General features: G+C 44.3%; 3 protein-coding genes and 1 long non-coding RNA gene across 4 annotated transcripts; 2 read left to right on the top strand and 2 right to left on the bottom strand.

Annotated features, from left to right (window-relative positions):
• The first annotated feature begins 13422 nt into the window (after positions 1–13422).
• Positions 13423–17323, top strand: LOC136530946 (uncharacterized). Its single transcript, XR_010777916.1, has 4 exons — positions 13423–13657; positions 14480–14927; positions 15949–16027; positions 17094–17323. It is a non-coding gene; the product is annotated as an uncharacterized lncRNA (long non-coding RNA).
• A 28204-nt stretch (positions 17324–45527) lies between these two features.
• LOC136530948 (uncharacterized) lies at positions 45528–45941 on the bottom strand. Its single transcript, XM_066523659.1, has one exon. It carries the CDS (start codon positions 45939–45941, stop codon positions 45528–45530), a length of 414 nt encoding a protein of 137 aa, XP_066379756.1.
• Positions 45942–54297: 8356 nt separating this feature from the next.
• On the top strand, positions 54298–57154 carry LOC136530950 (UPF0481 protein At3g47200-like). Its single transcript, XM_066523660.1, has one exon. It carries the CDS (start codon positions 54398–54400, stop codon positions 55754–55756), a length of 1359 nt encoding a protein of 452 aa, XP_066379757.1. The 5' UTR covers positions 54298–54397; the 3' UTR covers positions 55757–57154.
• A 5864-nt stretch (positions 57155–63018) lies between these two features.
• LOC136530947 (inactive beta-amylase 9-like) lies at positions 63019–63396 on the bottom strand. Its single transcript, XM_066523658.1, has one exon. It carries the CDS (start codon positions 63394–63396, stop codon positions 63019–63021), a length of 378 nt encoding a protein of 125 aa, XP_066379755.1.
• Positions 63397–72089: the final 8693 nt, after the last annotated feature.

Raw genomic sequence — 72089 nt, 5'->3', positions numbered from 1 at the left:
CGGCCAAAAGAAATGACTAGCAAGTATGTCCTCTGTTTTCTTAGCTCCAAAATGCCCCATCAAACCACCTCCATGCGCTTCCTGCAGCAACAACAAACGAACGGAGCTAGCTAGAATGCATAGCTTGTTAGCTCTAAACACAAACCCATCACTAAAGATGAATTTGTTCTAACCTTTCCCATCTTTACAATGCAGCAATACATCTTTAAAATTAGCATCATTAACGTACTGGTCCTTAATTGTTTCAAATCCAAAGATTTTGTAATCAAGTTGATTCAGCAAGGTATATCTCATAGACAAAGTATCAGCAATAATATTCTCTTTCCCTTTCTTGTGCTTAATAACATAAGGAAAAGATTCAATAAATTCAACCCACTTAGCATGTTTACGGTTCAATTTCCCTTGACTACGAGTATGCTTCAAAGACTCATGATCAGAATGAATAACAAACTCTTTAGGCCACAAGTAATGCTGCCATGTTTCTAATGTGCGAACAAGAGCATACAATTCCTTATCATATGTAGAATAATTTAGAATAGGCCCGCTCAATTTTTCACTAAAATATGCAACAGGTTTGCCTTCTTGTAACAAAACACCACCCAGTCCAATTCCGCTAGCATCACATTCAAGCTCAAAAGTCTTATTAAAATCAGGAAGTTAGGAGGAGAGGTGCATGTGTCAACTTATCTTTTAGCATATTGAAGGAGTTCTCTTGTACTTTGCCCCAACTAAAAGGCACTCCCTTCTTTGTAAGCTCATTCAAAGGTGCAGCAATGGTACTGAAGTCCTTCACAAATCGGTGATAGAAACCAGCAAGTCCTAGGAAACTCCACACTTGTGTGATAGTCTTTGGTACAGGCCATCCCTATATAGCTTCTACCTTGGCTTGATCAACCACAATTCCCTGTGGAGTCACAACATGGCTAAGAAAAGACACTCGATCGGTGCAAAAGGTGCACTTCTCAAGGTTACCAAATAAACGTGCATCTCGTAAAGCATTAAAAACAGCACGTAAGTGATCAAGATGTTCATCCATAGATTTGCTGTAAATCAATATATCATCAAAGTAGACTACAACAAATTTTCCAATGAAAGCACATAGAACCTCGTTCATTAACCTCATGAAGGTACTAGGTGCATTAGTTAACCCAAAAGGCATGACTAACCACTCATATAAACCAAATTTAGTTTTGAAAGCAGTTTTCCATTCATCTCCCAATTTCATATGAATCTAGTGGTACCCACTTCGCAAATCAACTTTGGAAAACACATTAGCATCACTCAGTTCATCAAGCATATCATACAATCGTGGAATAGGGTGTCGATATCGAATGGTGATATTATTAATAGCACTACAATCAACACACATACGCCATGTTCCATCTTTCTTAGGCACTAAAATGATAGGAACAGCACAAGGACTAAGGGACTCATGCACATAACCTTTATCGAGTAGTTCTTGCACTTGTCATTGAATTTCCTTCATTTCTTCTGGATTAGTCCTGTATGGCGCACGGTTTGGCAAAGATGCACCAGGAATAAGATCAATTTGGTGCTCAATCCCTCGTATTGGTGGCAGCCCCACTGGTATCTCACTTAGATTTGATGTCCTCATCATCTTTGGTGGAAATCAAAAGAGGCAAAGGATAATCTATCATCTAGTCAACCATTATCATCCTCCTTATCGCCCGTCATAGTTCCAAGTCAGACAACAATCAAATGTCTGTCCTGCTAAAATTACCAGAATCCACAACAGACCAATGCTCCTAGTGTCAATGCTCCAACATCCCAGGGTCATAATTATCCATGCTACAATTGTGGAAGGTCCGGTCATTTCTCCAGGGAATGTTCGTATCCCAAACAGTATAATTCAAATTCTCAGAAGGCCCCTGCCAATCAACAATAGGGTCAAGTACAGAACAAGAACAACAATCAGAATGCTCAGAAGGGCAAAGATGAAAGGAAGATAGGACGGGTGTTCTATATTCAAGCTGGGGAAATTCTGGAAGGAGAGCTAGTGATGATGGGTATGTTTCCTATCGCCAATCATCCTGCAATTATGCTTTTTGATTCGGGTGCATCTCATTCATTCATCAATAAAACATTTGTCGTGAAGCATGAAATTCCTATTGGGGTAACAAAGGAAAATTTCTTTATATAGTCGGTCGGGGGACGTCTATGTACTAAAGAAATGGTATACCAGGTACCCATAAACCTGGGTGGGCATATTTTTCCCACTACCATGATTATCCTAAAGGATCAGGATATAGATGTAATTTTGGGGATGAATTGGATGTACCAGCATAAGGCTGTTATAGATGCTTTGAATAGGACTATAAGGGTGAGTTTGCCAGATAGTAATTCTCAACTTCTTATCCAACTTCCAACCTTAAGAAGATCAGTGGGCAAGGTTTGTGCAACTGCCATAAAAGAGATTAGAGATATCCTAGTAGTGTGTGAATTTTTGATGTGTTTCCTGAAGATTTACCCTGGTCTACCACCTGATAGGGATGTCCAGTTTAACATAGAGTTGAAACCTGGAACAACTCCAATTTCTTAGAGATCTTATAGGATGCCACCCAAGGAATTAGCCGAGTTGAAGACTCAGTTACAAGAATTGATTGAGAAGGGGTTTATCCAACCTAGTTCATCACCTTGGGGATGCCCGGCAATTTTTGTGAAAAAGAAAGATGAGACCCTAAGGTTATGTGTTGACTATCGTCCGTTGAATGAAGTGACCATCAAGAACAAGTACCCCTTACCTCGGATAGATTTGCTTTTTGATCAACTGGATGGTGCCAAAGTTTTCTCCAAGATAGATTTGAGGTCAGGCTATCACCAAATCAAGATTAAGCCTGATGATATTCTCAAAACAAGCATTTACCACAAGATATGGATTATATGAATACTTGGTAATGTCTTTTGGTTTGACAAATGCTCCCGCTCATTTCATGTATCTGATGAATTCAGTATTCATGCCTGAGCTAGACAAGTTTGTAGTGGTGTTTATTAATGATATCCTAGTATATTCCAAGAATAAGGAAGAACATGCGGAACATCTTAGAATTGTTCTGACCCGTTTGAGAGAACATCAGCTTTATGCCAAGTTTAGCAAGTGTGATTTTTGGCTTAAGGAAGTACAATTTCTTGGATATGTTTTGTCAGTTGAAGGAGTTGCTGTTGATCCAAGCAAAGTTAAGGATGTGCTTGATTAGAAACCGCCAACCACAGTTCATCAAGTTCGGAGTTTTCTAGGATTGGCAGGGTATTACCGTCATTTTATTCTAGATTTCTCTAGAGTATCGAAGTCCATAACTGAGTTATTGAAGAACCAAGTCAAGTTTGTCTGGTCATCTGATTGTGAAGAGGCTTTCCAGACTTTGAAGAGACTATTGACCATTGCACCAGTATTAGCCCAACCTAATATCGAAAAGCCATTTGATGTTTATTGTGATGCTTCAGGTATTGGTATTGGATGTGTATTGATGCAAGAAGGCCGAGTCATTGCCTATGCTTCTAGACAACTAAAGCAACATGAAGAACACTATCCAACTCATGATCTAGAATTAGCAGTTGTGGTCCATGCTCTAAAGATTTGGTGGCATTACCTGCTTGGTAATACATGCCATATTTATACAGACCACAAGAGTTTAAAGTATATGTTTACTCAGTTGGATTTGAACATGCGACAAACAAGATGGTTAGAACTGATTAAAGACTATGACTTGGAGGTACATTATCACCCTGGTAAAGCAAATGTGGTTGCAGATGCCCTTAGTCAAAAAAGTCATTGCAATTGTCTAATAGTAAGAACAATGGGTTTGACTTTATGCCAATAGATGGAAAAGTTGAGTATAGAGGTAATTCAACAAGGTAGTTTGACCAACATAGTTGTTGAAGCCACTGCTCAAGACCAAATTATTGCTGCTCAGAAAGAAAACAAGGGTATAGCCCATATCAAGGAAAGAGTCAGGAATGGTAAAGTGGAATGTTTCAGCATAGATGATGAAGGTGTGCTATGGTTCAAGGACCGCCTGGTGGTACCAAAAGTTCCTGAGTTGCGTCAGTCAATTCTTGAAGAGGCACATGCTACTAGGTTATCTATCCATCCGGGAAGCAACAAGATGTACCATGACTTGAAACAAAGATTTTGGTGGACCAAAATGAAGATAGAGATCGCTAGATATATAGCTAAGTGTGATATTTGTCAAAAGGTGAAAGCTATACATTTGAGGTCCGCTGGAGAGTTACAACCATTATCTATTCTAGCTTGGAAGTGGGAGGATATTAGTATGGATTTTATTGTTGGTCTACCCAAGACATCAAAGGGATTTTACTCAATATGGGTGATTATAGATCGACTAACCAAGTCAGCACATTTTCTTCTAGTCAAGAGTATATACCCCACTATCCAATATGCCAAGATATATTTAGCAAGAATCATGAGCCTTCATGGAGTACCAAAGACCGTTGTGTCCGATAGGGGTACACAGTTTGTCTCCAGCTTTTGGAAACAGTTGCATTCTTCATTGGGTACCAAGCTCCTATATAGTACAGCTTATCTTCCACAGACTGATGGATAGACTGAAAGAGTCAATCAAGTACTTGAAGATATGTTAAGGTGTTGTGTCCTTAACTATTCCAATAAGTGGGATGAATGCTTACCTTTAGCCAAATTCTCATACAACAATAGTTATCAGGAAAGCATTAGAATGGCTCTGTTTGAAGCACTTTATGGTCGTAGATGTAGAACATCACTGAGTTGGTCTGAACCCGGGGAAAGAAGATTCTTTAGAGTTGACCTTGTGAAAGAGATAGAAACAAGGTTAGGCAAATACAAAGTAATTTAAAGATAGCTCAGTCCCGACAAAAGAGTTATGCAGATAAGCAATTAGACCATTGGTGTTTAACAAGGGAGATTTTGTGTATCTAAAGGAATCACCAACGAAGGGAGTTACCCGTTTTGGTGTTAAAGGCAAGTTGGCACCTTGATATATTGGGCCATTTCAAATTTCAGAGAGGTATGGAAAAGTGGCATATCACTTGAAACTACCAGAACATCTTTCAGCTGTACATGATGTGTTTCATGTTTCTCAATTGAAGAAGTGTCTCCAAGTGCCTGAGCAGAATGTTGAGGTTGAAGGAGTTGAACTTGAACCGGATTTGACCTATTCTGAATATCCTATCAGAGTTCTGGATTAGAAAGATCATGTCACACGAAGGAGAACAATCAAGTTCTACAAGATACAATGGAATCAACATTCCGAAGAAGAAGCTACTTGGGAATCCGAAGATTACTTGTTAGAAAAAATTTCTAGAGTTTCTTGCGTCAATATAGAATAATGTTAGTTTTGGTTTTGTTGTTACAAATTGTGTTTTGTAAAGGGACCTCAGCTGTTTTATGGACAGGTTTGGATGATTTTGGACTAACACATTTCCTTTTCCATTACTTACCCGATGACTTTGAATCTCGGGGCCAGATTTCTTTTAGGGGGAAGGATTGTAACACCTCGGGTGTTTTAAATACTAAAACCTGCCATGTCATCATATGCATTGCAAAGCATTTGGCCTTAGTGAAAACTTTGATATACATACACTTAAATAAGTTTACATTTATGTTATATGTGTTGTCTTGTATGGTTTGGATCAAGTTCAAAGTTTTGTTTGGATTTGAATTTCCGAAAACCCTGATTTCCAGCGATTTGTTTTACCCCGAAAAACCTAATTCAAAATCGAACTACATTTTGGGGTTGAGCCTTAAAGCAAAAGTGTAGAGCTTGTCAAGTTATACAAAGTTTGTTTTTAGAGTTTTCAAAGTTGTTATGAAAAATTTGAAGTAATTTGAAAAGGCGAAATTCTTTAAATGTCCCCTATTTGAATTCAAAATTTCATTTCAAAATGTAGATCGAATTAGGGGGTGGTTATAAAAGCAAAGTTGTAGAACTTTGAATTTTGAACAACTTTTATTTTTGGAGATTTTTGAGTTGTTATACAAATTTGGGAGTAATTTGGAAATTTAGACGAATGGCAATTCTATAAATATGTTGAACAGTAGCCGCGGGCAGCTGTCACCGCCGGCGTGCTTCTCCTGGCTTCCAGTCACACCTGTGGCCGCCCTTGGCTTCGCGCTCGCATGAGCAGGCCACTACATGTCGCCTCATTGCGTCTTTGCCGCGCTATAAAGCTGAGACGTCGTCGTCGTTCTTCTTTCTTCCTCCTCTGTTTTCTCAACGCCACAGCTGCTGCTCCGTCGTGCGTTTGCCATCCCCGTATTGCCTGCACCGTCTTGGCAAAGCTTGTTCTACCTCCGTCTACTCTTTGTGCACCTAGTAGACCAACCCTTGGAGCCTGATTCCACCAGGAACCCGCTGTGCGCACCTTTCTTCCTCGCGGCTGGCAACCTCACCGTCGTGCTTGCGCCGTCGTGGCCAGCGCTCTCCGGTGAGTCGTTGCCCTTACTTAGTGTACCTCCAGCTTCGCCTTAATGCCGTGGTGCTTAATACCTCATTGCTTGGTCAATTTGTCCATCAGAGTCACTGGTTCACCGCCGTCGTCATTGTTTGCGCCGTCGGGATCGCTGTGACCGTCGACCTGCCTCTCCGTTGTTCTTCCGGCTTGTCCATCGCCTTCAACGTGATCGGGGTGAGCTCCTGATTCTTCCTGAGTCATTTGTTTCACCGTTATCGGTCTCCTATCGCCGGCATAGCGCTGCCATGCAGTCGTGCCCGCCATGGCCGGTGTAGTGCTTGGTCCAGTCCGTAATTGGTCTCGCTGATGCCACAAATCGATGCGTCGTGACGTAGTGATCATGCTAGTACCTTGGCCATCGCCGGGGACCTCGCTGTTGGTGAGATTTCATCGGTCAGAGCCATCGCCGTCGCGGTCAGTGCGGGAGGTTGAAGATGACATGTGGGGTCGGATTGTTAGTGACTCAGCGGTTTGAAAATGAATTTTTTTAATTTTCAGAGATGAATGAATAGTGTATGTTTTTGTGTAGATTTATTTAGAGCTCCAAAAATTATCAAAATTTTTGTGTGACCTCTCTGTGATGTATATTATTTAAGAAAAATATGAAATGTTGTTTTTCAATGCTTTTTGAGTGTGATGAAAATTGCTTAATTAAATACTAAATGAGTTTCCATGATTTTTCTAGGCTTAATTAATTATCCAGAAATTATGACAATTGTTTTGCCACTTAGTTATCATGAGATGAATATTTACAAAAATTTTGAGATCAATTGGAACAAGTTGATTTATTTCATAATTTGTAATTAAATAATTAATTCAAAAAAGCAAATAGTAACCTTTAATGATTTAGGTTTGGATTGAATTTTGGATTGAGTGATGACCTTGGGGCATTAGTTGATAATGATTCTTGGCAATGAAATTAAGTGTTACGAAAAGGGTTTAGTTAGTTTGACTTGTAACTATACCGCGAAGGAAAGTTGTATTCAAGTTGTTAATTTTTGCATCCATCATCGAGCATCATGTTTTATATCTCGCATCATGTTAAACATGGCATTGTTACTATGTGTAGTGAACGAAGGTGAACATGTGGTAGTTAATCAAGTTGCGGAGGATGTTAATCCGTCTGTTGAGGTCGGATCTGATAATTGTGGAACGACTCCGGAACCTAACTTTTCCGTCAACGAAGGCAAGCCCCGAATGCATTTTAACCTACCTTGTGATTTACAAATTGATTTCGCTTTTGCTTTTCTTTACTACATTAAGTGATTAGGAGTTAATTGAAAACCTAATTGGTGCATTACCAACCTTGTTTTTCCATATCTATCTTGTTACTAGTTTTAATTCGTATATGCCTAGTTATGCTTAGCTATGCTTAGAACAATGAAAGTCGGGTGATTACCTGTCATCTGCAAGTTTTAAATGGAACTTTGGTTACATATGTTATCATGTGATATGGGAATGTGGAATAATAAATCTAGACCGGGCGGACTCAGTGTGTGATAGCCACAAGACATGGAGGTCTTGTGAGCAGCTTCTTTCCGCCTGTGTCGATTAAGATCCGTCCATTGTTGAATTGCAAGAGGTGAGACTTTGTAGTACTAACCACATACTCCGGTAAGCCTGAACTTGGTGATTCTATTATGAGAATGGCTACTTGCACACTAGGAGTGGAGAGATGGCACTACTAACTTCTGACCCTTATACCACGCTTTTTTGTCGCAACGGCTTGGTTTCGTTGCAACAAGTGTTGTTATCACAACGATTTTCACTTTTGGTTGCGATAGATTGTTTTTTTGCCATGAAGATTGTTTTGTGGCCATAAGTGTGGAGATCGTTGCAAAAAGTAAGTGTTATCGCAACAAATTATTGAACGGTTGCAATAAGTGATTAATGTTGCCACGATTTGATTTGCTTTGCGGGCAAGTTTATTTTTGTTGCAATACTAAGGTGATATTGCAACTCTTTATTTTATGGTTGCAATAGCCCATCTATATCGCCACGAATATGTTCTGTTGTATATAATAGTCGCTTTTGTTGCAAAAAATTGGTACATATAGCAACGAAAAAAATAGTTCGTTGCAATCACTAAGGTTGCAACGATTATGGTTTCGTTGTATGTAGCAGTTTCGTTCATTGCAAAAAGGTTATAATATAGCAACGAAAAATTACATTGTTGCAATACCTAAGCCTTTCCACTTTAATGGTTGCATAATTTTTTAAAAAAAAATGACAACAATATGGGTTTTGAACCTGAGACCTCTTGGTCTTGAAAGTAAGCTCCTACCACTAGGCTATGTCTATGTTTGTGTTAGTAATAGTGAAAGTTCCCTATATTAATTAATGTTGAGCAGTTATATTGGAAAAAGGATCTAATCTAAATTTACATATCACGTAGAGGTCGCGGCTTGTAGCTCCTGTCGCGGCTCCTTCTCTCCCGCAGCCTCTCTTCTTCCCCCACGCGCTGTCTCCTTGCGAAGAACGTGGTGGAGCCCCCCCTGATCCCTACAGCCAGCACTAGCAGCTAGCGTGGTCAAGGCCTCCCTGAAGCCTTTATCGTCACGGTGCCCCTTCCCTACGGCTGTAGTCGTCACGGCCCTTGAATTCCCTACAGCGACTATGGCATATTGGTGCCCTAGTTCCTTCCTGATCATCGACGAGATAAGGAGAGCGAGCACCGTCCGGTCCTTCCTTGGCATGCAAGATAGTCTCTTGTGTTGCAAAAAGATTGTACATATAGCAACTAAAGACTAAATCGTTGCAATACCTAAGGGCGCGTTTGGTTACCTGCATACGCCGTGGCTAGGCTCCACGGATGCAGCTCCGAGCGTTTGGTTGACTAGTTGGAGGTTGGGGCCTGTCCCATGCGGTGCAAGATTCCCTCATGGGCCAGGCTCAACTCATACGCCAAAAATCCTCGTTCCTCCGTGGCCAGGCTCGCGCGAGCGCAGCAAGCATGCAAACGGGACATGTCAGTGAGACAGCCGATGCTAACATGCAGTGAACCAAACGAAATCTCTGAACAGCCAGGGACTTTAGAGTCCTGAAGACTTGTGCTTACCACTACACCATATATGTGTTTGTGTCATTGGTAGTCAAAGGAACATATACAAAATACAAAATAACGTAGAACCCGTTATGTATTGAAATAGGATCGGATCTGGTATATAGCAGTATACGTATATGTGCACGATCGACTGTCGTATAGGCATCGTGGCTTTCTCTTTCCAAGGCGTCGTCGCAACTGGCTCTGTCCCCAGGCGTCGTCGCGCGTTGCCTCTCCCTGCAGCCGCTGGTGTCCCTGTCGCTGGTGCTGCTGGGTTGCTCATGTCCTCACCGCTCTATGCGACCTTGTCGACAGCTAGACACTTAGCCGAAAGCCACGTCTACACGAGTACGTCGACGCGAGTGATGAGTACGTCGACGCGAGTATGTCGACGCGAGTCGTCGAGTTCACACATCAATCAGGTGCTCTAGTTCAATCTATGTTTGACAAATTGCTCCCAAGTTCCTTTGTTAATCTTGATGTATCATCTATGGCAATTATATATTTAATCAATATTCAATTATCTTTACCTCCAATTTTTATTCTTCAGAGTGCATACGTGTAGTTAGGGCATTGTGTTATGAGAGTTGAGACTATTTATTAGGGGATAATCATTATATCAAGTTCTCAACTAGGTAATTTATTGAATTTTGATTTTAATGTTGAATCTAGTACAACATATTTTTTTCATGTTCCTTTGTTAAGATAATATTTGTAATTTGTTTGATAAAAATTCCCTTTCGATGCATTAAAGTTTATTTTTTATATTATATAGTAATATAGTAAAGGGCTCATTTTTTTAAGCTTCCCTGCAGCGAAAAATTGAATCGTTGCAATAGCTACGAGAAATTGAATTGTTGCAATAGCTAAGGCCGGGTCACATGATCAAATGTCATCAAAATGTAAAAAAAAGAGTAAAAATGGAGCATAGGTAGGACTTGAACTCGACACCCTTCCATCTTGAAGCAGTAGACTTACGACTAGATTATGTTAGATCTTATGTTAGTACATGCATAGTAAAATTTTTATATTTTAAATTAACAACGAGTACAATTAAGAAATGATAAAAACAGACTAAAAAAGTGTAAAATAGCAAAAAAAAGGAATTGGTTGGACTCGAACTAACGACACCTCTTTCTTGAAAGGTCGACTTACCACAACACTACGTTGGTATTTGTGTTTGTTCATGCTCACAAAGTTCTTTGTAAGTTAAATTAACTATTAAAACTATTGGAAGATGACAAAAAGAACAAAAAAATGTTGACTATGGGGTTTGAGCCTCAAACCCATCGCTCAAACACCAAGCATGGCCACCACTACACTATGCAAAGTAAATAGTTTGTATAATATGTTAACCATGGAAATATATAGCCTCTTCGTTTGGCTATGGCTTGTCGTAAACGATCGTAAATTTCCAGCTATAACAGTATTTTTCTCTCACACAAACCAGCCAATAGTACTTCTTTACGAACCAGCAACGATACGAACCAGCCAACCGAACAAGCCGATAGTCTAATAATATCTATAATTGGTTTGAAATTGTTCAAACTTGCATGACAATATGTACTTTTTTGTGTATAATCATTAAAAATTTTAAATATAACAAAGCATATTACACATTCTTCACAAATAAACACATCTCCAACATAGTAATAGTAATTGTATAAGAGATGTATCTATTTGTGAATAATATATAGTTCGACTGTACTAAAATGAATGGAATTTTTTATGACAACCTTATGGACCCAAAATATGTCGTCATGCCATTTTGTAGAGTTTCCTAACCATATTTAGATATTATTACAGTTATTTTATGGAATTACCATATAATAATCATAATAATATCTAAATTTGGTTAGAAACTCTACAAACTTGCATGACAACATGTTTTTGGTGTATAGTCATTCAAAAAAACTTCAAATGATTTTAAAAAAGAAGTACTGCACACTTTATTAAAAGGAACTAAAATTTATATGGAATAGTTATGGGCCCAAAATATGTTGCCATGTCATTCCACTCTTTAAATTTGTTATTTGTTATTGGCCCCATTCGCTTCGCTGAAAAAATAAGCCGAAACACTATTTTCGCTGATTTGTTGTGAGAGAAAAACACTATTTTAGCTGAAAAATAAGCTGAAAAATACGGATTATAAGACAAGCGAACAAGACCATTATTGCAGTTTTAGTCGACATATACCAAGTGCACATGAACAAAGAAAAGGAACAAAAAGAAAAATACGCCACAGGAGCTCGAACCAAAGCCTGTACATCCACAAATAATAGATTTCACTTTGCGCTCTGGTTTGAAGTTGAACACCTCACGTAAAATTTGAACTCATATGCTGCTCAAATTTTGACAAAAACCTTACATTTACTACGAGCTATGAAAATATGAGGTTTAAAGAATTTAAAAAATGATTGACTATTATTTATAGTTTAAAAGAACTTTTGTGTGCCTATCCAAACAAATTTCAAATTGAATTGTGCATACCTCAAATAAGATGGATGAAAAATATACTTAGGCTCGTATGGTTCACTAAATCATAAAATCATTTATCATGGAGATAGATGAAAAATCCAATTGTTGTGTTGGGATAATTGGACCTTCTGTCTCCAGGTTACCACAAAATAACTCTAATAATGCCTAAAAGTGGTCTAGAAAATCTAGGAATTTGCATGGAATCATGTTTTGGGTGTATATGCTTCATGTAAAAATTCAAATGATTTTAATAGAGGGAGTCTATACATTGTACACGAAAATGATTTTAAACCTAATTCAATGTTACTCAAGTCAAACTTTGAAGCTTGCACGCCTCACATCAAATTCGAACTCAAATGGACCTCAAATTTTGACAAAACCTTATATTTACTACAAGTTAAGGAAATATGAGGTTTCGGAAATTTAAAAAATGATTCACTATTTTCTACAGTTTAAACGAATTTATGTCTGTCTACTAAACAAATTCTAAATTGAACTATGTGTACCCCTAATAAGATTAAAAAAGGTGTTACTTCAAAATATATTTGGTGTATAATTATTAAAAAAATTCAAATGATCTTAACAAAGAGATACTGCACATTATTTACAAATGGATGTCTCTTACATAGTAGAAGTAATATATGTAGATGTGTGCGAGATGTGTCTATTTGTGAACAATGTTGACTCCCACTTTATTAAAACAAACTGAATTTGTTTCACATAGTATGAAATACGAGGTACTACTCATTGTCGACAAAAGGATATCTCTTTCACATAGTAGGAGTAATATGTAACTGTGTGAAAGATGTGTTCGTTTGTGAATTAGGCTACCACTTTGTTAAAATAAATTAAAATTTTGACAAAAAGCTTATGGACCCAAAATATGTTGCCATGCTAGGCCTTAGAATTTCCTAACCATATTAAGATATTATTAGAATTATTTTGTGGAATTACATTAAAATGATCGTAATAATATCTATGTTTGGTTAGAGAGCTTTTCAAACTTGCATAACAACATGTTTTCGTGTATAATTATTTAAAAAATTCAAATGATTTTTTTTTGGAAAAATTGATCTGCCAAATCGCGTGTATGGGCACAAAACTGAACCTAAAATTCCCACTTCCCGCCATCCAGAACGAGTGTGGCCGCGGACTCCGCTAAAAAATTGCAACATGTGCGGGCTCCCTCTCACGTCCGCATTGCTGTAAAAATAATAATAATAAAAAACGGTTGGGCAAAAAAGAAAAGGAGAAAAGAAAACTAAACAGGTCGTTCACTGGACACAAGGCCAAGCGCGGGAGGAAAAATTTTGATCCACCAAAAACGTGCCCAATCTTGGGCTAAATTCGCTGGACCTATATAAACGAGAGGCTCAATTCTCTGCGTTAGGGTTCTTTCATTTTCCAATCGGCCGCCAGCCCGCTCCCCGCTGCAGCTGGTTCCGGCGCCGCCGTGCCGCGCTTCCATCCGAGTGGCCCGACCTCCCCCGTTCGTTGGTCCTCCACTCTGTGAAGCTGTGCCCCTACACTCCACGAAGGTGAAAAGACTAGAGATTGGGAGCGAACCTGTGTGCCGCGCACCGTCCCGTCGCGGCCGCCAGCAACCTGTGCTGCGCCGGCGCCGGCTGCAGTGACGCCTCTCCAACCTCCGACCGTGCCAACCCTAAGGTACTAATCCATTCTCTTCCTCCCACTCCCTCCGTGGCTGGATTTAAGGTTTTTCGACGGAGATGCATTTGCTTTCTTGGAAATTTCCAATGTGCGTGATTCTCCAATCTTCATGTTAGGTGTTGTGCTTAGTAGCTTTGCTAATGTAAATTGTTGCCTATCCTATACTTAAATAATAACAGCTCGTTTGTCCAAAAACAGCAAATGCTCACTAGAAATAGAAATATATATATATGTCTACACTATCATCGTCAATCTCGAAACACCAGCTCGCACACATAGAGTAGATGTGATTTGTGAATTTCTACCCCAACGTTAGTTTTTGCTTCCAACTAGCTTATAGTGTTGTCACCTAGGCTTAAGATCAATTTCTTTGAACTTGTTCGCTGGTGTTAGCAGTAGCTCTTGCATTCTTTTGATCTAGTAAGCTTGATAATTAATTTCACATGTTTAACTAGATCTCTTATTAGTAAGATTATTTGTGAATTGCTTAATCTGTGCCTATTGCCATTCAATTGGTTGTATCTTTGTTTTCATGGAAATCAAGAGTTATTGCTTCAAACGTTTGTCTTCTGAAAATTAATTAGTATGCACTTTCTATACAATTGTCTGAATTGCAATGTGGTGATCATGATGCACTGTTTATTATTTCTAACAGTCCTAAAGTTTACATTTAATCTCTTGACTTGATATAAGTTGTGAACCACCTTTACTGTCAACTCAACTAGAACCATGTTGTATCTAAAATTTTGTACATTCTATGCATGAATGACTTTATTACCCAATTTACTAATATCACAATCTTATTCTTTTGGTGAGTAGGTGGACGACAAATGTTGACTAGAAGGCAAGGAATCTAGCAAGAACACAGCTGAGATCATGACTGGTTGTGCTGTCGGAAAGTCTGCAAATGCTGTAGAGATGTTAGGAAGCGTTGTAATGTTCCAAGTTGACCGCGCGTCGGTCTAATAACCTCCCGTCTCTAGACCGCGCGTATCCCTCCCCCTCCCCCAATTAGATCGCGATCCGTCTCCCAGGACCGCATGAGGGCCATGACGCTGCCGCCTACGCCACCTCGGTCCAGGACGCCCCCGACATCGCCTTCGTTGAGGATGCCACTGGCAACGCCTTCAGGCAAGACGGCGCTTCGTTCGCAGGGCATCAGCGCCAGCACAGACTCCACCGCCTTGGGTACCCATCGCCATCGATATACTGAGGCCACCCTCGAAGTAGAAGATGATCTTGGGTTCTCTTCTCCATATGTCCCCAGGTGCAATGATTGCTTAATCTAGGTTTTTTGTTTATGTGATTTCATACTTATTTGTTTTTCAATATAAATATATGTGTCTATCGCAGCCTTGAAATTAATCTGTCAAGCTCTTGAATGTTGGTAAATGCAAATATATGTTACTGCATCTACAGTTAAGTCAAATTCATTGAAGATCTAACTATCCAATCATCCAATGTGTTAGAACACAGGTTTAATATTTTCTTCATAAAAACAAATTTCTGACTTACTGGTTCTGTCTCTTCTGGATGGTCTACTATAACATTATTATTATATATTACTACTGCTGCCTCCAGTAAAAAAAAGATGTTTAAGAAAAGGCAATTACTTGCTCGGTATTTGTTTTGCTTGTCTAAAATTACAGAAAGTAAACATGTCTGTTTCGATTCAGGAATACAAAGTCTGAGATCGTTTTCTATGCTTGGGTGAATCACATGGCCAAGCACTGTGTCTGTATATATATTGTTGTAGAATATATAATACAATCACATGGCGAGCTATTTTGAGCTGCGTATGGCTGAATAACATATTTTGGAGAGGAGTGATGTGCTTATGTAGTACTGGATGGGAGTGTCCCCTGAATTTTGCATTATGATGAAGGAAGTATGCAAACAGACATTAGGTATAGCATTTGCTCTTGTATAAAAACAATTAATCCTGTATAAGAATAGTGTTATTTCCTATAAGAAAAAACATTGGCTATCTCTTGCCTAGATTGGAATCTTCGGTTAACAGGCTAAGCAAGGCATCCAGAAGAATTGACTATGGTAGCAGTCCAAAGTGCTGCCAAGTAGAGAGCTCATAATAATAGAGAAAAAATGTTCCTGTATTATGATTGCCAATAAAGTATATTTTATGATGATATCAAACTTTTCTTACTACTCACTTTCTAATTTTTAAATGAAACACTTAACATGGTTTTTAAATGGAGTAATATTAACAGTGTTGCTTTTTCTGTTTGACGTAGCTTCTTATGTGATCACACTATTAAATATGTAAACAGGAAAGGTTGAATATTCTACCAAAATACCAAACTACAAACACTTCTGTTCAGTGTTGCTTTTCCAGATTGGGTGAATAAGGTAACAACAATTCATAGGGCTTTCCATTTTTTAAAATGTTTTTTTAGTATTCATGTGAATTTCCATTGTATTTTTGAATAATTGTAGTCCTCTATGAGATTTCTGAAACTTGACTGGAAAACAGAACATCTTGTCAATAATGAGAAATTGAAGGATGGTGCATCTGCTATGCATCTTGCTCTTCCCTGTAATAAGGCAGCAAGGGCTCAATATTTTTCAGATATCATCTGATCCTATAGCCAGTATGTACTGGCTGAGGTTGATGGGCTCAAATGCTAATCATTCACCATTTGCCACTTTACCACTCCTTGATTAGGTATGCGCAAGACCAGAGACTTAATTCCTAGTGCCTAACTTCTGTTTTTTGCCAGTGTTTTCAAGCTTAAGTGTGGTCCCTTTACTCTGTTCTCTTTTTATTATTCAATTCAGTAGCATGATGGTAGGGGAAATGGGGTGTATGACAATGCTTGGATAGGTAACCATGATTATTAGTGGCTAATGCCTATTGCTAGGCTGAATTTCTCTATGCCAAGTAGCTTCTGGTAACCATGACATTAAGTTGTAGCTGTCACACTCGCACCTGCACCAATTGCTACACATCGCCGACCTCCAGCTCTCCCCTGTCTCTCTATTTGCAGTTATGAATTTTGAAAGTAGCCGGTCAGGTTTTGACCTTGGTCTGGACAGCAGTGGGTGTTTGTGTTTTTTGACCATGATAACTGCAGAATCTTATTTAACAAATAACTACAAAGATGTAGAGAATTTCATGGGCTTTCCGTATTGTTAAAGAATATAATTTTTCGTTGTCTACAACTCAAGTTATGATTTTTCTAATCAACTAAACTGTTGCTGCCTTAAAAATTCAGAGAAGGCAGCTGCTACTGTAACATATGCAACGCCTTCAGGCAGGATTGCAGTAGAACTTCAACTATGCAAAAGCTTGGTTGATGGTTTTTGTATATGAAATTAGAAATTAGAACCACTTTATATTTTCATCTCTTTACATTTGTGCAAAATTTAGTAAACTTAATATTGTTCTAATATCCCAATCATATTCTTTTGGCAGTAGGTGGACAAGGTTTCAGTGGGAGGCTCATAATCAAGCGAGGACATAGCCGAGGAGATGACATGTTGGGCTGCTAGGAATTTCTCAAGTGCTGCATAGATGTTAGGAAGTTTGTAAAAAGTTGTCAAATAATGAGTTAATTGTACACTCGTCTATGATTTTAGCTACTATTTCATGGGTTTGGCAACATATTGAATGATTAATTATAATTAATATATGTGGGTGCAATTGCTTTTGATATGATTCATTGATTTGCAATGATGATTTATTAAACCAAAATTAAATGTTACTAGCGTTGCAATAAAAGCTATACCTATGAGCCATGATGCGTGGCAATATGCTGTATGGCAAAGACTTATTTACGTTGCAAATAATACTATTGCCACGACATGACTATTGTTGCAATAACAATTAATCTTCCGCAACGAATAAAATTGCGTGGCAAATTCTACTGTTGCAACGGCACTGAGGTCATGGCAATAATGAACGGTATATTGCAACGAATAAAATTGCGTGGCAAATGATACTGTTGCAACGGCAACGCGGCCGTGGCAATAATGAACGGTATCTCGCAACGGATAAATTTGCGTGGCAAATGATACTATTGCCATGCCAAGACAAGCGTGGCAATAATGTATACTCTCTCGCAACGATTACATTTGCGTGGCAAATGATTTACTTGCCATGGCACAATGGTCGGGGCAACAACACCTTAAGCAACAAAATTATAGCGTGGCAACAAAAATCTATTGCCACACTATCGCTCGTTGTATTTACCACCTCTCGCTACGAAGACAAACGTGGCAAGTGCTCGTATTGCCACGCCAATGAATGTTGCGATAATGTCCTATTGCAATGCTTGGCAACGTTGTAAGAAAATCTAACTCTTGCAACGCCAAACTAGCAACGGTTGCAAGTCCTTATTGCAACGTGACTTTTTGCAACCATTGCCAACGAACGCGATTTCATGGTATGAACTACCTTTTGCAACAAAATTGGGCCTATTGCAACGTTTTCTTGTCGTTGCGCAAGGGTTAGAAGTTTGTAGTGTGGCGGGAATAGCGTGTACCCATGTGGCATTGGGCTGGATTGGTGGAGTGGACCCGTTCCTGTTTTAGAGGATCCGAGGGTAGGTTGATATATGTAAGTCGGGGACCTACATATGTCGTGTGGTCTGGAATTCCTAGCTGGGTTTTAATCAGTTTGAATCATCGTTGCTTCTCGGTTATGGAGACTCAACTCACTGTTCATCATCGTAGTTAATAACTGGAACTCGAGTAAGGTTTGAGAAAGAGTTTGATATGAAGTTCATGATCTCATTATGGATCATGGTAGATTCATATGTGGTTCTTATAAAGTTTTATATGTTGAAGTAAAGAATTTTGTTAAAGAGCTTTTACGCAAAAGAACTTTGATTATTGCTAAAGCCATACCTTGAATCCCTGAGCCTGCATTCCTGAGTCTTCTCAGTTTTATTTCGGTTAAGTCTTGTTGAGTACTTTTGTACTCAGGGTTCATTGACCCTTGTTGCAGGTGAGCCTCATGAGTAGGTCTGTTGTGGACCGTGCTGCATTACTATTGTTCAGGTCGATGATGATAAGTGAATGTGTGATCCTTGGGCAAGATACTTATATTGTGTGTTTGTATTATGTTATAATGCCACTCTACTACTACTTTGGTTTGTAATAATTATCGAACTTAGTTTGTAAGGTTTGAAAACAACTGGTTTGTAAACTAAGTTATCATAAGACTTCCGCTATTTTACTCTGATGTAGATATTTGAATAAATGTTGTAATACTGCAATGACTCTGTAATGAGATCCTGCTCAGAAATCGTGGATGATTCGGGGTTCCTCGAGGACACCCGACAGTCTTCTTAAGTTACCAGGAACATATGCATAGCCGTCAGAGGTCATTGTACAGTGACAGGTGCATGTGGGTCCTATAATTTAGGAGGTTCTGCCACAAGACACAACACCTTAACAAATCTTCAAGTACTTGATTCACTCTTTCAGACTGACCATCAGTCTATAGATGATAAGCTGTACTATACAGAAGTTTGATACCCAACAAAGCATGTAATTGTTTCCAAAAGTTGGAGACAAACTATGTACCTCGATCCGACACAATGGTCTTTGGTATACCGTGTAAGCTCATGATTCTTGCTAAATACATCTTGGCATATTAGATAGTGGGATATATACTCTTGACTGGAAGAAAATGTGCTGACTTAGTTAGTCGATCTACAATAACCCATATTGAGTCAAAACCTTTAGATGTCTTGGGTAGACCTACGATAAAGTCCATACTGATATCCTCCCACTTCCAAGCTGGAATAGGCAATGGCTTTAACTCTCCAGCGGACCTCAAATGTATAGCCTTTACCTTTTGACAAGTATCACACTTGGCTATATACCGAGCAATCTCTATCTTCATTTTGGTCCACCAAAATCTCTGTTTCAAGTCATGGTACATTTTATTACTTCCCGGATGAATAGACAACTTGGTTGTATGTGCCTCTTCAAGAATTGACTGTCACAACTCAGGAACCTTTGGTACCACTAGGCGATTCTTAAACCATAACACACCTACATCATCTATCCCGAAGCATGTTGCTTTTCCCTTCCTGACTCTTTCTTTGATTTGGGCTATACCCTTGTTTCCCTTCTGAGCGGCAATAATTTGATCTCGAATATCCTATCATACTTCTGGATTAGAAAGATCATGTCACATGAAGGAGAACAATCAAGTTCTACAAGATATAATGGAATCAACATTCTAAAGAAGAAGCTACTTGGGAATCCGAAGATTACTTGTTAGAAAAAATTTCCAGAGTTTCTTGCGTCAATATAGAATAATGTTAGTTTTGGTTTTGTTGTTACAAATTGTGTTTTGTAAAGGGACCTCAGCTATTTTATGGACAAGTTTGGATGATTTTGGACTGACACATTTCCTTTTCCATTACTTACCCTATGACTTTGAATCTCGGGGCGAGATTTCTTTTAGGGGGAAGGATTGTAACACCTCGGGTGTTTTAAATACTAAAACCTGCCATGTCATCATATGCATTGCAAAGCATTTGGCCTTAGTGAAAACTTTGATATGCATACACTTAAAAAGTTTAGATTTATGTTATATGTGTTGTCTTGTATGGTTTGGATCAAGTTCAAAGTTTTGTTTGGATTTGAATTTCCGAAAACCCTGATTTCCAGCGATTTGTTTTACCCCAAAAAACCTAATTCAAAATTGAAGTACATTTTGGGGTTGAGCCTTAAAGCAAAAGTGTAGAGCTTCTCAAGTTATACAAAGTTTGTTTTTGGAGTTTTCAAAGTTGTTATGAAAAATTTGAAGTAATTTGAAAAGGCAAAATTCTTTAAATATCCCCTATTTGAATTCAAAATTTCATTTCAAAATGTAGACCGAATTAGGGGGTGGTTATAAAAGCAAAGTTGTAGAACTTTGAATTTTGAACAACTTTTTATTTGTGGAGATTTTTGAGTTGTTATACAAATTTGGGAGTAATTTGGAAATTTAGACGAATGGCAATTCTGTAAATATGTTGAACAGTAGCCGCGGGCAGCTGTCACCGCCGGCGTGCTTCTCCTGGCTTCTAGTCGCGCCTGTGGCCGCCCTTGGCTTCGCACTAGCATGAGCAGGCTACTGCGTGTCGCCTCATTGCGTCTTTGCCGCCCTATAAATCTCAGACGTCGTCACCATTCTTCTTTCTTCCTCCTCTGTTTTCCCGACGCCACCGCCGCTGCTCCGTCGTGCGTTTGCCATCGCTGTAGTGCCTCCACCATCTTGGCAAAGCTTGTTCTAGCTCCGCCTACTCCTTGTGCACCTAGTATACCAACCCTTGGAGCCTGATTCCATCGGGAACCCGTTGTGCGCACCTTTCTTCCTCACGGCCGGCAACCTCACCGTCGTGCTTGCGCCGTCATGGCCAGCGCTCTTCGGTGAGCCATTGCTCTTGCTCAGTGTACCTCTAGCTTTGCCTTGATGCCGTGGTGCTTAATACCTCATTGCTTGGTCAATTTGTCCATCACAGTCACCGATTCACCGCCATCGTCATTGTTTGCGCCGCCGGGATTGCTGTGACCGTCGACCCGCCTCTTCGTTGTTCCTCAATGTGATCGGGGTGAGCTCCTGATTCTTCCTGAGTCATTTGTTTCACCATTACCGGTCTCCTATCGCCGGCGTAGTGCTATCGTGCAGTCATGGCTGCCATGGCCAGCGCAGTGCTTGGTCCAGTCCGTAATTGGTCTCGCTGATGCCACAAATCGATGCGTCGTGACATAGTGATCATGCTAGTACCTAGGCCGTCGCCGGTGACCTCGCCATCGGTGAGATTTTGTCGGTCAGAGCCGTCGCCGCCGTGGTCAGCGCGGGAGGTTGAAGATGACATGTGGCGTCAGATTGTCAGTGACTCAGCGGTTTGAAAATGAATTTTCAATTTTTAGAGATGAATGAATAGTGTATGTTTTTTTTATTTTTGTGTAGATTTATTTAGAGCTCCAAAAATTATGAAAATGTTTGTGTGACCTCTCTATGATGTATATTATTTAAGAAAAATATGAAATGTTGTTTTTAGTACTTTTTGAGTGTGATAAAAATTGCTCAATTAATTGCTAAATGAGATTCCATGAATTTTCTAGGCTTAATTAATAATTCAAAAATTATGAAAATTGTTTTGCCACTTAGTTATCATGAGATGAATATTTACAAAAATTTTGAGGTCAATTGGAATAAGTTGATTTATTTCATAATTTGTAATTAAATAATTAATTCATAAAAGCAAATAGTAACCTTTAATGATTTAGGTTTTGATTGAATTTTGGATTGAGTGATGACCTTGGGTCATTAGTTGATAATGATTCTTGGCAATGGAATTAAGTGTTATGAAAAGGGTTTAGTTAGTTTGACTTGTAACTATACCGCGAAGGAAAGTTGTATTCAAGTTGTTAATTTTTGCATCCATCATCGAGCATCATGGTTTATATCTCGCATCATGTTAAACATGGCATTGTTACTATGTGTAGTGAACGAATGTGAACACGTGGTAGTTAATCAAGTTGCGGAGGATGTTAATCTGTCTATTGATGTCAGATCTGATAATTGTGGAACGACTCCAGAACCTAACTTTTCCGTCAATGAAGGCAAGCCCCGGATGCATTTTAACCTACCTTGTGATTTACAAATTGATTTCGCTTTTGCTTTTCTTTACTACATTAAGTGATTAGGAGTTAATTGAAAACCTAATTGGTGCATTACCAACCTTGTTTTTCCATATCTACCTTGTTACCAGTTTTAATTCGTATATGCCTAGTTATGCTTAGCTATGCTTAGAACAATGAAAGTCGGGTGATTACCTGTCATCTACAAGTTTTAAATGGAACTTTGGTTACATATGTTATCATGTGATATGGGAATGTGGAATAATAAATCTAGACCGGGCGGACTCAGTGTGTGACAGCCACAAGACATGGAGGTCTTATGAGCAGCTTCTTTCCGTCTGTGTCGATTAAGATCCGTCCATTGTTGAATTGCATGAGGTGAGACTTTGTAGTACTAACGACATACTCTGGTAAGCCTGAACTTGGCGATTCTATTATGAGAATGGCTACTCGCACACTAGGAGTGTAGAGATGGCGGGAATAGTGTGTACCCATGTGGCATTGGGCTGGATTGGTGGAGTACTGTATTCTCGGGTGGCGCGGACCCGTTCTTGTTTTAGAGGATCCGAGGGTAGGTTGATATATGTAAGTCGGGGACCTACATATGTCGTGTGGTCTGGAATTCCTAGCTGGGTTTTAATCGGTTTGAATCGTCGTTGCTTCTCGGTTATGGAGACTCAACTCACTGTTCATCATCGTAGTTAATAACTAGAACTCGAGTAAGGTTTGAGAAAGAGTTTGATATGAAGTTCATGATCTCATTATGGATCATGGCAGATTCATATGTGGTTCTTATAAAGTTTTATATGTTGAAGTAAAGAATTTTGTTAAAGAGCTTTTACGCAAAAGAACTTTGATTATTGCTAAAGCCATACCTTGAATCCTTGAGCCTACATTCCTAAGTCTTCTCAGTTTTATTTCGGTTAAGTCTTGTTGAGTACTTTTGTACTCAGGGTTCATTGACCCTTGTTGCAGGTGAGCCTCATTAGTAGGTCTGTTGTGGACCGTGCTGCATGACTGTTGTTCAGGTCAATGATGATAAGTGAATGTGTGATCCTTGGGCAAGATACTTATACTGTGTGTTTGTATGATGTTATAATGCCACTCTACTACTACTTTGGTTTGTAATAATTATCGAACTTAGTTTGTAAGGTTTAAAAACAACTGGTTTGTAAACTAAGTTATCGTAAGACTTCCGCTATTTTACTCTGATGTAGATATTTGAATAAATGTTGTAATACTGCAATGACTCTGTAATGAGATCCTGCTCGGAAATCGTGGATGATTCGGGGTTCCTCGAGGACACCCGACAATCTTCTTAAGTTACTAGGAACATATGCATAGTCGTTAGAGGTCATTGGACAGTGACAGGTGCATGTGGGTCATATAATTTAGGAGGTTCTGCCATAGGACACAACACCTTAACAAATCTTCAAGTACTTGATTCACTCTTTCAGACTGACCATCAGTCTATGGATGATAAGCTATACTATACAGAAGTTTGGTACCCAACAAAGCATGCAATTATTTCCAAAAGTTGGAGACAAACTATGTACCTCGATCCGACACAATGGTCTTTGGTATACCGTGTAAGCTCACGATTCTTGCTAAATATATCTTGGCATATTAGATAGTGGGATATATACTCTTGACTGGAAGAAAATGTGCTGACTTAGTTAGTCGATCTACAATAACCCATATTGAGTCAAAACCTTTAGATGTCTTGGGTAGACCTACGATAAAGTCCATACTGATATCCTCCAACTTCCAAGCTGGAATAGGCAATGGCTGTAACTCTCCAGCGGACCTCAAATGTATAGCCTTTACTTGTTGACAAGTATCACACTTGGCTATATACTGAGCAATCTCTATCTTCATTTTGGTCCACCAAAATCTCTGTTTCAAGTCATGGTACATTTTATTACTTCCTGGATGAATAGACAACTTGGTTGTATGTGCCTCTTCAAGAATTGACTGTCACAACTCAGGAACCTTTGGTACCACTAGGCGATTCTTAAACCATAACACACCTGCATCATCTATCCCGAAGCATGTTGCTTTTCCCTTCCTGACTCTTTCTTTGATTTGGGCTATACCCGTGTTTCCTTTTGGAGCGGCAATAATTTGATCTCAAATAGTTGATTCAATAGTTATATTGGTCAAACTACCTTATTGAAATATCTCTACATTCAACTTCTCCATCTCTTGACATAAAGTTAGATCCATTGTTTTTACTGTCAGACAAGTGCAATGACTCTTACGACTGAGGGCATCTGCAACCACATTTGCCTTACCAGGATGGTAATGCACCTCCAAGTCATAATCTTTAATCAATTCTAACCATCTTCTTTGTCGCATGTTCAGTTCTGATTGAGTAAAGATATACTTTAAACTCTTGTGATCTATATAAATATGGCATGTATTACCAAGCAGGTAATGCCGCCAAATCTTCAAAGCATGGACAACTACTGCTAACTCTAGATCATGAGTTGGATAATGTTCTTCATGTTGTTTAAGTTGTCTAGAAGCATAGGCAATGACTCGGCCTTCTTGCATCAATACACATCCAATCCCAATACTCGAAGCATCACAATAAACATCGAACAGCTTCTCGATATCTGGCTATGCTAACACTGGTGTAGTGGTTAATAATGTCTTCAAAATCTAGAAAGCTTCTTCACAATCAGATGACCAGACAAACTTGGCTTGGTTCTTCAACAACCCAGTGATGGACTTGGATATTCTAGAGAAATCTGGAATGAAACGACGGTAATAACCCGCCATTCCCAGAAAACTTCGAACCTGATGAATAGTGATTGGTGGTTTCCAATCTAGTATATCCTTAACTTTGTTTGGGTCTACTACAACTCCTTCAGTGGACAAAACATGTCCTAAAAACTATACTTCCTTTAGCCAAAAGTCACACTCACTGAACTTGGCATACAACTGATGTTCTCTTAGGTGAGTCAGAACAATTCTGAGATGTTCCACATGTTCTTTCTTGTTCTTGGAATATACTAAGATGTCATCAATAAACACCACTACAAACTTGTCTAGCTCAGGCATGAATACTGAATTCATCAGATACATGAAATGAGCTGGGGCATTCGTCAAACCAAAAGACATTATCAGGTATTCATATAATCCATATCTGGTGGTAAATGCCGTTTTGGGAATATCTTCATGCTTAATTTTGATTTAGTGTTAACCTGACCTCAAATCAATCTTGGAGAAAACTTTGGCTCCAGCTAGTTGATCAAAAAGTAAATCTATCCAAGGTAAGGGATATTTATTTTTAATTGTCACTTCATTCAATGGACGATAGTCAACACATAATCGCAGGGTCTTATCTTTCTTTTTCACAAAAATTGCAGGACATCCCCAAGGTGATGAACTAGGTTGGATAAACCCTTTATTAATTAACTCTTGCAACTGAGTCTTCAACTCGGCTAATTCCTTGGAAGGCATCCTATAAGCTCTCCTAGAGATCGGAGCTATTCTGGGTTTTAGATCGATGTTAAACTAAACATCCCTATCAGGTGGTAGACCGGGTAAATCTTCAGAAAAAACATCCAGGAATTCACAAACTGCCGGGATATCTCTAATCTCCTTGACAGAAGTTGCACAAACCTTTTCCACTGATCTCCTTAAGGTTGGAAGTTGGATAAGGAGCTGAGAATTACTATCTAGCAAACTCACCCTTATTGTCCTATTCAAAGTATCTACAACAGCTTTATGCTGATACATCCAATTCATTCCCAAGATCACATCTATATCCTGATCCTTTACAATAATCATGGTAGTGGGAAAAATGTGCCCACCTAGGTTTATGGGTACCTGGTACACCATCTCCTTAGTACACAGACGTCCTCCGGGCGACTATATATAAAAATTCTCCTTTGTTTCCCCAATTGGAATTTCATGCTTTATGACAAATGTTCTATTAATGAATGTATGAGATGCACCAGAATCAAAAAGCATAACTACAGGATGATCCGCTACAGGAAACATACCCATCATCATGGGTTCCCCTTCTGGAATCTCTCCAGCTTGAATATAGAAAACCCACCCTGTCTTCTTTTCATTTTTGCCCTTCTGAGCATTCTGGTTGTTGTTCTTATCCTGAGCTTGACCCTATTGTTGATTTCCAGGAGCCTTCTAAAAATTTGGATTGTACTGCTTAGGATACAAACATTCCCTAGAGAAATGACCTGACTTCCCACAATTGAAACATGGGTAATGGTGGCCTTGGGGTGTTGGAGCACGAACACCAGGAACATTTATTTGTTGAGAGTTTGGGTAAGTTATGGCAGGATGGACATTTGGTTGTTGACCATCTTGGAACTATGGCGGGCGATAAGGAGGGTGATAGTGATTCACTGGATGATAGATTATCTTCTGCCTCTTTTGATTCCTACTAAAAGATCCAGATGGCACACTTTTTTTCTTTTTAATCTCCTTATGCTGCCGATATTTCTCTTCTGATGCAATAGCAATGTTAACTGCCTCATGATATGTGACATTGGTGCAGGTAGTCATCATTGTCTGAAGTTTAGTATTTAGGCCACGCATGAACCACTTCTTCTTGGCATCTGTGTTAACATGTTTAGATGCATACTGTGAAAGGTGATTGAACTTGCCCACATACTGCATGACTATCTGATCACCTTGCTTCAAAGCAAGAAACTCATCAAGCTTCATGGCCATAACTCCCTCCGGAATATAATGGGCATGGAAAGTAGTGCGGAACTCAGCCCAAGTTAACTGAACACCTACTGGTTGCATAGCCACAAGGTTTGCCCACCAAGCACCTGCTACACCTCTGAGCTATTGGGCAGCAAACACAGGCTTCTGGAACTCGGTGCATGGAATAAGATCAAACTTTTGCTCCATGGTACGAAGGCAATCATCAGCTTTAAGCAGTTCATTAGCCTTGGTAAATACAAGTGGTTGTGTATCCGTGAAGTCAACATATGTAGCTTCTTGCCTATGATGATTACGACCATGGTTCCCTTGCATCATATTCTGATTGCTTTGAGCTAACTCCTGAAGCAATCGAGCATTCTCCACAGTCACATTGACCAGTGCTGCGATAGCATCAGCCAAACTTGGTGGCACTACTGGGGGATTAGGGATACCATCCTCATCTTACGAAGAACCAGGAACATTTGAACCCCGAGTATGACGCATCTATTCATAATAAACCAAACTTTATTCACAACCATTTAGTGAACTGTTAAAAGAGCTTGCTACAAACGCATTACATAGGGCTCACTTATTTATACACAAGTCTACACTTAAGCTAGACTACCCAACTAGACTAGAACTCACTATATTACAACTCTACTCTTCTCCTCGATCACCTCAAACCTCGTGATCAGTATCCATTCCCAAAACATTTTCACCTTCCTCATCACTTTCGTTGACCATAACTACTTCTTCTGGATCTTCTTCTTCTTCTTCATCATCATCTACTATGATGACACCTGGGTCCATTGCATCAGCTTGAGGCTCATGATTTGGATTCAGGAGATTATTCAGCCTATGGACTTCTTCATGCAGATTGGTATAATATTCTTCTAAGTCTTCTACATAGAACTCTATCTCATGAGCTCGGGCTCTAGCTACATCTTCTCTATGCCAAGCTTCATTTCTTCCTTCCACCATACGAACTAACATATGCTCATAGTTCTTATGAGTGGTGGTGCGACACCTCAATTGATCCTTTAACTTGCCCACCTGGATGGCATCCAAGGTCCTATCTCCAGTAGCCTGTGCTAACTCTGCTGAAAGCCTCTGTACCTCAGCCTGGGGATCAGGCCTAAAGCTACTACTGCAGCACCATCACTCCTAGGGGCATGCTGGTGATGAGGAACTCCTTTAGGTCCAACGGACTTACGAGGCGTTATCTTGGTACGAGCCATACTATAGAAAGCAAGATTTCAAACAGTAAGATGATCTGATAAAAGTTTAAAAAGCAGCAAGGATGGATTACACTACTCAACCCAGACTCAGAGGGAAAGTAAGTAACAAGTGGATTAATCATGATGCATGAATCATCCTTATGAAACTTAAACATCAAAGCTCCTAAAGCATATAAACAATAGTTCATATTATATAGGGCATAATAAGATTACTACTACACCAAACAAAACCTTTTTAATCAAATAAGGAATAGTGAGAATGAATTAAGATAAGTCAGAAGCAATTTGGACCAAATTAATAGTTTAAATTTATTTGTCCCAAGTCATTTTGAAGTTTTTTGTAAAACAATACTACAAAAACTTTGTAATGGTCGCTCTGATACCACTCTATGGCAGAACCTCCTAAATTATAGGGTCCACATGTACCTATCACTGTCCAATGACCTCTGACAACTATGCATATGTTCCCAGTAACTTAAGAAGACTGTTGGGTGTCCCTAGGGAACCCCGAATCATCCATGATTTTCCGAGCAGGATCCCATTACAGAGTCATTGCAGTATTACAACAGTTTATTCATTAATATACATCAGAGTAAAATAGTGGAAGTCTTACAATAACTTAATTTACAAAATAGTTTTTTCAAACCTTATAAACTAAGTACAATGATTATTACAAACCATGGTAGTGGAGTGGCATAAGTACCATATAATATAACACACAAAAGAAATACCCTACCCAAGGGTCACACATTTACTTATCATCCTCGACTTGAACAATAGTCATGAAGCATGGTCCAAGACAGACCTACCCATGAGGCTCACCTGCAACAAGGGTTAACAAACCCTGAGTACAAAAGTACTCAACAAGAGTTAACCGAAATATAAACGGAGTATAACTCAGGTATGCAGGCTTAGGGACTCAAGGTAGGGCCTTAGCAAGACTCAAAGTTCTTTTGCGTAAAAGCTCTTTAAAAGATTCATTCTTTCAACATTTAATTCTTCAAAAGACCATATATGAATCTGCCATGATCCGTAATGAGATCATGAACTTCATATCAAACTCTTTCTCAAATCCAACTCAAGTTTCATTTATTAACTACGATGATGAACAGTGAGTTGAGTCTCCATAACCGAGGAGCAACGACGATTTAAACCGATTAAAACCTAGCTGGGGATTCCCAACCACACGACATATGCAGGTCTCTGACCTACATATACCAACCTACCCTCAGATCCTCTAAAACAAGAATGGGTCTGCGCCACCCGAGAATATAGTACTCCACAAATCCAGCCCATTGCCACGTGGGTACACGCTACTCTCGCCATCTCTCCACTCCCAGTGCGCGAGTAGCCATTCTCATAATAGAATAGCCAAGTTAAGGTTTACCGAAGTATGTGATCAGTACTACAAATTCTCACCTCATGCAATTCAACAACGGACGTGTCTTAATCGACACAGGTGGAAAGAACCCACTCACAAGACCTCCATGTCTTGTGGCTCCCATACACCGAGTTCGCCCGGTCCAGATTTATTACTCCACATGCTCGTATCTCACGATAACATAAATAACCAGTCGTATCCAAGAAACCATTTATCTCTCGTAGGTGACCGGTAATCACCCGACTTTTATCGTTCTAAGCATGGCTAAGCATAAATAAGCATTTTCGGATTGAGACGGGTAACAAGGTTGATATTTAAAAACAAGGTTGGTAATGCACCAATTAGGTTTCCACTCAACTCCTAATCACTTAATGTAGTACTGAAAAGCAAAAGGAATATAAATTTGTAAAATACAAGGTATGTTTAAATGCATCCGGGGCTTGCCTTGATTGACGGAAAGGTCAGGTTCTGAAGACGTTCCACAATTATCAAACCCGGCCTCAACAGACGGATTAACCTCCTCCTCAACCTGATTCACTACCACGTTCTCTCTTTCGTTCACTACACATAGTAACAATGGCATGTTTAATATGATGCGCGATATGAAACATGATGCTTGACAATGGATGCAAAAATTAATAACTTGAATACAACTTTCCTTCGCTGTACAGTTGAAAACCAACAATTAATTGAACAATTTCATAAATGCAAACACTCACTTTAAATATCAAGAATTATTCTATACTAATGACCCAAGGTCATCACTCAATCAAAATTTCAAACAAAACCTAAATTATTAAGGTTTACTATTTGCTTTTATGAATTAATTATTTAATTAAAAGATATGAAATAAATCAACTTTCTCCAAATGAGCTCAAAATTTTTATGAAGACTTATCCCAGATAACTATGTGGCAAAACAATTTTCATAATTTTTGGATAAATAATAAAGCCTAGAAAAATCATGGAAGGTCATTTATTAATTAATTAGAGCAATTTTTATCACATTCAAAATGTACTGAAAATCAACATTTAATATTTTTACTAAATAGTTTACATCACAGAAAGGTCACACAAAAATTTTCATAATTTTTGGAGCTCTAATTAATTCTATACAAAAATAACAAATCATAGCACTATTCATTCAATTCTGCAAAATAGAAAAATCCATTTTCAAATAACGGTCACTGACAACGGGGTCCCACATGTCAGCGTCGTCCTCCCGCGCTCAACAGCGATGACAGTGCTTTGACCAACGATTTCTCACTGCCGGTGAGGTCAACGGCGACAGCGAGGGTACCAATGCACTCCCCACATCACAACGCCTCGATTGATAGTACTAGCTAGAGTAATTACAACGGTGTATGAGCTCGATGCCAGCCATGGCGGCCACGATGGCATGGCTGCGCTACGCCGACGAAACCAGGCCAGTAGCGATTAAATAAAAGGTCCAGGAAGCACCAGGAGCTCACCCCAAACACGCTCGAGCCGAAGGATGGACTAGAGGAGCAGCGGTGAAGCGGGTCGACGATCATAGCAGCCATGGCGGCGTGAGCAACATCGACGGCGGTGTTCCAGTGGCTGCGGTGGACAAAAGACTCAATCAATAGGGCACAAAGCACCACGGCAACAAGGCAAAGCAGGAACTACGCTGAGCAAGAGCTAAGACGCACCAAGGATTGCTGGCCACGGCGACACACACACGACGGTGGAGCTACCGGCCGTGAGGAAGAAAGGCGCGCACTGCAGTTTCCTGGTGGAGTCAAGCTTCAAGAGCTGGTTGGCTAGGTGTGCAAGGAGCAAGCGGAGCTATGATAGGCTTTGCTGTGACTGGAGAGGCGCTACGGCGACAGCATGGGCTTGTCGGAGTTGGGCGGTGGCGACGGGAAAAGCAGAGGAGAAGAAAAGAGAAGAACGGCGACGACACAAGCTTTGTAGAGCGGCCAGGAAGCAAGGAGATGACACACAGCAGCCTGCTCATGCTAGCGTGAAGCCAGAGAAGGCCATGGGCGTGACTGGAAGCAAGATGAAGGTCGTCGGCGGTGAGGTGTCACCCGCGGCTACTGTTCTAGGTAATTACCGAATTGCCACTCGATTTAAATCACAAATTACTCCCAAATTTGTATGGTAACTCAAAAATCTCCAAATATAAAAGTTGTTCCCAATTCAAAGTTCTACAACTTTTATTTAATAACCATACCCAAATTTTGTTTACATTTTGAAATGCAAGTTTAAAAGCAAAAGGAGACACTTTAAGTACATTTCGCCTTTTCAAATTACTTCAAAATTTATATAACAACTTTGAAAACTCCAAAAACAAACTTTGTACAACTTGACAAGCTCTACACTTTTGCTTTTAGGCTCAACCCCAAAATGTGATTAGATTTTGAATTCAGTTTTCAGGGTAGAATTTAAATACTGAAAATCAAGGTTTTCGGAAATTTCAAAGCAATACAAAGATTTTGAACTTGATTCAAACCATACAAGTCAACACATATACATAAATGTAAACTTGTTTTAATGTATGCATATCAAATCTTTTTACTAACACTAAAATGAGGTGCAATACATATGATGACATGGCAGGTTTTAGTATTTAAACACCCGAGGTGTTACAACCACCCACTCCGACGCTTCAGGGAGCGCAGTCTGCTCCTCTCACCGGCTTCTCAGCTCCAGACTCTGGTGTAGCATCGGCAACTCTAGTTTCCGCCTCCGAAGACTCGGCGGTTCTCACCGTTGCCCCAGGCACCGCTGCCAGCTCGTCCGCCGTCGACACCAACCGTTCTCTACCGCCAAGTTCATCAGCAGTGGTGGTTGACTCCTCCGTAAGCTGTCAAGCACCCGAGGACTCTAGGGCAGGGTCTATCAGCACTGCTTCTGCGCTAGGATTAGCCCCCAGCTGCTCGCTGGTCTGGACGGACAAATTCAAATCCTCCATACGCCTCGCTCTACATCAGTTAGCTCGTCAATCGGCAACAACAACAACAAAGCCTTTAAGTCCCAAACCAGTTGGGGTAGGCTAGAGTTGAAACCCATTAGAAGCAATCAAGGTTCAGGCATGTGAATAGCTATCTTCCAAGCACTCCTATCTAAGGCTAAGTCTTTGGGTATATTCCATCCTTTCAAGTCTCCTTTTATTGCCGGCAATAAAAGGAGACTTGAAAGGATGGAATATACCCAAAGACTTAGCCTTAGATAGGAGTGCTTGGAAGACAGCTATTCACGTGCCTGAACCTTGATTGCTTCTAATGGGTTTCAACTCTAGCCTACCCCAACTGGTTTGGGACTTAAAGGCTTTGTTGTTGTTGTTGTTGTTGTTGTTGTTGTTGCCGATTGACGAGCTAACTGATGCAGAGCGGGGCATACGGAGGATTTGACAGCAAAAAAAGTCCAATTCAAGGATACTTAAGTGTTGGCCTCCTGGTACACTTTTCTAAACTAGTGATGCCTACCCTAGCCCCTAGGTGCGGCCATGGGGTTGACCCGCACACCCTGAGGTGGAGGTCTCGTGGCCTCCGCTGTCGGCCTCTCTTTCGCCTGCTGCTGCTCAGGGACTCCCTTTGCCTGCTGCTTAGGGACTTCCTCCCCTCCCTTCGATTGTACCTTCATGTGTGTGTTGCGTGGAGGTGTTTCAGTGTTCGGAGGAGGAGCCACTAGAGCCCCGCCGTCATCCGACCACTCGGACATCGCCGCACTTTGTGTCTGAGTGGTTTGGTCGTCGCTAATCGAGATGCCACCCGGCTTGTGGGGAGCAGCACCCGCCATCTTCCTCTTCTTTTGGGCTAGCTCATCCGCCGCTTCCCTCTTCCCTTAGACTTTCTCTAACATCGGGGGGACTATCCATCCGACCAATGTCTGTACCTCTAGACTCCGACGAGGCGCTGGCGGCACCCTCCTCAAGTTGAGTTGTTGGCCAAGCATCCACCGCCTTCGGCCAATCACTCCTCGGCACGCCCAAGAAGTACGTGGCTCATTACTACGAATGGATCTTTCCACAAGTGAATCATTTCATTGCTGAGCAACGCTATAGGATAAAAAGGATTAGGAACAAACAATTGAGACTTTTACCTAAGGAGGTAGGTTCATGTAGTTAAAGGCCATCGTCTGCCCTAACACGCTAAATGAGGCATTTGGAGAAAAAAGACCTACGGCCCGCTCTAGCACATCATCCTTTGATAGCCTCTTTGACCTCTCCCGGGTAAGGTTAGTGTCCCCCTTGAAGTCAAAGCCCGCATGGGCCCTCTCCTTATAGGGCTAGATGCGGCGCACTATGAAGCTCACCGCCACCAATCCGTCATTCATCTTCATGCCCTTTATTAGGTCGAGGAGCTCCCTCACCTGCTCCATGTCAGCACTGCTCGGCCTCTTTGACTAGCTCCTCTGGTTCTCTAGAACATGGTTGGCATCGCAGCGGATGGTGGGATGACTCTGCTTTATGTAGAACCACTTGGCGTTCCACCCCTTCAGTGAGGTGTTCAGTGGTACAGCAATGTACTCACCCGCCATTCCATCCTGGAGTTGAAGATAAACATCGCTGACCACCTTCAAACCACCGCCACCCTTCTTCTTCAGCTAGAACAGATGACAGAAGAGGTTGAAGTGGGGAAGAACTCCAAGATATGCCTCACAGAAATGGATAAAGATAGAGATGTGCAAGATGGTGTTTGGGTGGAGGTTGCACGGAATAATTCTCTAGAACTCCAGCAGATCCCTCAAGAAAGGATGAATGGGAAAACCTAACCCGCGCCAGAAATAATGTTCAAAAACAACTACTTCGTTAGTATGCGGCATCGGGGAGGGCTCACCGCTGGCTGGCGGCTATCCGGCAGTGACAAAGTTAGAAAGGACGCCCGCCTCCACCATCTTATTGATCTCTGCCTCCCCCACATTGGACGGCACCCACTCGTTGTCATGGCCGGCTCCGGCGGTCACCTTCTTCGGGTTTCCAGCTCCCCTCTTCGGCGCCATCTCTCAGATCTAGTTTGGGATTGGTGGCGAAAGTGCGTGAGAATATGAATCTGGAAGTGCGAGGGATGAGGAGGAAGATGAAATGGCAAAGTGGCAAAGGTGGGAGCGTGGGGTGTGGTGGTGCAGTTATAAAGCACTCCCCCACCTTTCGCATTCGAGGGTTTTTGCGAAACCACTCCATGATTTGTGTCTCCCTGAATTCTCTGAAATGGCATGGTGGGCCGTTACCTGGGCTTTTGCACAACCGCAGCCCGTATCACCCATTTATCGCCATAATTGGTTACTGCTCACCGAATATTCACTGACTTCTCCGCCATCTGTTACAACTCAGTAATTACTACTATACAACCATTACTCATGTTTTTCACCACGATTTGTTTTCTCCAAGATTTTCACTTGTGGCTCGGAGACTGCGTCAGCAATATGACTTGGTTCCTCACCGCACTAGGGACTTTCTTCTATTGACTGCTGTTTCTGACCCTGGCACCATGTGACCACGTCACCTACTATCAGGCTTGGGGACTAAGTGGGCACACTTCACCTCGCGATGAGTGTGTTTTCTTTAATTTGGAAGACTCCACGCCTCCTGAAGCTGAAGAAGACTATCTCCCTTTCTCGTGGTCGGACTCTAAGTGGGCACACTTGGTCCATTGCGAGGAAATTTTCAATTTTGAACTTGAGCTCCTTACATCCTTATGGCAAGCCTAACTTGGGATACACTGCTCGGCGATGGTTCACACTGCTCGGCGATGGTTCACACTCCTCGGCGATGGTTCACAGCTGCTCGGCGATGGTTCACAACTGCTCAACGATGGTTCACACTGCTCGACGATGGTTCATAGCTGCTCAGCGACAGTTCACAACTACTTGGCAACTCATCACGGTGGTCGGACCATGAGTTTTACTGCTTGGCTCTGTTCATACCTGCTCGGACAAGCTCAAGATGACGTTGCACAACGGATACAAGGCGTTCGGGGACTAGCTATGGGGGTATGGCCCCAGATACCCATGGCAGACCACATGGGCTGTGCCCCCAGGGGCGGCCTAGCCCACAAGACGAAGCCTTGTGGGGCACGGTGCTGCTCGGTGCGTTCCACAAGACACCGGAAAGATATCCTGAAGATACTACAAGATCTGTTAGGATACGTATGATCCCATAATTCCTGTAATATGTTATTACTTTCCGGTTATCTCCTAGATCTAACCGACTTGTAACCCTGCCCCCGGACTATATAAGGCGGGCAGGGACCCCCTCCAAACACACGTAATATCAAATGATAGCCAATACAATCCAACAGAACACAGGAGTAGGGTATTACGTCGTGCTGACGGACCGAACCTGTCTAACTTGTGTTTCTCTGTTGCCTTCTTGTTCTCGATTACACGCATCTCTGTCGATCAATCTACCTTCGTGGGATACCCCTCAGAGGACTATCGATGATATTATGTCGATAGGGCACGAGCTGATTGTTCGATGGTGTCCGCTGCCAGTGTCGTTACTCTTGTGTCCCCTAGGTTACTTGATTGCATCTTCTCAACATAGGCCAGGTTAGCGGGACCATAATCCCCTCTCTTGGATCTCGTCGTTTTCCAATCGTCGGTCCTCCAACTCTTGAGGCTTCCTCCCCTCTAGGGGCATAGGTGGAAGGCGATTGGAGTCTGGATGACCTAAGATGTATATCATGGCTGTCGTCTATCATTTGACTCAGTTCCTTACAGTCTCTCATGGAGTGGAGTTCATTGGAGTTCTGTCTATTGGTGGTGCAATGTTTGGCGATCATCGACATGTCTCTATCATGGGAGTTGTAGCTTTGTGTTTTTCCCTTGTAGGTGGTGTTGTTGACGGTGGTTGTTGTACTCTCTTTCTCGTCTTTTCTACTTTGTAACTCTGGGTTATTCATGACCTAACAATGTAACTACCATTACCGGCTTTTGCCGGAATCTGTGGTAATGAATATCAGGTGGGGATAATTCATCCCCCCTCCCCGTTGACATTTCAAAAAACTAAGTTTGTATCACCATCACTTCAAGGCCCTGTTCGCTTGGAGAAATTTGGATGAATCTGGAGGAATTTGGATGAGCATGAACAATGTTTTTCGCCCGCGCACAGTAAATTCCGGCTGAAATTGTGAGCAGCCGAACGGCCCCCAAAACTGATAATTACATCGGGTTTATATATACATGTACATATCTACAAGCTCAACTCCTTGAGCAGCAGAATTGACCAATTGCCATGCAAACGTGCAGGAGGACCAGAGGCCTATGTAGGAGAGCAAGCTTATTATTCTATGCTGTTAACCGTTTTTAATCCTTGATGTGTTCTGGAAATACGTTTATTTGCAGGCAAGTAAATAGCGTGAGCTGATACAAAATTGACCCAGCTTGTCAAACTACCCGTTTTTCTGTTCTTTCCTGTTTAACTTCTAAATTTCATTACGGTACGGTGAGCGATTGTCAGGAGGTTTTCTCATTAAAAGAAGAATGCCCTGTTGGTTTCGCTGAAATTTAGTTTATGCTGATTTGCTATGAGAGAAAAATATTATTTGTTCGCTGAAAAGTACTGCAACAACAGGGCCAATAAAGATTAAGAATACCGGTTTCCACCTGCTCGTGCAAGAGATAGTCACTTAATAAGCACCATGAGAAGTGAGTCACGGCAGGTATTTGCTCCATGAGCAACCAAACAAGCAGTTCCATATATAACTATGGCGTTTAAAATAAACTAATTAACTATCTTACGCCTTCAGCTGTGTACCATCTGTGGGTTGCAGAGGCTGAAATTTTATTCCCTTATTAAAAAAACTATCTTTTGCCTTTAGTTTTCTTACTAATGTCATAAAGAAGTCGGTAGCATTATACTATAGCAGGATTAAAAATAAGTTTGCATAAACAAAGAGCCAAATAGGTACTCCATTTTTTTAGAAGCCACTCGAACATCTGCAGACCCATAGAAGCATGCATGGCGCATTGAAAACCTTTCTAGCCAGAGACTAAGCTCCTTGACTTGAGGTCAACTCAATTATTAGGCCAGTGCACAAATTGGATAGACGCATTTGTAGTACGGACTGTCTCGTGCACATGTGCGGTTCACGCAATCGCCCAAGCCCCAGAAAAGCGATAGAATGACTTTCGTCGTTCCTGCGCCCCTCTTCAAAAGCTAAAGAGCCAAAGAGAGGAGACCTGCAGTGGTTGACTGACTTGTGAGCTCCAAACCCATCTTTTTCCTAAATTTGTCAATACGGTACCTTTCAAAAGCCGAAATCGCACATAATATAGGCATAGATACTCACGTCTACCAGAACACTCATGCCCCGTTCGGCTTGTTGAAACTTGACTGAATTGGCTGAAAAACACTGTTCTGGCTGAATTATTGTGAGAGAAAAATAATGTTCCGACTGAAAAAACAAGTTGAATAGTGCGGATTATAAGGTAAGCCGAACGGGGCCTCACACTCGTGAGAGATGTGTGAACAATGGCACGACGAGAGCTGCCATGGATAGCTCTAGGTTCCTAGGAAGATGACTGAAAGGAGACCGTGGAAGGAAGGTAGGGATGTAAACGGATCAGATACGAACGGATATCACTGATATAATATTTGTTTTCATGTTTATACTCGGATTCAGATTCGAATATAGATAGAGTCAGCTATGTCAGATAGGATATGATCGGACATCGACATCATAAATATGTGATCTGAGTATTCGGATAAATATGTGATCTGAGTATTCGGATACGAATACGCTATTGGATGTTGAATATCCGGACTCAGAGACAGATAGATCTGTACTCCTCCAAACGAATTCGGTTTCGAATACGATCAGAAAATATCCGTACCATTTTCACCCTTGAAGAAAGGGTAGAAGGTAATCCTACCCATGTGGCACTACTATTGCTTTCTAGACCCTATTTGGTAGGGATTCTAGAGCAGCTCTGCAAATCCACCTACCAATTGGGCAGGGAGCTTCCGCACTGCTAAGCTCCTTCTGTGAATACTATCGGTGCAGAAAGTGACCAACTAGTAAATATTTGTAGATTTACTGTACGTTGTGATCGGAGGTGGCCTAGCACTCAATGACACAGGATTTATACTAGTTCAGGCAACGTGCCCTACGTCCAGTCGGAGTCGGTCGACGACTTTATTCCTGAGCCCAGGTGCTTGAAGTCTGTAGTGGGGGTACAAACGAGAAGGAGGAAAAAGGGTGTGTACAAGAGGTTCGGAAGGCTCCGACCGGAAGGGTCACGGTCGAAACTGGGTGGTACTGCAGTTGCAAGGGGTTGGTGTCGATCTAGTGAGTCTGAGCTTGAAGAAGTCGATCTCTCCTGCTTGGAGGGAGCGTATCCCCTTTTATAGATAAAGGGGATGGCATTTACAGGTGAGAGGGAGAGAGTACAGATATTTTTAAGCCTTGCTGCCTACGGTGATGAAAACTGGATAATGGTTGAAGCCTCCCAATACTGTCGATGTCGCTGTAGGATGTTAGATGTGCACGGGGGGTCAAGATATCTTCTTCAGGAAGGATGGACACCGGTACCTGCAAACACTTATGGATGCCTGGTGGCACGTGAGGAGCCGCGCTATGTTCACTCGGTATGGCAGATCCTGGAGCCCATACCGTAATCGGTGTCCAGAGACACGCGGAGGGGGCTTACCATATGGCAGTTTCTATCGGCCCCTACAATACTTTGTGTCAGGGTGGCTGCAGAGCACTGCTTCGTGCAGGGTATGGTCTTTGGTACAGTGGTTTTAACTTGTGAGCCATGCCTTGCCTTTCTTCGCACGCCTTCTAGTTCTTTCCGAGCGGGTGTCTCCGGTCGGATGGTCCCCAGTCGGAGGATAGCGATGAGCATGGTTTTCTATGAATCCCGGTCGGAGACACGGGGTCAGAGTCAAAGGCGGTCTTCGGATCAGGCTTTTCGAGTGGAGGCCGTGTGGAGGCAGCCGGGGTCTGATGATAGTGCTCCGATCGGAGAGGCCATTCGGAGCTAGCCTGAGCCTGAGCTAGTGCTCCGGTTGGAGAGATGGGCCGAAGGCAGCCTGGGCCTGAAGCGAGCGCTCCGGTCTATTGAGTTTAGATTCTTGGGCCGGTCCAGAAGAAGAAAAGGCCGTTCTTCTAGGCCAAGCCCTGGTGTGGAAGCCGGTCTTCGAGGGACCCAGGGTTTATGAACCTAACAGGAGCCCCCAAGCCCCTGGGCGATTTAGATAGAATCGTCTGGGGGATTTTTGTCTTGTCGGTGGGTGCGCGTGAGCGCACCCGCGGGTGTAGCCCTCGAGCCCCAAGCGGTTCGGGCCAAACCGGTTGGGGGTATTGTCTCAGCAGGCGTGTATGCATGTTTTTTAGTTTGAGATGGAATTTTGTTTAACCACGGCGTCATTGTGCAGCCGAGGTGTTTTTAAGCGCGGGGATTGGATTGAGACAGAACTTAATGATCCCGGCGTCGGTGCGCGCTGGGAATCGGACGAGGAAGTTTTTAGTTTTTGAAACAAGCCCTAGTGTCGGTGCGTGCCGTGAACAGAAATAACTTAGTTTCGGATGCAATAGAGTTCGATCTTTGGCGTCGGTGCATGCCAGGGGATCGGGTAAGGTGGAGTCACAAGTAGACCTAAGCGTCGGTGCTCGCCGTGGATCGAAAGAGTTAGTTTTAGTTAGTGAAGCCGTCTGAAGCCATTACGTGAGTTAAGGAGTCACGGTCCCAAGCCATAGCCAGATGTTGCCTATCCCGTCGACATGAGTTAAGGAGTCACGGTCCCAAGCCATAGCCGGATGTCGCCTATCCCATCGACACGAATTAAGGAGTCGCGGGCCCAAGCCGTAGCCGGATGTCGCCTATCACGTCGACGCGAATTAAGGAGTCGCGGACCCAAGCCGTAGCTAGATGTCGCCTATCCCATCGACGCGAGTTAAGGAGTCGTGGTCCCAAGCCGTAGCCGGATGTTGCCTATCCTGTCAACGCGAATTCGGAGTCGCGGTCCCATGGCGTTTAAACCCCCAAGCCTTGTCGAGCCTTTGTGGGGGCTGTGAGTCATTTTTGCGCTACCCCATCTAGTTCCTCACAACCGGAGGGGCTGAGCTTCGTCACCTGTCCCGATCACTCGGGCTCAAAGACTAGCTCGGTGAGCTCGCTAACGGGTGTGATCGAGTGGAATCCGGGACCGTCATTCGTGACAGGGTCGGCATAGCCCTCTTGTGGCATTCCACTACTCCTTTACCTGTAGCCCGACAGATGCCTAGGTCGTTCCAAAGACCGACCCAGGTGGCCTGACGGCCTCTCCCTCGATGAAGATTTTGTGGGCTTGGCGAGAGGTTTAGGATCGAACAAGAAGGTTGAGATGACCCAGTTTGCTAGACCGGGCGAAGGCCGCACGGTGCTCATCTACGGTTTTCTCCCCTGGCTTTGTTTGGTTGCTCATGTCGAATGAGGCAAGCCACCGCTTCGTGGTGCAACACGAAGCGTTTTGGTGCATTTCGCTGCACGTGCAATGCTTAGTTCCCGAGCCCCCGAGCGGTTCATGCCCTAACCGTCCGAGGGGTTCAGGCATATGAGATGAATGCGCGTATGGATGTATGAATGATTTGTAATGAAATAGAGGGGCTTTGATGGTGTTTTACCTTGAAGACTGGAGCGATGGGGTTTGTCGGGCTCCAGATGGAAATGTCTGTCCGGGACCTGCGCTTGTCAATCATGGGTTAGCCCTCGCGTGAACAGTTTTGTATTTAATGAACACATGCTTACCTTGATGACCTGAGAGATGGGGTTCGGAGAGCTTCAGTCAGAAATGTCCGACCGGGACCCGTCTTGTCATTCGAGACGGAGTCGGCATGGCCCACATGGGGCGCCCCTTCGCTTCCTACCTATATCTCAGGTGCTTATCCTGAGTGAATCGATTGACTCAGGAGGCCGGTTGATCTCTCCTAGGTGACTCGATCGACTCAGGGAGGTCTGGTGGTCTCTTCTGGCGAAGATTCCTTGCTCTTCCTTCTTGTTTCTCACCGAGAGTGTTTGTACGCTGCGGCGGTTCCTAAGTGAGAGGAAGAGTGAGCGAGGGGGAGGACTTATGGATCCTTTTGCAAACCCGGAGCATGATGTTGGACTAGAGGTGAATGTCGCCCCGGTCTTGGCCGAGCCAGGTGCCGCGTCATCGGGAAGTGAGCAGCTCAAGCCTTCGTCGGTTGCACCGTCGTCGGATGTCGCCAGGCCACCCTAGTAGCATGTAAAAATAATAGTAGTTTACTGGAAGCAGATAGTTTTAAATTTGTGGGGGAAGCCCCCGTATAAAACATTTGTGTGCTTAACAGTTTATAATGGTATTTTGTTTTCTGTGATGGAGTTGCTCCGTTCGGGGAAGCTTGTTCCCTTTCGTTCCTTAGTTCTCCCTTAGCATAATTTTGTTTTAAATTTCTTTCTATTTCATACCTACCCATTTGTTCTGTAGGTCGCAACTTTGTGAGCCCAGGGCATGGCCCGCGAGGCTCGGTCGGTTGTAGCCGTAGGAAAAGGTGGGGTGCAATCAGTCGGAATGTTTTAAAGCAAAGTTACGTAAGGTAAAACATAGGAACGAACTACCCCCTTTTTAGGGTAGGAAGGAATTTTCCATATAGCAGTAAACAAAATAGAGAGGTAGTACTCAATATTTGTATATTTATGGAGCCCCCGAGCGACCCGGGTTGAAAGTGTTCGGGCGGGGGCGCTCTTACAGGAGCATATGCTTTTTAGACTGGTTTCTAAGGGAAAAAACGACGTAGGTGTTCAATGTTCCAAGTGTTGTTGAGAATGTTGCCGTTGTTGTCCTCTAGTCAGTAGGTGCCTGGTCGGATTACTTCGGTTACCGTATAGGGTCCTTCCTAGGGTGGAGAGAGCTTGTGTTTTTCCTTTATTGATTGGGTCCTTCATAGCACGAGATCGCCAACTTTGAGAATCCTTCCTCTGATCTTCCTTTTGTGGTACCTATGGAGGGTCTATTGATAGTGAGTGGAGCGGATGACGGTTGTCTCATGGGCCTCTTTGAGCAGGTCGACTGCATCTTGTTGAGCTACCGAGGCTCGGTCGTGGTCGAAAGCTTTTACTCTCGGTGCGCCATGGTCGAGGTCAGAGGGCAACATAGCTTCCACTCCATAGGTCAGGAAGAAATGTGTGAATCCCGTGGATCGGTTTGGGGTCATTCTTAGGCTCTAGAGGATCGCTGGGACCTCTATAACTCATCGCCCGGCGTGTTTGTTGAGTTGGTTGAAGATGCGTGTTTTGAGTCCTTGGAGGACCATGCCGTTGGCGCGTTTGACCTGTCTGTTAGTTCGTGGATGTCCAACCAAAGCCCAATCGATTCTGATGCCGTATCCATTGCTGAAGTCTTGGAACTTCTTCCTGGTGAAGTTAGTCCTGTGGTTAGTGATAATACAGTTAGGAACGCCGAATCAGTATATCATGTCAAGGAAGAATTTGATTGCCTCTTCTGAGCGGAGATTGGTGATGGGCTTGGCCTCTATCCATTTGATAAACTTGTCAACTGCTACGAGTAGGTGAGTAAAACTGCCTAGACCTTTCTTGAGAGGTCCTACCATGTCAAGGCCCCAAACCACGAATGGCCAGGTGATTGGGATGCTTTGGAGCTCTTGTGCTGGCAAATGGGTTTGCCAAGCGTAGAACTGGCATCCTTCGCACCTGTGGATGACCTCCTCCGCATCTCGTAGTGTGTTGGGCCAGTAAAAACCTTGGCGAAAGGTTTTTCTGACCAGGGACCTTGGGGCCGCATGATGCCCGTAGATCCCAGAATGGACCTCAAGGAGGATCTGTTTTCCCCGGCTAGCGAGGATGCACTTCATGAGTACTCCTGATGGACTCCGTTTGTAGAGTTCGTTACCAAGCACGATGAAGGTCTTGGCGCATCGAGCGATTCGTCGGGCTTCGGTTCTTTCAGGTGGGAGAACCTCCTTGAGGAGGTAGGCAAGTAGCGGTGCTCGCTAATTAGTTTGATCGAGTGCTAATACAGCGATGTCCGCGGGTGACGTCATTATAGAGGTATCAGGGTTAGAGCCCCCAAGCGCTGGCTAGCTGTCGGGGTGTGTCTGGGTCAGATCTTCTAGGATGTAGGTGGATGGCTCATGGGCGACATTGATGAAGACTCCGTTCGGGGGTAGATCTCACCTAGCGGCCAGTTTTGCGAGGAAATCAGCGGCGTCGTTGTCCCTTTGAGGGATGTGATGCAGTTCGATTCCATGGAATTTGTCCTTGAGCTTACGCACCTCTTGGCAGTATGCTATCATGAGGGGACTTTTGCAGGAGGATTCCTTCATGACCTGATCAATGACTAGTTCCGAGTCGCTGCGAACGTAGAGTCGCGTAGCACCGAGCTCGATGGTGATGCGTAGTCCGTTGATAAGGGCCTCATATTTTGCGGTGTTGTTTGAAGTCGAAAAGTGGAGGTGGATGGCATAGCGGAGCCTACTCCCATCTAGGAAGATCAAAACCACTCCAGCCCCTGAGCCAGGCGCCATTACGGACCCGTCGAAGTACATTGTCTAGTACTCATGGGAGATGTCCTGGGCCGGTAGCTGGACCTCCATCCATTCGGCGATAAAGTCTACGAGAGCCTAAGACTTAATCGCGGTGCGGGGGGTATACCTGATGTCATGGCCCATGAGTTCAAGGGCCCACTTAGAGATTCGTCCCACGGTGTCACGATTGCGGATGATGTCTCCGAGTGGGTATGAAGTGACGACTATGACTTCATGGTCGGTGAAGTAGTGTAGGAGCTTCCTGGTGGCCATTAACACGGCGTATAGGAGTTTCTGCACCTAGGGGTACCGGACCTTGGGGTCAGTAAGCACTTCTCCGATGAAGTATATGGGTCGCTGCACTTTGAGCTGGCATCCTGGTTCCTCCCTCTCTATGACCAGGGTGGCACTCACCACATGGTTACTTGCCGCGATGTAGAGGAGGAGGGGTTCTCCCTGCTTGGGAGCGACGAGGATTGGGGCTGATGTTAGGAATGTTTTGAGGCTTTCGAGAGCCTACTGGGCTTCCTCAGTCTAGATGAAGGCGTCTATCTTTTTGAGGAGCTTGTAGAGCGGCATCCCCCATTCACCGAGCTAGGAGATGAAGTGGCTTAAGGCAGCCAGGCAACCAGTGAGTCTCTGCATGCCCTTGATGTTGCGTATGGGGCCCATGTTGGAGATGGCCATGATCTTTTCGGGGTTGGCTTCGATGCCATGCTCGAATATGATGTATCCCAGTAGTTTCCCCTTTGGAACCCTAAAAACACACTTTTTGGGATTCAGCTTGATGTTGAACCTTTGGAGGTTCACGAACGTCGCGGCCAAGTTTGCGATCAGGTCGCAAGCTTGAGTCGTTTTGACCACTATGTCATCAACATAGACGACGATCGTTGGTTCTGGCCACTCGGCCAAATTGGGCTGGTCGAGCGGGTCGATTTGGTCGGTGAAGCATTGCTGCATGCACCTTTGGTAGGTGGCGCCAACGTTCTTTAGGCCAAAAGGCATGGTTACATAGCAGTATGAACCATACGGGGTGATGAATGAGGTTGTGAGCTGATTGGACTCTTTCATCGTGATCTGGTGATAGCCTGAGTAGGCATACAGAAAGGAGAGGATTTCGCAACCCGAGGTGGAGTCAATCATCTGGTCTATGCGCGATAATGGGAAATGATCCTTTGGGCACGCTTTGTTAAGTCTAGTATAATCGATGCACATTCTCCACTTCCTGGTCTTTTTTCTAACCAGGACAGGATTGGCAAGCCAGTCAGAATGGAAGGCCTCCCTGATGAACCCGGCTGCCAGGAGTTTGGCGATTTCCTTGCATATGGCCCTACGCCTTTCATCGTTGAAGCGACGCAGGCGTTGTTTGGCGGGTTTAGAGGTCGGGGTAAGGTGTAGTGCATGCTCGGCGACCTCCTAGGGTATCCCTGGCATGTCAGACAGTTGCCATGTGAAGACATCGCGGTTGTCACGTAGGAAGTCGATGAGCTCATTTTCCTATTTGGCCAGAAGCTGGGTCCCAACCCAAACTGTCTTGGTTGGGTTGGTGGGGTCGATACCCACCGCCTTGGTTTCCTCAAGCAGGCAGAAGGCCGTTGAGGAGGTTGGTTTGTTGTAGTCTGGGACTACAGGGGTTGATGACTGCCCGAGCTGTAGGAGCTCAGATGAGTTGATGACCGTGGTGGCGAGCTCATAGTGCTCGTGGTCACACTCGAAGGCATGTGAAAAGGTGCTACTCACTGTGATGATACCATTTGGTCCTGGCATCTTTAGCTTGAGGTAGGTGTAGCTGGGAATCACCATTAATCTTGCGTAGCATGGCTGCCCCAAAATGGCATGGTAGGACCCTGGAAAGTCTACCACTTCGAAGGTGAGGACCTCCGAGTGGAAGTTGGCTCGGCTGCCAAACATGACGGGTAGATCGATCTGTCCAAGCGGGTATGCCTACACTCCCAAGATTACCCCATGGAAGGGGGAGCCTATTGGGTGGAGCTCTGATCGGGGGATGCGCATGGCATCGAGGATGTCGAGGTACAAGATGTTGAGACCGCTGCCCCCGTCCATTAGCACCTTGGTGAGGTGCTTCTTGTGGACAATGGGGTCAACGACGAGCGGGTAGCATCCTGGTCTCACGACGTAGGAGGGATGGTCCCTTTGATCAAAGGTGATTGGGGATTCCGACCAGCTAAGAAAAGAGGGGACAGCCGTTTTGGCAGCGCATGCCTGCCTGTAGCATACCTTGTGCTGGCGTTTGGACCAGATGGCGTCGGATCCGCCGTAGATCATGATGCACTCCTCGGGTTTAGGGAAACCGTCCCCATCCTTGCCAGCCGCACTGCCCCTCCTGACTGCTAGCTCCTTGCTGTCCCCCTCCTTTGGCACGCCGGCCTGTCGAAGGAAACGTTTGAGGAGCTCGCACTCCTTATAGAGGTGTTTGACAGGATAGGCATGTTTGGGGCATGGACCATCCATGAGTTTGTTGAAGTGGTCAGGTGGTCCCTATTGGGGCTGCTTGGGTGCGCGACCAGCTACGGCGATCAACGTGATGTCGTCCATCCAGTGTCGATCCTTCCTGTTTTTTGCCCCTCTGAGTGGAGGGGCCTTCGTCTGGATCCACACGCTTGGGCTTGCCTTTGTCCTGGCCTCTGTTGAAGACTACTCCGACTGCCTCCTCACCAGAGGCGTGGTTGGTGGCGACGTCGAGTAGATCGCGGGTGGTGCGGGGTTTTAGGCAGCCAAGCTTGTGGATCAGGGACTCGTAGTTTGTCCCGAAGAGGAAAGCGCTGATGATGTCTATGTCAATGACATTAGGGAGGGAGTTACAACATTGGGAAAACCTGTGGATGTAATCCCACAGGGATTCGCTAGGCTCCTGCTGGCAGCTCTTGAGGTCCTAGGAGTTTCCCGAGCGGATGTATGTCCCTTCAAAATTCCCGATGAAGACCCTCTTAAGGTCAGTCCAGTCACAGATACTGTCGCGTGGAAGGAATTCGAGCCATGCCCAAACATGCTCCCCTATATAAATGGGAAGATATTGGATGATGAAAAAGTCATCATCCACTCCTCCGGCTCGACAGGCAAGCCGGAAGTCTTCAAGCCAAATGCCAGGGTTTGTCTCCATGGTGTATTTGGTGATGTTGGTGGGCGGCCGGAACAGCTGTGGGAACGGTGCTCTCCGGATGCGCCGGCTGAAGGCCCGTGGCCTCGAGCCCGTAGGGCTGGGGCTCCAGTCGTTCGGCCGACGACCGCGCCTGGGGCGTGTTTCACCGCTTTCCTCGATGGTTTGGCCAGGGTGCATGTCACCTATTGCCATATGGTGGACATTGTTATCGTGTTGGGCCCGACGTCGGTTGCCGACGATGCTACGAGCGTCCCGGTGCAGATCGGGCCGCTCGTGTACGGGCGATTGGCGTGAAGCAGGCGCTAGGTCCGATCGTGGCGCGACTGCTACACCGCGAGCTAGGCCTGACAGCTATGCCGACGAGCGAATGGAGCGATCCGTCTGGCACATCCTCGTTCCCCCGGTGGGGAGAGAGGGCACGGGTTGGAGTCACAACGCAGAGCTTTCCACCTACTGGACGGCGGTGGCTTCTACTAGAACCCAGAGGTTCCGGTAGACTGCCCGCTCCTGGGGGTTGGCAGGCTCGGGAACACCGCACAGAAGCACTGCCGCAACGGCGATGTTCTGGCTAGCCTGGGCAAATTGAGGGAGATCGTTCCCCCACATTGATGATGTCGTGTTGGACCTGATGGGCATGACCCCGGGTGCTGCCCGTCGGGCCATGCACATGGGGCGCAACGGGCTGTACCGACAGTGCAGACGCGGGCGACGGCCGATTCTGCCATCGGTGTCGTAATTCCATGGTGTGTGCTTGCGCAGACGTAAGGGCCCTTGCACACGGGTCTAGAGGGGTGTGAGTTTGCTCAGACTCCGCAACCACCAGTGGTTGTTGCGGAGCGTCCGCCATAGCGCACTCTCAGGACGGTCAGTGGCGGGGTGCCATGTCACCGATGCTTGAACCGTCACTCTTGCCATCATCATCCAAAAGTTTGTGAGGAATGGCAGGAATGAAGCCCACTACTCCCACAAACTCGGACATGAGGGGGGATGGTGCCAGCATCCTTTGGAGCCCCCGAGCGTAGGTGTTCGCGGAGGACGCAAGGCCATAGGGGAACCGATCGTATGGCATTTGTGGCGTGGGTGGTACATTTCCTCTGGGTGACTGGTGAGAGATAGCAAATAAAGAATGAGTAGCATGCATATTACTTACAGTGGGGTTTGAGCAGAGAGTTTGCTCGGAATGAAGCGCAGATGCCGCGCCATCGAAGTCACGCGTCCCGGAGTCGATGGAGGACATTCCTCCGATGAGTGCCGGGTCGCGAGCCTCCTCGCAGAGGTGGAGTACGCCGAGCCGATCGGCGACAAAGTCTAGGCTCCCAAAGCGGAAGGCCTGGAATGGCTCAAAGACGGGTGGAACCCGTTATCCCGGCGGGCGAGACTGCGGGGAACTCCAGCGAGCCGAAACGAATCGTATCGTCGGAGCCCGCGACAGCGGGAGTGGTGGAAAAATGGGCCATCCGATGACCAAAAGGTATTGAATGTATAACATCTTCCCCACAGACGGCGCCAACTGTCGGTGCAGAAAGTGACCAACTAGTAAATATTTGTAGTTTTGCTGTACGTTGTGATCGGAGGTGGCCTAGCACTTAATGACACAGGATTTATACTGGTTTAGGCAACGTGCCCTACGTCCAGTCGGGGTCGGTCGGCGACTTTATTCCTAAGCCCGGGTGCTCGAAGTCTGTATTGGGGGTACAAACGAGAAGGAGGAAAAAGGGGGTGTACAAGAGGTTCGGAAGGCTCCGACTGGAAGGGTCACGGTCAAAACAGGGTGGTACTGTAGTTGCAAGGGGTTGGTGTCGATCTAGTGAGTCTGAGCTTGAAGAAGTCGATCTCTCCTGGTTGGAGGGAGCGCATCCCCTTTTATAAATGAAGGGGATGACGTTTATAGGTGAGAGGGAGAGAGTACAGATATTTCTAAGCCTTGCTGCCTACGGTGATGAAAACTGGATAATGGTTGAAGCCTCCCAATACTGTCGATGTCGCTATAGGATGTCAGATGTGCACGGGGGGTCGAGATATCTTCTTCATGAAGGATGGACACCGGTACCTACAAACACTTATGGATGCCTGGTGGCATGTGAGGAGCCACGCTATGTTCACTCGGTATGGCAGATCCTGGAGCCCATACTGCAATCGGTGTCCAGAGACATGCGGAGGGGGCTTACCATATGGGAGTTTCTATCGGCCCCTACAATACTTTGTGTCAGGGTGGCTACAGAGCACTGCTTCATGCAGGGTATGGTCCCTGGTACAGTGGTTTTGACTTGTGAGCCATGCCTTGCCTTTCTTCGCACGCCTTCTGGTTCTTTCCGAGCGGGCGTCCTCAGTCGGATGGTCCCCAGTCGAAGGATAGCAATGAGCATGATTTTGTATGAATCCCGGTCAGAGACATGGGGTCGGAGTAGGAGGCGGTCTTCAGATCAGGCTTTCGGAGTGGAGGCCATGTGGAGGCTGCCGGGGTCTGACGCTAGCGCTCCGATCGGAGAGGCCATTCGGAGTTGGCCTGAGCCTGAGCTAGTGCTCCGGTCAGAGAGATGGGCCGAAGGCGGCCTGGGCCTAAAGCGAGTGCTCCAGTCTGTTGAGTTCAGATTCTTGGGCCGGTCCAGAAGAAGAAAAGGCCGTTCTTCTGGGGCGAGCCATGGCGTGGAAGCTGGTCTTCGAGGGACCTCGGGTTTATGAACCCGACAAATACACTATTGGAAGTAGGAAATATCTGTGAGGCCCCCAAAAAGTATCTTCATTGTAACACCTCTGGTGTTTTGACCTAACACTAAAAATTGACATGTCATCATATGCATTGCAAAGCATTCCTAAAGTAGAAAATTTTGAATGCATTCACTAAATAAGTTTTATTTCATAATGTTGTTATTTCATGTGATGTGATTCAAAACCCTAAATAAAGATCATGACCACAAGGGTTAAATTTCATGTGATCATGTGAGGCCATATGTCATTTGACTCAAATAACCCTAATGGGCCATGTTACGGGTCAAAAATCAAAGTTAAAGCAAAAGGTAAACAAATCAAATTTGAATTCAAATTCAAATCATAAGAGTCCTTTTTGCCCCTTTTGACTAATTCAAAATCCATGTGGAATTTTGGGTTGGGGCAAAAAGCAAAGTTGAAGATTATTTTATAAGGATCAACTTTGGTATTCAAAGTTTTTCAAGTTTACATATAAAGTTTGGAGTAATTTTGAAATGATTCAAATGCTCAAATGCACCCCAAATTCAAATTTCAAAATGGAGGCAGAATTTGAAAATGTTCCTAGAAGCAAAGTTGTAGAGTTTGAAAAATTGAGCAACTTTCATTTTTGGAGATTTTCAACTTCTTTAGAAAATTTTGGAGTAATTTGAAAAATAGACACAGTGGCAAATCTGTAAATACTTCAAAAATCCAGATAACTACAGGCCGTCACCTTCTTACCGCCAGCGTCCTTCTCCGGTCTTCCAGGTGCGCATGCGACTGCTCTTGGCTTCGCGCTGGCGCAGGGAGCACTCTGCGTGTCGAGTCCGCGCGCTCCTAGCCAAGCTATAAGACCCAGACGACGTCGTCGGATTTTCTTCATCCCCTCTGTTTTCCCGATGCCACCGTCTCAACTCCGGCGAGCCTCTCTCGTCTCCTCAGTGCAAGCAAGCCCTGTCAAAGCCATGTTTCAGTTCCGCCTGCTCCTTGCGCATTCGACCGAGCTATTGCTACCACCTAATTTCGCCGAGAGCTCACGGTACACGTTCATCTTCCTCGTGGCCGGCGACATCAATGGAAGCTTCGATTCACCGTGGCCAGCCTCGTCCGGTGAACCGTTGCCCTTGCTGGTTGACTCTATGGATTTGTCTTGATGCTGTAGTGCTCATTCCACTCTTGCCTACTTGTTTTGCCCACTGCAGTCGCTGGAATGCTGTCGTCGACGAGGTCCTCTCCGCCGTGATCCCGGTCACCGTCGAAACTCGTCACCTTGGCTTCTCCGGTCTCGCTTGTTGCTGCAACACGATCGGGGTGAGCCACTGATGCTTCCTGTACTCTCTGTTTCACCGTTACTAGCCTTGTTTCGCCGGCGTAACACTGCCGTGCCACCACGTCCGCCATGGTCGGCGTTAGCTTTCTTCCATGTCGTAATTGACCTCCAAAGTGCCACTGATCGATGCGCCTAGCTCTTGTGAGCATGTTAGTGCTTTGGCCATCGCTGTTAGACTCATCGACGGCGAATTAGCGCCGGTCAGCGCCGTCGCAGCCACAGTCAATGCCCGAGGTTGGGGATGACAGGTGGGGGCCGGCTGTCAGTGAGAGCAAGGGAGAGAATAGTGACTTTTGTTATTTTCTGATTTTAAATAGTGCTGAATCTTTAGAAATTTGTAGGAAAATAATCATAGCTCCAAAAATTCTAAAATTTTGTATGTAGCCTCTGTACATGCTATAGTATGGTTTAAAAATTTGAAACTTGAAATTTGAATAAATTTTTAATGTTCAAATATTCAGTCCATTAATTAATAAATGCAATTTCCATGATTTTTGTAGGCCACTGTATAACTCCAAAAATTATGAAATTTGTTTTGGTACACTAATTTGTCATGAGGAAGCTTACATAAAATTTTGAGGTCATTTGGAACAAGTTCATGTTTGGGCTTATTTCCAAATTAATTCAAAAATAAATAAAAGCAAACCCTAAGTGCTTGAATAGTGTTGGATCTTGTTTTGGTCATGTTTTGTGACTAGTAGGGTTTCAAGATCCATTTGGTCAATTCACATGTGTGGTTCTTGATGGTAGGATTGCAAGTTGGTTTTGTTGGCTTGCAACTGTACCGTGAAATAAAATCATTTGCGGGTGTTTTTACATTTCATGTACCGTGAAAGCATCATGTTTACATTATCATCATGTTAAAGCATATGTTATCATTTCGTGTAGAACCCGAGAACGAAATGATTCTAATTGAGCAAGTTCTGAAAGAATCCCCAGTTGTCATGGGATTTGATAATTGTGGTACTGATCCGGAACCTGAGATCGTCAACGAAGGCAAGCCCCGGTTTAAGCATTAAGCCATTACCTTATTTACTTTGAAAAGTTTATCACCTATGTTACTTAATGCATTAAGTTGTTTAATTCAAATGTTACCTACTTGATGCATTACCTACCTTGTTACTTGTTTACCATCCTTGAAGATGTTTTCATTTACAAAGGCGTAGATTGCTTAGTATGCTTTATGGTAGGCTTTCAAAGTAAAAGTTTTGATACAATCAAAGATGGCATACTGGCCAAAGAAAGAAAGAAGGTTGAATGAACTAGAGACTAGTCGGGTGACTTATTTTGAATTTTGGGTTATGTTGCCGACTATGTCGCTTAAAGGCCACTCATTGTGGATCTTCTGAACAAGACACTTTGTAGTACTAGTCACATACTCCGGTAAGCCTGCTTCGGCTAATCCGATACTAAGACAAATGCCCACGCACTGGGAGTGGAGAGATGGCGGGAGTAGCGTGTACCCTCGTGGCTGGAATGTGGCCGGATTTGAGGTGTGTTGTGCTCTCGGGTGGCGTGGAGACGGCTTAGTATAGGAGGATCCGGTAGCGAGGTTGATATATGCAAGATTAAGTTCTACATATGTCGTGTGATAAGGAATCCTCAGCTGGGACTTGAATCAATTCGAATTGCCGGTGCTCCGCGGATATGGAGACTCGATTCATTACAGAAGCAATGCAGGACTGGTGAATTACTAAAATATGAGAATAAGAATGGAATGAGAAGGAATGGAATATGGGAAATGTATATTTAGTTGAGATAATGAACTAAAAGGACTTAGGGGTAAAATTTGAGAATAGGATAAATATAGTAAGCTTTTGGCAAAGGACTTTGAATTTTGCTACATCCTTACCTTGTCCCAAACCCCTGCATCCCTAAAGTCTTACACCCATTACGTCGGGTTAGTCTTGTTGAGTACTATTGTACTCAGGGTTTGTTAACCCTTGTTGCAGGTGAGTCGCATGCGCAGGCTTGTTTTGGTCCCTGCTGCATGTCGGTGTTTGAAGTCAACGACGATGAGGAGTAATGAATGGCCTTTGGACAAGGCACTAGATTGTATGATAAATAAAGTTAATGTAATATTATCCCGCTACTATAGTTGTATGACACTTATGGTATTGTAAGTTTGAAAACAACTGATTTGTAACTATATTATCTTAAGACTTCTGCTATCTTTTACTCTGGTATATATGTTTTAATAAAACTGTTGTAATCTGCAATGACTGTGATTGGGATCCTGTTTGAAAAGAGAATCGTGGATGATTCGGGTTTTCCGAGGACACCCGACAGACCTGTTGAGTTGTTAGGAACTCATGTACGCTATTCGAGGTCTGTTAAGACAACGATAGGTGCACGTGGGCCCGATTTCTTAGGAGGTTCTGCCACATTCATCCTGTTCTTCCATCCAAGCATGTGGGCCCTCCATGAACTACCCCCTTATTCGTCCAGGCGAGGTGCCATGGACCCGTGGTGGGTTGGCACGGCGGGCAAGGCAGATGTGCTAGGGTGGGCATTGTTAGGGGTAGACTTGTAGGGCGGACAGGAGCCGAAACTAAGGGCGTGTTTGACTCATAGCCGCAGCACGCCACACCATAGTTGTGGCGCTGCCGAATGTGTGGCGTAGGAAATGAGCGCCAGACTTTTGGCGGGAGTTGGTGCACAAGATAGGGAATGGGGACGCAGTTTCGGCACGCCCAGCGCGCAGCAGCAACCAAACGTAGTTTCGGCGCGCTGCAGTTTAGTTGTGGTGAAGTGCGGCTATGAGCCAAACACGCCCTAAAAAGAAAAGGTTGCTCCGTCTAAAGCGGGCGTTATTGTTATCACCTTGCTGCCTTTTAATATATGTCAAAACTATCTGCCAAGTAGAATCCGTTGTTTAGAGGGTCTATTTTGGACAGTTGGTAAGTCCGATGTACCATGTATTTGATTTTATAATTAGGTTAAAAATCAGAGTACCATGAAAAATTAGAATCCGAGCATAAAAATCAATTGATTTTACTCCGTCCGTTTCAAATTATAAAATACTTTGACTTTTCTAAATACTATATTTTTACTATACATTAAGATAATAGTGTATATTTAAATGCATAGTAAAATCCACATGTTTAGTAAAGCCAAAACGCCTTGTAATTTGGAACTAAATTGAGTACCTATATTTATAAATGGCGCAGTGCTTAGCAGGCAGCAGAGCAGAGTGCCAGAGTGTGAGGTAGGAAGTCTACTTGACAAATGGATGCTGCGCATGCCGTGGACATCGCTTCCCTGGCCCTGCAGCTGAAGGAGGAGCTAGCCACCGCGGACGCGGCGGCGGCGCGGTCCGCCGTCGGCTGCCCCATCGTCGTCGCCGAGGTCAGCAAGCTCACCCGCAACGTCAACCCGGAGGCGTACAACCCGCACCACGTCTCCATCGGCCCGTATCACCGCATCAATAACCCAGAGCTCGCCAGGGACGAGGACAAGATCAGGAGCCTCGGTACCGTCCTGTCGGCGGCGAGCGCCGGCGTGACGCTAGAAGCCTACCTTGATGTGGTCGCGCGCATGGAGGCCCAAGCGAGGAGCTGCTACGTCCACACCTTCAACCTGGAGAGCAACGCCTTTGTGCGCATGCTGCTGCTCGACGCATGCTACGTGCTAGTCCATTTCGGCGGCGTCGGCGCCGGCGGTTTTTGTCTCCACGGGAACGGCGGCGACATGATGGAGGCCGTCGGGGTGGTGCGCGACGTGATCTACCTCGCGGAGAACCAGATACCATTCTTCGTCGTCGACGAGATCCACAAGCTCACCACTCGGGACGGCGGCGTCGTTTCTGCGGCTGAAGCGATCGCGGGCTACGTCCGGGAGCTCCTGCGGGGGCAGCAGTACTCGGTGGCGACGCCGGCGGTGGCTGGGCCTCCGGAGCCAGGCAATCTTCTGCATCTGCTGCACATGCACCTGACGCCCACCGCCGCACTGTCGTCGTCACGCACGACCGGCGACAGAGTCATCGGCAAGCAGCGTCGGTTCGGCCGGTGGCGCTCGGCGACGGAGTACTACTGCGCCGGCGTGGGGTTCAGGAGCCGGCCTCTCGTCGGCAAAGGAGCTCGCTCGATCCTCGACGTGAAGCTGGACGGACGTGGCGGCATGCTGGAGATCCCGCGCCTGAAGATCGACGCCGAGACGTCGCGGCTCCTGCGCAACCTGATGGCGCTAGAGCAGAGCAACCCGGCGGAGGCGGGGACCCACGTGACGGCGTACTGCGTCTTCCTGTCGCAGCTGGCCGGCACGGTGCGGGACGTGGAGCTGCTGTCGAGGCGCGGGATCATCGCGCACGGCCTCGGCAGCCATGACGAGGTCGCCGCCTGCCTGGCTGACCTCTGCAAGGGTGTCGCGTTCGGGGGTGACGACCCCGGTGGCAACTACCTGCGCGCGACGTGGCAAGGGCTTGAGGAGAGCTTCCGGAGCCGGCCGCGCCGGTGGGCGGCGTGGCTCATGCTCAGGTACTTCAGGAACCCGTGGCTCGCCGTCGGGCTCGCGGCGGCCGCCGTGGGGCTGGTTTGTACCGTGGTGCAAGCGGTGTACGCTGTTTTGGCTTACTCACCAAATGCTTAGGCTAACAGGAGATCCACCCAAATTTAAAATAGGTCTTCAAAGTAATATCTATAGCCCCAACAGAGTATCTATATAAAAATCCATTTTAGATGCTAGAAGAGGTATAACCTAAATCTGAGTATCCTCTCTCCTGGAGACCTATTGATAGAAAGGGTTGTCTTTTAGGTCTCGTCGTTGGAGAAGACTAAAAATAGATATTAAACCCTTTACCCCTAGTGCTATCAAATAACGAAGGTGCGTGGTATTGAGACAGCTTAATAGCAGGAATTCACAGTCAAACACTGTGTGGCTGTTCCTGTGAAAAGTCAATATAGGTGTGCTTAGTAGGTCCAGCATGTCCTTTGTTTTCTCCTTTTATTAGCAGAAGAAAGGAGGGATTCAGTTACTAATCAGTAATAACTAGTGGCCAACCGGTGCATCAAGAAAATTATGACTGGGATGAAAATAACTATTTGTTCAATAATATGTTTTGATTTCCTCTATTAATCTGTTTACCAAAATCTTGGTTCAAGCTGAATTAAATCCCTAACCCACCTGTGGAAGAGCTGGGATTTCAAGCTACAATACAAGACGCGAGTGATTTGAATTTTTAATTCTCTAGTTTTAAGTTCTATGTATTTTTAGATGATGGAAAAGGTTCTAGACTTTTAGTATTTACTAAGCATCCTACTATTCACTTATTATAAAAGTTCAGCATCAATCTGGATTCTTCATGTATCCATGATGTGGACGAAAGATAATGGAAGACACTGCAATTGTGTGTAAGTAGCTCCGCTTGATAGAACATCAAATCACTCAAACACCAACACCAGCAAGAGCTAGTAGTAGTATCCAATATAATACAAAATAGGAGGAGTCTGGGATAGGTAGGATGCAAGCAAGGGGAATCGATGATAGGAGGAAGATACTAGAAGGTTCTAGAAGATACCGCAAACGAAAGATTTGGGTGCACCACTGCACCGTACCAGAGAGTAGTAGTAGAAATTAGAGAATACAGCCAACTTGTGCTTTGCTTTGCCTTCTGGTCAGGGTGTGTTTCAGGTCCAAATTAGAGAATACAGCCATGTTGTTGACATATTTGCCAAGACATGTGACTGCAGAAGGTGGCAACTAACTGGGGTGCCTTGCTGCCATGCCATTGCTTGTTTGAGGCATGAGAGGAGTCAGCCTGAGTCAGTACTCTCAAATTGCTATTCACTGGATGCATCCAAGAGAGCCTATGGCTTCAACATATAGCCATGCAGGGACAAAAGTGAATGGGAAAATGTAAATTGTCTACAAGTCCTACCTCCAGTATACGAGAAGAAGGTAGGCAGGCCAACTAAATCTAGGAAGAAGCAACCACACGAGGTAGCAGGGAAACATGGTTCAAAATTTTCTAAGCATGGTGTAACAATGCATTGCAAACACTGCTCAGAAGCTAAGCACAACAGTGCTGGTTGCAAACTGAAAAGGATGGGCTTCACTTCAATAGAAGCCAAGAAATTGGTTGCAAATACACAAGCGCAGCTACAAAAAGAGGCTGAAGCAGCTGAACAGGCTACCTCCATTAATCCAGAGGTCCAACCTGAATCCCAGCCAAATGAAGATGACCATCTGATGCAGAGGTCCAACACACAAAGCAGCACCATCACCCAAGGGGATGATGTGGTGGTCAACACACAAGACAGCACAGTAACCTTATTGAGTCAGATGTTGTCACAAGTAAGCTTGAACAAATACATCACTTACTGTATCTTGCATATCACAATTGCGCTAACTATATATTGATCTGCAGGAAACCACATCCCCAATGCAAGCACAAGTCCATGGACCATTGCCTGACAATCAGTACATTTTATCCAACCAGCCTGTTGATAGACTCGTGCCTTTGACAACAAGCACCAAGGCAGGGATGGCAGTAGCAACAAGGAAGAGGAAGCCATCGGCAACTAGCCAAACAGCGAAGGGAGGTTTAACCAAAAAGGGAAGGCCAACCAAGAAATCTGCATGAACAAGTTTTGAGGGAGATGGCCAGTAGAAGGGCGCTAGTAGTGATCCCTGAAAAAGTGTATATACAGTAGCAATGATCCTTACTTTTGTGCAAAACATGAACCATGTCTGTCTTTTGTTCACAATAGTGATATGCAACACAAACTTGTAATGGCCAAAAATGAGATGGTTTATTGACATTGTCATGCAATTCTGTTTATGAACTAGCTGTGTGACAGTGAAGTGCAATTCTGCATTCATTCACAGATCATCAAATTTTTCTTAACAAATATCACATTCCATTACAACATTTGGTTATGTACACCACTTTATCAGCCACAAATTACATCATAAAGATACAACAATTGATTATATGTGCAGCTCCTTCCTTATGCTGCTGTGCTGCTCTCCACCTCCTGCAACCTCGTCTGATTTCTGTCTCCTTCAGAATCTCCCCTGATGCCGACCCCGTCTTGTGTTGGAGGAAGTCGATCCCTGTGCCATGCCTCCTATGCCGCAGACGAGGGCATGCCCGGTGGAGCAGGAAGGGAGGGCGTGCGCACCAGCGCCAACGGGGAGGGAGCCTGCACGGCTGCACCGGCGGCGGAGCAGTACGGGGAGTTGCGTGCGGCGGCGCAGGAGGAGCAGGATAGGGATGGCGCGCGCAGGGGAGCAAGACGGCGAGGGCTTGCGAACTGCGCCAACAGGACGGCAAGCACGCGGCGACGGCGGAGCCGTGCGGCGAGTACGCAGCGGCGTCGGCGGAGCCAAGAGCACCGATTGGGATTTTTGTTTAGATTAGATAAAGGTGGGCCGCCCTGAGTTACTGGGTCACGGGTGTATACCCGTTTGGATGAGGCATGGACACAAATCGAGTTTAGGTACGTGAAAGTTCGTAGTTTAGGGACCCGGCATTACACGACTTAACAAGTTTAAGAACCACTAGCGTATTTTATTTTATTTTATTTATATCAAGATGGATATGTCATCGGCAACAAGTGAGGAAGTGACACGGCATTGAGAAGAAAAATATTTGAAGTTGAGAACAAAATTTAGCCTTAGAAGCACTTTCAACTCCACACTAACCTGCTCTGCAATTAACAAATTCTGCACGATCACGTTATTTAGAACCACTTGTACCTGTTCGAGTGCTATTGGTTGGATGCACACAAACATAAGAATACAAGCATTTCATTCCAACTCCTGACCTAGTGTGATTAGTCTGGCTTCGCATAACTAGGGTGATGTAAATTCGGTACCCCAAACCTGCAAATGATGTGATTTAATTTGGTGAGATTGGTGACAAATACGGTGAAAACAAAGTGAGTGCCAGTCAAGCAATCAGAAACAAAAAGTATCTTCAATAATCTAGCCACATCTTTCAAAAAGAAAAAAGAAAAAAGAAATTGGCCACGACTCTATCTCCAAAGATTTCATGCATGTTTGGTTTGTCGGCCAGATAGCTTTGTCTGGCAACGTTTCTAGGTCATCAATTTTGGTCAACCCACAACTAGGACCGTTGCCTGGCAAGCAAATTGTCTTTCAGGCCATGAACCAAACAGGTCCTTCCACTGGGATCATAGAGCTAGAGATTTGCGAGTCAGACACTAAAGGGACTAAGGATAGTGACCAAATCCACAGGGGTGTGTTAAGCTTTGGGATCAAGGGTTCCCAATCGAGAGACCCTCAGACCGACCCCTCTAGGATCGCTCGAGAGCTTGGGGGCTATACCCATCGGTATGATCGCGCGCACCCTTCAGCTAAGGTATTGGGCCGAGCCCGAGCACGCCCGTCGCCTCTGCTCAGGACTCAGGGGTCGCCGGAGCCCTAGGCTCCTAATTGATAGGAGTCTAGGACCTGATCTTTGGCTCCCTCCCGGCCTTTGGCGCTAGCCAAGGCCCGAGCCTGAGACGAGCGCCCCGAGCCACCAAGGCTCGGGCTCCCCTGCGCTGCCCCGCAGATGTGGCGCTGTCAACCGCTCCTCCGACTAGGGTCACGCATGGGGCATGACGCAAGAAGACAAACTCCGCCGCTGGCCTCAGGGGCTTCGGGGCTTTCAGGGCCCGCATGTTAGCCCCTCGAGCCTGGCTACCTTCATCACCAAGAAGCCTCTAGAAAGGTGCACCTGATGGAAGCTGGTCCAAGCCGACACAGCCTGGCACTCAGCGTGTCAGGACAGAGTAGCCGGACGATGCCCAGAGCTTTTTTGGCTCCACGACATCGCCACGGTCCACACGGCACCGCTACAGGACCCTCCTTAACTCCGGCGCATATCGACCATAGGCTCAACTCCCCCAAACCGCCATGTACCCAACCTACCTCGATATATAATGGGAGGTCGGAATCCTAGAGGGGGGAGGACGATTCCCAGACGATTCGAGACAGATCATTCGAGTGCTCACCGATCAGCTCGTGCTCTGCACCAAGAGCAGAGCCACCTAGAGAGGGGCACCGAGAGCTCCTCCCGTTCCTCTGACCGTCTTCCTCCTCTCCGGTGAGGGGAAGGTGTCACCGGCGGCGAGGTCTTCTAGGATCAGCACCAAGCGATCTCCTACCAAACCTCTCTCTTACACTCTGTTGTAACCCCCAGATTCTGGATGCTCTTGAGTATAAGGATCATCCGCTGCTGGACGTAGGCCCCCAATAGCCTGAACTAGGATAAACCGTTGAGTCCCCTCTATGATTATTGTGTTCTTGAGTCCACCCGAGCCACGTACTCTGACACCCAACGAACAACAATGCTTGTCGCGGTTTCGACCCTGCGACAGATAGCATCTCATGAAATAACCCAAAAGGCTAGAAGCACATGTTCTGCTCTAATTGACAGGGATGTAAGAGGACTTGTTCGTGAACCCACAAATAAGCTTAGATTTTTCTGGTTTACAACCAATTTTTTGTGTTGTAATTTTGTCTATTGCAATCATTTTTTGTATATTGCAACACTTTTAGGTTGTTGCATCAGGAGTAAATCCTTGTAGTGGCTCCCATCTTGTAGTGTAAATGAAGAAGTGATTCTCGTCAGCCCCTCTCCAGAATCCAGTTGCATTTTATTTTAAGTGTTCGGCAGGGCTCCACGGATGCTGAGTGTAAAGCGGGGGCTGGGAGCTGTACCAAAAGGGCCCTATAAAACTGTTCTGCATATCCTTACATGCACCTAAAGTTTTTTTAAAGTTCTTTTCATTGTCACATCTTTTGTATTTACAGATAGTCTCGATAACTTGCAGAACCTTGTTGAAAATTTGCTCTGTGAAATTAAAAACATTTGTTCCTAGTCATCCATGTACAAGCGAACACACCTCTAGGTTTACCTTTTACAGAGTATGAGTTGACAAGGTAGACTTGCATATGTTTGTGCACTTGCAGTTCCCATAAAACAAGGTCACACTTTAAGAAAACGTTGCATTACTTGGCGTCACAAAGAAATAAAAATGTTGCATATATGAGTTAAACCTATATGTACTAACATCTGTTCTTACCAAAATTGGGCATGGCAATGAAAGAATCCAATAAAAACTAATAGAATTAGATCGAATTATAAGATGATAGAACAACAAAACAAATAGTAATACATGGATTCTTAGGATGCATCGACCACATAGTCAATAATTATTGTGTGTCACAAAGTAAATGAATATACAAAACTGAACAAGAGACCTAGAATGAATCTTGTATTTAGTAGAGGCGTGTAACGATCCTAGCTACGCGCAAAGAAATTGAAAACAAACTGAGCAAATAGCGAGGATTGGATATTAGGAATCATGATTGGGTGAAGGGTAGCATTGATCGAGAAACAACAGAACAGAAGGAATCTTGTGCAGCGCAGGTCCTCTCAGCTCATCGTTATGCCCAGGCACTGATGTTACCGGCTTGGCGCATGTCTTCAGGGTGGGTTCCTCCATGATGCAATGCAAGATTTAATTGTAGTGAAGCAAAATGTGGGAGTTGAACGGGCTGTTAGGAGGCTTAGGGTCATCAAAGGACCAAGAAGGGGATGCGTATCGGTGGAGCCCAACGTGCATGCATGCTTATGGTTTTGCTGCTGTATCATTCCTCTGAGAGAGCGTATATATAAGGGCATATTTGGATTAACTCTAAACTTTAAAGCTCTAAAAACTTTAGAGCACTTTAGCTCAGTCTTAAGGTCTAAATCTCTAACATGAGGTGGGCTAAAGTTTAGAGTTAATTTTAGACCACCTGTTTGAAGACTTTTAGCTCTAAGAGTTTAGAGCTCCAAAATTTAGAGGAGGAATCCAAACATGCCCTAAATTGCATAGAGACGGAGGTAAGTTGGGAGGACGTTTGGACTCTTTGGATGACTGAAACGGTTGCCGTGATGGAGGAAACTGAGGTGTGTGGTAACTAATGAACGAAGTGCATGGCCTTCCACTTTGGCTTGGAGGAGTACGGGCCATATAGGAGATAGAAGGACGCAAGGCCTGGCCATAAATGAAGAAAAACTATGCTAATAAGAATATGATGGTTTACAATACTTGATGACATGGAACGCGCTGTGTGGTTTGAGATAGACTTTATAGTGGGGTGTTTTGCTTTACAAGAGATATAGATAGCATTTCCAAATGTACCAGGCAACAATACCCTAAACCAACGAAAACAATTTTTTTTGCTTTTGCTTATACTGAACCAAATAAACTTGTTGCTTCTTTATATTACTAATTTTCTTTGTATCATTATTTAGATATACCTAATGCTCATTGTTTGTTTTTTCAGATTACTGAAAATGGACAGGCTACAGATCCTGTGTAAGGCTTTTGTGCAACTTGTCTCCAACTAAAGGAGCTCATTTTTCATTTTCAGAATTGAGGGTGCCCATTTCACATTGTCAAATTAAATTGAACGAAATGGGTGGCGGTATACATGATGTTTTCAAGTTTGTCAAGTAAAGTTCATCATGGCCGGTCCTCGAACTTTGCGGCGGTGTGTCATTCCGGTCCACAAACTTAAAAAGTGTGTCATTTCGGTTCTTAAACTCTGTTCGGATCTCATATTCATCCAAATAGGTATGGATTAGTGCCCGCGTACCGAGATAAGACTTGATTGCTTAAAATAGAAGATTATCAGGGGTTATATACAAAATCGCTTAGACACAAAAAAAAATTACGCAAATATTTATATACTTCACGAGGGGTTGTTTTGAAAACAGTCTTCTTCTTCCTCACGCTGCGTCGCTTGCCTGTGCGCAGCGGCGGCGGTGGCGAGTCGCCCGTGCGCCCTATACGGCAGCAGCGGCAGTGGTTGTGGCTGCTCGCCTGCACGGCGGCTGCTCGCCCGCGCTACTTATCGGCCGGGCCGTCGTCCTCGTACGTGAACTGGTCCGGCGAGAAGAACACGGCACCCATGCGCTGGTACCTGAAGTGGCAGGGCCGCATGAGCTCGGTGGTGAGGATGTTGCTGCGGATGCGCAAGGAGCTGCTGGTGTGCGTCATCACGAGCGACGCGTTCTCGCCGGCGATGCGTGCTCCGTGGCGGCAGCACGCGTTCTTCATCTGCACCAGCAGGTTGTTCGGGCTAGACCCTGTGCTGTGGTGCTGCTTGTTCATGCACACGTACATGCTCGGCACCACCATGGTGCAGCCGTGGCGTGCGAACGTCTTGTAGAAGCCCGCCGCCGCCTCGGCCGGCCGCGATCGCACCCCGTGCCACCAGTGCATGAACGGGATCTTCACCGACAGCTCCACGGGATTGCCGTCGACAGTTCCATGGGATTACCGCCGAACACGGCGTTGGCCGTGCCCAGGACGCAGTCGCCGTGCCCCACCAACCGAACACCGGCCGAGGACGTAGTCCGCCGGCGCACACTGGCCCGTCGGGGCACTGGACCAGGCAAGGGCGAGCAGCTGCTGCTGCATAAGGCGCGCACCGCCGCCGCTGCTGCCGCATAGGACGCGCGCCGCCGCCGCACACAGACGGGCGAGCAGCACCGCAACTGCACGGGGCGAGCAGCAACACGCCGACAAGCTGACCACGACGAGAGACGAGAGATAGAGCTGACACGTGGGTTCAGATCCGTTTCGATAAGATGTAAACATAGTTTATAGACCGTAACGACACACTTTTAAGTTTGGAGATCGGGACGGCACACCTCTATACAAATTTGAGGACCGGCCATGTACTTTACTGTTCATCAAATTTTCAACAGTTCTACAGTAGTGGTATGTATCTATGTAAATGTTTAATGGGCATGAGTAAATAGGAACTGTCATTGTACTACTCTATCTACTGGTCGTGATGCCTTTTTATTATTTTGTTCACTGTTGTTTCTCGATGCAATAGGTGATCACATTTTTCACAGATATGAGATATGTCATCACTTACACATAGATCTGCATGTGTATTATATTTGCGATTTGCTGACGCTTAGTTAATCCAAGCAGCAACTGTGTTGCTTTATTTGTTTATTTCATCTTTTGTATTTTTCTATGACAATGTGAATATTGTTATTATGCAGATAGGATGATACAATTTGAGAGGAGCACTCGGAGTCTTGGCAGGATCAATTTAAGCAATTATTCTGCAATCACATCCAACCTATGTTGATCTGTGCTGAGATTCATATTTTTAATTGCTTTGTTCTACATTGTAGTTGAGAACTTTGCAGTTTCAAGATTTCAATCAAAATTTTGTTGTATTTAGCACTTCTATTTTTTGATAAAGGAAATATTCTGGCCTCTACGAATGCACACATCCTTTCTTACAAAGTTTCCAGCTTATCTGCTGATTACAAACGAACGAATAAGAGAACACCAAAATGTAGGCAAAATCAAGAACAAATTCTATTTTTGTTTGTCCATCCATTCTTGGTGAAAATATCCAAAGCTTTACTCACCGATCGGATGGTCTCCCTTGTATCCTCACGCAGCAGCAATGCCCAAAAACACAAACAATATGTTCCCCTGAAGATAGCCTGCATAAAGAAGTGACACGTTTTGTTGACACGTAAAAATATGTGTCAACATGGAATACGGGATAGACCATCAAGTTTCTGACATTGAGGATGTGCTGGAAAATATTTAGAACGACATAATTCAAAGCACTTAGCAAAAAGGAACGAAAAGGAAACACTACGGGAAACAATAGATTTGCCGAGTGTCAAGGCCTAAAAACACTCGGCAAACGGTTTGGTTACACTCGGCAAACGGTTTGCCGAGTGTTACACTTGGTATATAGCACATGGCATTGATTTGTCGGTAAACAATAGTTTGTCGAGTGTCAATAAAAACTCGGCAAAAAAAACTCTCGGCAAAAAAAATTTGACGGGATGGAACGGTGACGTCGATTTTGCCGAGTGTACCACGGAAAAACACTCGGCAAAGTTTCTCAAGTTTGCCGAGTGTCAGGAACAAAACACTCGGCAAAATTTCTCAACTTTGCCGAGTGTCAACATGAAAACACTTGGCAAAGTTCCTCAAGTTTACCGAGTGTCCGCACCAAAACACTCAGCAAAGTTTGTAAACTTTGCCGAGTGCCACGTCCATAACACTCGGCAAAGTTTAGACACTTTGCCGAGTGCCATGTCTAAAACACTCGGCAAATAAGCGAGCTACGGTTAGATTTTATGGTCACTTTGCCGAGAGTCCATTGGAATACACTCATCAAAGCCAAAACACTCGACAAAGAAGGTTCCCAGAATGATAGAAAATTGTCTATTCGCCGAGTGTTTTACCTTGACACTCGGCAACTCCTCTGTTTGCCGAGTGTTATACTCAGCGAAGCGACCAAGACCCCTCTTTTTTTACTAATCTATCACATATAACGGACCCCTCTCAATTCACAAAAAACCATGACAATTCACAATAAAACATCAACATAGACATAATTATCACAGTAAACCATCATCACAAGTCACAATAAACCATCATAATTCATAACCATCATCACAAGTCATAATAAACCATCATCACAATTTACAATAAACCATCATCACAAGTCATAATTAAGTCACAATAAGCCACAATGCAAATGCAATCACTGCGTAGGCCCTTGGAACCTCTGCGACAAATCCGGGTCTTGAGACTGATTATTTGATGCCGCCGATTGATTCTGCACAAAAGAGAAGTATTCAAAACAGTGTTAGCTTCCTTTTTAACAGTGTTAGACTTCATATTGCAAAGTGAATTTCAGTATCGAAAGGTGTGCATCTACAGCATACTGTAATTGTAATCACAACATTCAACACTAATGCAACACTTAAATTCGTGCTATGCACACATTTTGATCTGCATGGCCATTGTTCAGATAAAGTTATGGAGTACGGCTTTACTTTTTTTTCAGGAGTGAAGGATGTGAAGAACCACCAGACAGGAACTGCTGCTACATGAAATCGAAAGCAAGGAATAGATCCTGAGATTGCAATCCCTTTCCGAAAGGAAAAAAAGTCATCCTAAGTTGCAGATCAACACTACACTTGAGGATCAGAGTCGTCCCTCCCATTTGCTTTCTGAAGCTGAACTAGATGTCTAGATTTATTATTATGCATTAGTTACCCAGAAGAGCAGTGTTAGTGTTACCTGCATGCGCTGCTACTTATGAGTACATTCAGATGTAATCTTTATTCCGCCCAAAAGAAATTTTCATCAGAGACAAAATAGTACGATTATACCAAAACTAAGACACGATCCAGTTGTAATCATCAGGAAAGTGCGTGGTGTCAAAAAAATAAGCTCGACAGCAAAAGGCAGTAATGATATCATGATGGGAGCCACTACACTTTCAATGATCATGTTGTCAGAATCAAAACTTTATTAGTTGCTCCAAGCAAGAGCAACCTAGCTTCAGATGAGCAAAAGGCAGTAAAGATCACCACTGCTACGGCCTACGGCTAGCTAGTTAGCTCCAGGGCGCCGCAATGCTTTTTATTTGCATCTTTCCCAAATCCCCAGGCCAAATAAACCACCTTTAACTAATGATGACTATAGTTGGAGGATCAGATCAGTAGTTCAGTAGCAGCAAAGCTTGCAGATGCATATACAGCAGCACCGAGGCATATATATGATGAGATTACTGACTCTCGATCTCCAGCATATCCACACTAACCACACACACACACACCACTTCAAAGAGTGAAGGATGTGAAGAACCACCAGACAGGAACTACTGCTACATGAACTAGATATCTTAGCTATTGAACTAGCTATTGATTGCTCAGGTAAGAAATAAAAGGAGCTGGAGAATATAGATAAGTGTGTTATGTGTAAATAGCTATAGGTTGAGAGCAAATCATCAGCTATATGCTGTAGAAACCAGGGAACCCTATCTGCTCATAGGTAGTGTGTGCTGTGAAGTTATGGTCCCCTATGAATGAATACTTGTACAGTAAAGAGTGATGTAAAACTCTTGTACCAGTTTGCTAATTATAAAGTTGTGCTTGGTTAAAACTTGAAAGTAATCATGCTCCTCTTGTGAGGCATAAGATGCCAACATTTTGCAATTTAAATGCATTCATTCTTCCTTCCTGCAGAAAATGCGTGCAACACAGGTGTCTAACTCAAGCAGGTCAGTGGTAGCTAGCGATAAATCCCAATTCTCAACCTCCCAGGTCACAGTCAAGAAGTTAAGAAGGGAAAAAAAAAATCCAAAGGCCGGGCACAGGTCACGGTCAGACTCGCAGAAAAAGCTCCCCAGCAATTCCTATGTTCATTGGTCCATGTGAAAATAAACAATTTGGCACAGCAGAACATAATCCAATGGAGAATAATTATCATCCAAATTTGATCCATGCGAGAACAGATAGTCCAGATACACAGCAGATAGTACAGAACTAAGTTGCATTGTATTTTTCAAGTGAAAGAAAAATCTGTAATGTTAATTAGTGAGTTTTTATGTAGTGCAAAAGCAAGGTAACCATCCATCTAATATCTTGACATAAAAAATAATAATAAATAGATCTAACATAAGGTGTAAAATGACTCACATGAGTAGTTGTGGGTGACTGAGGTAGAGGGAATAGCACCGGTGGCAATGGCAAAGCTTGACCCATACTCGATGCAAAATTCTGCATGTATTGGAACATTTGGTCCATCCTCAACCTGATTTTCTTCCTCCATCCTCTGCATCGTCTGCCGCTCGGCCGTCATCTTCGCCTCCATCTCCGCCATCCTCGCCTCCATCTCCTCCCGTTGCTTCATTTCTGCTTCCACCCGGGCCTATAACATTTCATCCCAATGTTACAATACAAAGCTGAAGTACATAACAATCAACGAACGATGAATAAATAAGAAATAACCTGGAGAGTCTCCATCTGAAACTACGTAGTGGTTGGCCGTGGGCGTATCGCCGGGCTCGAGCTCGTGCTCCTTGCTCGGATCTGGGAGAGAGTGGGAGTAGAGGCCGTGTCGAGTGTACTGTCGCCAATCCAGTACCGGTCATGCTTCTTGCCTCCTCCCACCCTCATCATGATTTCTCCATCAAGATCCTCGGTGCTCAGATCGAACTGTGGCCCATGAACCAGCCTTACCATCACCAGTGTACTCACTGACACGGCTGTGGATGCTGGGATCGCTGTACGCCTCAGGCGGGTCCTCCGGGTTGAAGTCGATGTTTGCTGCCGCCTTGCCCTTTTTGGACAGAACCCATGCCTTGAACTGGGAGCAAGGCTGGCCCTCATGTGACGACGACTGTGGCAAAAATGCAAAATGATTAGAAATTATGCAGAATTGAGCGTTAGAATAAAGAAATGAATTCGCGTACCCATTTTTCCCTGTATTCGTCGAGGCTCAGGCTGCCTTGATGGTGTGATGCACGTGGCATCAGCAAACGCCGGTCCCGACAAGCGTTGTGCGTCTCCACCCATCCAGGCTCCACCCACTTGTCCACCATGTATTCCCAGCACTAGGCATGCTGGGCGCACCAGTACAGGAGGCACCTATGCTGATCAAGTGTATGACATATGAAAAAATGAAATTAAGCATAATTAATCTCATAAAAAGTAAGTATTAATGTTCTATATGTACCTGCAAGAATTGTTCCTTAGTCAGGTTCATTGTTCTTGCCTCTTCTTTTTTAACCTTCATCCGTCTGTGTTGAGCATAGGAGTCGATGATGGCCTGGACGCGCGCCTCGTAGTGCATGTCCTTCACGAGCTTCTTGGCGGCTTCTTCACAGATGGAGGCCGCCTTGGCCTCGTACCCCTCCTAGAATCTGTAGAAGTCCTGCATATAGACGCGATGTATACAGTCATTACTTTAAGAATGTCCAGTGAATGTGATGTATTGAGCAATGTAGTGCGAGGAATACTTCCCACAGCTCGCTCTTCACCCGCTCCGCCTTGTTGGGGAATACCCTGCCGTCACGATCAGCGGCGTCGAGGGCGGCGACGTAGTGGTCCCACATGTAGGCCGGCTGCAGCTCTTTGTGGAACTGCACTAAGCTAGGGAAGTTTTGCCTGCACAAAAGGCCAAGGATACCGTTGACCTTGCGGTTGTGATCACCCCCACTGACCTTAATCCAACCCCTGCCCAATTGATTAAGATAAATTATTAGTTTCCATTGTAATTTTCAACATATGAAACGAAAAATTATTGAGAACATCTAAAGTTACTTACTTTTTCCTAGAGGGTCGAACCATTGGGCGTCTCTCAAGAGGTATCGGTTGCCTCAGGAGGCTCGAGGGACCTCGCAACCAGACCTCGGGACCCAGTGCCTCCTCCTCCACCTGCTCCTGCTCCTCCTGTACCTCCTCCTCATCAGCAGAGGCGTGCGCGGAAGGTAGCTCCTCCTCGTCAGCAGAGGCGTGCGCGGAAGGTAGCTCCTCAGACTGACGACGAGGGAGCTACAAGCGACGGGGGCTTCGCCCCCTTACCCTTCCCTCCACCCTTGCCTCGACCACTCCCTAAAGCTAACCCTGAAGCTCCGCTCTTTCCATAAAGCACCGCGATCTTCCTTGTACCGCCCACCATTGTTCAATCACCTGCAATTAAAAAGAGTAAACCAATCAGCACAGATAAACAAAAACATACTTAGAAAGTTATGACAAATAATAAATAAATTAGTACGGCTCATACATGTATTAGAAATAATCATCATAATCAGGATTAGCTGGATCATAAGTCTCATCATCACTATCACGCAGTGTTGATATAATCATCATGATCAGGAATGTCGTCATCACTGTCATTGCCTAAATGTAATCGCTGAAGTAATTCTAAGTCCTTCACATTCTGAAACTCAGTCTCTAGCATCCTCGTCAGCAACCCTTTCATTGTCTACTTTCATTCCGATCGCTTCGGTTAAGTCTATCTCAAAACTCCCTTCGAGCCCATCTTCTTGGAAGAACTCTCCGTCATATGTGTTGGGGTCTATGTTGTAATCCTCATTGTTTGGTACAGGTAGTTTACCATGTGGCGATACCTTGTACACAACATCCCAACCCTTAAGACGGTCGTCGATTTGGCATGGGTATGAGAGATAATAAACTTGCGTGGCCTGTTGAGCCACAATATAGACATCATCTCCTGGTAAGATAGATGATTGTCGAATTTCGACTAGCCCAAGATTTGGGGTTCGTCTCACTACTGATGGATCAAACCAATGGCATTTGAATATGACTGGATTAAGAGGTTTGCAACCATGAAACATGAGTTTGTATATTTCTTCAAGTCTTCCGTAGTACTCGACCCCATCAATGCCTAGCGTAAAAACTCCAGGTATTTGTGGTTCTTCGATTGGGCCGACTCTGCTCGTGGCTTGTTGTGTGAAAGCGATAGCCATTCACGTCATAACCGGTAAACGACTTGACCCTATAGGCACAGCCATCGGCAACCTGTCTCAACTCGGCACTCAGACACATCAGTTTGGCTCTACAAGTTCAAGCAGGGTGGTTCATTATATTATTCGCATGTACGAGCATCTTGTAATGTCAAACTAAGTACGAGCTAAATTGGACTATACCTTCTGTTTGAACCAAGAAATGAATTTGGGCATTCCATTTCCCGCACCCTCTCTGAGAAGGGTGTCAGCTTCCTGCGGGGTAGGTTCCCTTGATTCACGCCAGAATTGACGATGAAATTCCCTATACCAACGAGAAATATGGGAGTTAGGACACAGAATAGTGACTACTTGAGAACAAGTTTGCTGAGAACTTACAGGATGTACGGCTCCACTTTGGATAGGTTGATCAACACATACAGCATGATAGCGCACCACTCTTCATGTTTCAAGATCTTGGTGGTCGAACCACTTGCACTTCCGAGTTGCCCTCGGAAAATGCTAAGGCTCGATTCATCTTCGCCGGCATTGAAATGAGGGGGTGGATTATGCATGCTAGGAAGGTTGTCAGCATAGTATTTTGTTGTAAAGTTTGAAACCTCCTCTAAAATGTATGCATCTGCAATGGATGCTTCAATTTTGCATTTGTTTTTACATTTAGTTCGAAGAACCTTTTGACATCTCTCAATTGAATAGCACCACGGCCCTGCACAGGCCCCCCATTCGTGCTTCATACGGGAGGTGCAAAATCATATGCTGCATCAGATTGAAGAAGCCGGGTGGAAAAATCTTCTCCAACTTACAGAGCAACACATGCGCCATTTTTTCCATTTCTACAACCACGGTACGTGATAACTCCTTGGCACATAGCTGGCGGAAGAAATTGCTCAACTCCGCTAGCACCTGCCAGACATGCTTAGGGACATAGCCTCGAACCATCACTGGAAGTAGGCGCTCAAGCCATATGTGGTAATCATGACTCTTGAGCCCGTTGACTCGCATAGTAGCTAAGTTCACTCCCCTCTTTAGATTCGCTGCATACCCATCAGGGAACATTAACGTTTGGAACCATTCTAGTACCTCCCTGCTTTAGGCCCTCGTCAGGACAAAATTGGCCTTAGGCTTTCTCCACGACTTGCAGGCTCTAGGAGGCGCCATGTCCAGCTTTGGTCTGTCGCATAATCTTGCTTGATCCACTCTAGCCTTAATGTTATCCTTTGTCTTATCAGGAATGTCCATGATTTTACCAAAAATTGCCTCAGCGATATTCTTTTCAGTGTGCATTACATCAATGTTATGTGGAAGAAGAAGATCATCAAAATAGGGGAGGTTCCACAAGCACGACTTTTGAGTTCAGGCATGTTGCTTGCCATATCCCACAAAACCACCTTCTTGTTTATTGACCTTGAGAGCGTCTAACTGAGCACGAATCGCAGCTCCTGTCATCATCTGCGGTTCAGGGTCTTTAACTACGGCACCTTTCATAAAGTTCTTGATGTCTAGTCTGAATGGATGGTCAGGAGGGAGGGATTGTCGATGTTTGTCGAACGAAGAATACTTGCTACCCTTCGTCAACCAAATGAACATCAGAGATGCCTTGCATACCGGGCATGGGAACCTCCCGTGAACACACCAGCAGTAG

Source organism: Miscanthus floridulus, unplaced genomic scaffold (genome assembly GCF_019320115.1).
Source record: "Miscanthus floridulus cultivar M001 unplaced genomic scaffold, ASM1932011v1 fs_238_5, whole genome shotgun sequence".
Lineage (NCBI taxonomy): Eukaryota > Viridiplantae > Streptophyta > Magnoliopsida > Poales > Poaceae > Miscanthus > Miscanthus floridulus.
The sequence above is the reverse complement of the archived record's forward strand: the minus strand, read 5'-3'. Positions and strand labels throughout refer to the sequence as shown.

Excerpts from the sequence above, each read along its gene's own strand:
- LOC136530948 (XM_066523659.1), bottom strand. The coding sequence starts at position 45,941 with ATGTTTGGCAGCCGAGCCAACTTCCACTCGGAGGTCCTCACCTTCGAA.
- LOC136530950 (XM_066523660.1), top strand. The coding sequence starts at position 54,398 with ATGGATGCTGCGCATGCCGTGGACATCGCTTCCCTGGCCCTGCAGCTG.
- LOC136530947 (XM_066523658.1), bottom strand. The coding sequence starts at position 63,396 with ATGCACTGGTGGCACGGGGTGCGATCGCGGCCGGCCGAGGCGGCGGCG.